The following is a 72,089-nucleotide window of genomic DNA, read 5'->3' as shown; positions in this document are numbered from 1 at the left end:
CAAGCATTAAGACTTCTTCATTTTCCACTTCTTGGTCTAACAACCCCTTGTACGGGTCTAGATTCAACATTTCTTGCACATATTCATCAATTAGTTCATTGGTAGTATCAAGAAAATAAAGAGTATTATCAAAGCCCAGAGAATGTCACATGGTTTTGGCAAGGCGGTATGTAAGCTTGTCGTAGCCAACCCTTAGTGTCAACTTCCCACCGTCCATATCGATAAGTGCCTTGGACGTGCGCAAGAATGGCCTCCAGAGTATTAATCACCGATGCACTCTCCTCCAACTTCCTCTTGTTGGTCAAAAAATCCTTCAAGAACATCATATATCGAGGCATTTGGGACAACAGCTCCACAAAAGGAATGATGATGTGCAATTCCTTGAATAGACCCAAGAATTTCTTGTATTGCTCATCATCTTGGTCTTTCTTTAACCTTGAAGGATAAGGGATTCTTGGCTTGTAAGGGGGGGTGCCACCTCCTTCTTCTTGTTTGCTCTTTCCTCAACCTCCACGACCTCAGGTGCTTTTACATTGGTTTTCTCATTTGGAAGCCTACCTTCAATCTCACGACCACTTCTCAACTTGATTGCCTTCACATGTTCTCTCAGATTGGTTTCGATGTTACTAGTATCCGATAATTGGAAGAATCATGTCAAAGCTTTCTCTAAGTCGGTCATTCGGGTCTCCAAGCCTGAAACTCGGTTCTCCATGTTTGGGGCTTGTTGTTGTTGTTAGAAACCCGGTGGTGCCATGACCTTTTGTTGCCCTTGATTATTCCAAGAAAAGTTCAGATGGCTCCTCCAACCCGGATTGTAGGTATTGCTATATGGATTTCCTTGGCCCCTCATCGCATGACCTAGAAAATCGACTTGTTCCACCGAGGATGTACAACCAATAGAAATAGGGCAATCGGATGGAGCATGGCCTCCTCCACATCCGTTACAATTCATCACGGCCGCCAATCTAGGAGAAGTTAGAGTGTCTAACTTCTTGCTCAATGACTCCACTTGGGCCGCTAACGATGTAACCGCATCAATCTCATGGAGACCAGCAACTTTCTTTTTCTTTCTTACATTCCATTGGTAGCTATTCAAATCCATTTCTTAAATCAATTGTCGTGCTTCACGCGGGCTCTTGCTACCTAAGGTACCTTTTACTGCTACATCATGTAACTACCTTGTGATAGGGTTTAACCCGTTGTAAAAAGTCTGAATAATCATCTACTCAGGAAACCTATGTTAAGGACATTTCAGCAGGAGCTCCTTGAACCTCTCCCATGTCTCAAATAGAGACTCTAATTCCATTTGCATGAAGGAGGATATTTCATTCCTAAGCTTTACAGATTTTCCGGGAGGAAAATATCGGCAAGAAAAGCTTCTACCATCTCCTCCCATGTAGTAATCGATGCTTTAGGTAATGAATGTAGCCATTGCTTCGCTCTCCCCTTCAAGAAAAATGGGAAGACTCTCAACTTGATGGCATCATCCGTAACACCAATGATCTTGAGCATGTGGCACACTTCCAAAAAATTCTCTATTTGATATTTGGATCCTCATCGGCCAAATCATTAAACTGTGCGAACTGTTGTAATATGTGGATGAATGCCAGCTTTAGCTAAAAATTCTAAGCCGTAATTAGTGGCCGCACAATACTAGATTATGTACCAAAAACTGAGGGTCTGGCATAATCAGAGAGTGTCCTCTGCTCATTCTGTTCTGCCATGTTATCCGACCCTTCATCTTCTACTTCAGCTTGATCTGACGGTTCTTGCACAGGTTCTTTACCCCTTCTACGAAGTGTTCTTTCAAGTTCAAGATCTCCTTCAACCAATGTCGAAAGGTTCCCTCTGGTCATAACCTGGAGTTGCAACTAAAGAAAGAAAAATAAATCAGAACGATGATAGAGTAAGAAAGTATAAAATACAATGAGTGATAAATAGCTAAAGTAGCAAAATGCAAAATGTCTCTAAATGCCTATCCCCCAACAACGACGCCAAAAACTAGACAATGCCACTTGCGTATGACCCACAAGTGTATGGGTTTGTCGAGGTAATAAATTCCCAGGTGAGTGAGGTATCGTATCCATAGGGAATAGTGATCAGAAACACCAGGATTGCTATTTAACTATGAAGAAGATGAATCAATGATAGTGTGAATAAAATTGATGTGAAAAGAACTAAAAGAAATAAGAAAAAGAGGCACGATAAAATGAGAGGAAAGGCAATCGATAGAAAGTGGGGCACTCAAACATTGCTCACCCTAGGACTATTGCTTCAAGTGCAAGACCAACTATTATGTCTCCTAACTGATGCTTAATGAGTCATGGAGATCCTAAAATACACGGTCCCAAATCTGAGGTCAATCGTGACTAACTCTATACTATGACCCGGCGGAGAAATCGTTCAGTCTCGACATCTCATATTGTGCACAGTTGCAAGAAGCTCTAGAGATTCCAAGTGATAGACCCTATTCCTATACATAGATCTAACCCTTTGGTTCAGGCAAAAGACCCTTAGTTACAATTAAGCCCTAGATACTAAGGATTACTTCAACGCTTCACTCTGTTGCTCGCGCAACATAGCACTTTACTCTATTGTGGCCGCAAAGAACTCTAGGAATATGGAGGTAGAATAAATCACACCGGAGGGGAAAGGGAACGCTCCACTATCTCTTGACTCACCCTCTCAACCCTCTCCAATCTAGCATTGTCTAACCCTCATGGTGTGTTACTCATCAACAAAGGTTACCAAGATATACTCTCAACCCAAGTGTCATTCTAAAGGAGAAATCATTAAACAAGTATTCAAGATTGGAACTCAATTAAAGACATCAATTAAGGAAAGCATAATAAAAGGTCAATGAAACAATAACATCCTAGGGTTTACAAGTCCAAGTACCCACTAGGGGGTTTAGCTCTCCATGGAGCAAGATACAATTAATAATGAAATTAAAATTAAAAACATGTAATCCATGAGAAAACCCCCTTAGTATTCGTGTCAATAGTCTTGTGGAGTAGCCTCATCCTGTCCAAAGATCCCCTTGTCAAGCCTAGGGCACACCTTGCTGGATCGGTACCGACGAAAGCTACCCCAATAACCATCTTACAAGAGAAACGCAGTGTTGAAGCCGTAGAACTACTCCAAAAACCTTGCCAAAGTCCCTCTAAGCCCTAGCCGCAAGCCTCTCAAAAGATGGAGAAAAGATGGAAAAAAGGATCCTCAAATCGGGTTGAATCGTGGCTTTATATAGGGCTGGAATCGGGAATCCACACGGGTATGTGAAAATTCCACACGCCCGTGTGAATCTGCAGGAATCTGAATTTTGGCAGTCTGTGAAAAGTAACTGCTATAGTAAATTGCTACAGTGATTTGCGCCGGTGCTTGCTACAGTGTTTCGCCAAAAAACACTCCCGAATTCACACTTTTTATCGAGGCAACACAAACGGGCACACGTTTATGCCGTAGATCGTGTCACTTCTTCAAGTAAAGGCACATTTGACATTAATCTTGCTAAATTTGCACAAGTCGGAACACATGAGTGTGACTGCCTTTGTGCCCCTCTAATTTACATAATCCATTGATAACAATGGAGGTTTGCACATACTCATATGTCTTTGAGCAAAACTTGCTTCTTCTCGCGTGTTCACTTCAAGATTCCATCAACATAATACATACGCAATCTACTTTGGTTTCTTTCTTCTCTATTTGGCTCCACAACCCTATATGCGCAAAAGAACACAAAAACACATGCACTAGCGATAAAAATCTTATAAAAATAATGCTCATCGAAGGAAAAGAATACTTCATATTCGAAGTACACAAACACTTATCAAACCACGCCTGAGTTGGCGAAGCTCAGGGCCTCAAATCGATGGTCATCTCCAACAATAGGAAATTTAAGGGCATGCTTATATATATATATATATATATATAGGTTAAGGGGTTTATGTCAGAGTTAAGGAAGCTACAAAGGTTCAAATCAAGGGTGTAATAGAAAAATAAAAAAAAATTAAACATGAGTACTGATTTATCAAGCATGGAAACTTTCTAAGCACTGATTAGGGTGCTTGAAACATTATGAATCCTTTTTAGTCCTTTTTTCTTATATTAAATGAAGCTATGATGGGGATATGATGGACCTCTAAGGTATGTGTGAATATGAATATGCAAATAATGTTAGAGTGAGTCTGTGAATACAGCAAGTGCACTGGTCGTCAAGTAATACCTCGTGGGTGAACACGAGGGTCCTATTTTCCCAGGAATGGTGAGAGACTCCTATTACTTCCTTTCCACTTAATCCATAGCCTAAACGTCTATGTTGTTTCTTTAGTCTACTTCTACAATTTATTAGATAATACAATTAAGGATCATTAAGCACAATTGGAAGCAGTTTGATGGTCAAATGATAGTTTTCTTGATTATTACTTATGATATGCGTTGAGTATGATAATCGTGTTCTAGTATTGAATCAAGAGAATTCAAAGGCCTACTAGTACTAATCTCTTGGTAACCAGGTCTAAATTACTAGGAACTTAAGATAGAATCTCTTCCTATTCAAGCCTTCTATGTTTGCCTTAAGTTCAGGAACTCCTCTAAAAGGGGCAAATAAAACCCTTAGCCTAAGGGATGATCAATCTCTAATCCAGAAACCTAGCTATGCCTAATCTCTTAGAGAATTCATAGATCTAACATGACATGTGTGTTCTAATGTAAGGGCATATCTTCCTCACCACATTAACTAAATAAGCGTTTAATCAATCATGCAATGAGTCACAAAATACTAAATAGATTTATTAAATTATTAATCAAGGTTCATATGCAATTTTCAAAATACCTAGACATAAATTACCCTCGAATTAGGGTCATATAGAGCAAGAATAAAGGTATAAAATAGAAATGAATCCATGGGAACAAAGAATAAAGAATTAAGATCTCCTAAACTAACTCTCTCCAATAGATCTCCGGAGGTTAAGATCCCAAGATTGATAAGATGGTGCCGAATCTCTTTGCGTGCCCTCCTCTAATGATGCAAGTTGAATCTCCCTTGGAAAACTTACAGGAATCTGCTGAAATAGTGATAAAATTCATCTCTAGCCGCTCATATATCCAAAATTCTAGCTGCTCTGCCATAATTGGCGAAAGAATCCCCCCTTGATTAGAAAAACCTAGGGTTTATATAATGTCGGGTCTGCCACAAGATTACCACAGGTGTTATGATGCCCGAGGTGAGTAAGTTATTGAGTACGCTCCAAGTCGCATCCAGGCACGGTTTCTCTAGGCATTGTGTGGGTGGATCACGGTCGTGATGTATTCACAATGGTCGTGGTGAGGTCATTGTGGCTTCTATTATTGCTCCCGGTGGTTCCACACTATCACGGCTTGATAACAACAGTGCTTATGAGCCGTGGTAAAGCTCTGATTCAACAACTTAGTCCATTTTGCTTCGAAACACCCCTGAATTCACTTCTTTGACCCTAAACAAAATAAAAGGCTGTGGTGAATAAAATAATGAAATTTTGTACTAATTTGGTGCATAACATGTCAAATCTCATGCTAAATGCAGTGTAATTGATATTGAAAATATGCTCTTTCAAGCACTTGTCAAATATCCCGACCCTTAAGTGTTTGCTTGTCCTCAAGAAAATTAAAAATAAAAATAAAAATGAAAGACATGATAAGTGCTCGACCTCAGGCAACAAATGATAAAGTTTCAGTAGTACAAGAGAATAATCAAATGCCAGGTAACATGGATATGCTTCTACAAAAAAGAGTCTACTCTATGACAAAAAATATTTTCCCAAGTATCGATCTCTTGGTCGACTATCTTATGGTCTCGATCATGTTGCAAAAAATTTTTAGGGTTTTATTCAGCTTAACTATATACTTTTCATAACTTTTATTCACAAACATAAATTTTCAAAACTTTTTTTTTTGAATCACAAGCAATAGCTTTCGCATTTCGTAGGAGGCAACCCTCTCTCTCACTAGGGCATACTTTTTGTATCCGACTTGTTTGGAGTGACTACGCACTACAAAAGAGGTAGCTCTTTCTGTTGTGGACACATTTTAACTAAATTGAAAGAAATAAATAACACTAACAATGCCCCTACTATAAAACATCACTTTCTAGATATAAGGTGCAAGGTACAGTCAAGAGAGACACAAGATAAACAAAAACTCATAAAGTAGCCAAACCCTTGAGAAGAATAAAAAGATATGTCATGCCCCTATACTAAAGAAAATCCAACCAATAAGTGCAATGCCTTAAAAGGTGTACACTAGCATGTATAAAGCACAAGCACGAATATTTTTGAGAAAAAAATTCTCCCCAAATATAATAAAATTTTTCACAAATATCCACAAATATAAAAACAATCACACACTCCCTCCCCACACTTAAAGAAGCACAAGTGTAGTAAAATAAAATTATAAAAGAAAATGAAAGAGTGTATGGATACTAATACTCCCCTGGTTTCTTGATAAGTGCTTGTACGATACAAATGCGAAGCTTTCATTCCTTATGTTGAGCATTACTTTTCTCGGGTTTTTACACTAATATGTGTGTTTTTTATGTTACTTTTATGCAAGTAGGGTTGTGAGGCCGAGTATGAAGGAAATAGGCCAATGTGGATCACAATGCACCGATTTTGGAGGAAATCTTACTAAGGTTCAAACGCGAAGACATAGGTCGATGTGAGATGCTAGAGTGTGTGCCAACCTCCTTGTATTCGAGTTGGCACATCCATTTGGAGGGGCACAAAGGCAGTCACACTCGAGCATTCCGACTTATGCACATAGAACAAGAGTTTCACCAACGTGTACACCATTGAAGAAGCAAGTGATCCACGACGTGAACGTGTGCCCGCTTATGCTACTCCCCGATGAAAGTATGGAATTGGGAAGCTATTCAGGTCGAATCATCGAGCGGAGCAATGTAGCAACATTGTAGTATGTATCGAGCAAAGACTGCTCACACTGCCGAGAAACCGAGAACAGAGAATCCACACGGGCGTGTGGAAATTATCCACGCCCGTGTGGAAATTCCGCACGGGCGCGTGGAGCATCCACGCCGTGTAGTCGCCCGATTTCAGCCCTATTTAAAGCCGATTCAGCCCCGATTTTGGTATTCTTTTCTCCATCTTTTCCCCAACTTGCGAGAGGGCTTCGGCTAGGGTTTCAAGGGGTATTGGCCAAGGTTTTGGAGAAGTTCTACGGCTCCAACATCGCGCGTTATTTGGAAGAAGGTTATTGGGAGAGCTTTCGTCGGCACCGATCCGGCGAGGTGTATCCTAGGCCAGACGAAGGATCCCTTGCGACGAGTAGAGGACTCTCCACAAGACCATCGACACGACCATCTTGGGGGTTTCTTTATGGATTCATTGCTTTTACATTCTATTTCTTTGATTGTAATTAGCTCCATGGAAAGCTAAACCCTAGTGGGTACTCGGGTATTGTGAACCCTAGGATGTATTTGTTTCTTTGAACCTCTTTATTATGCTTTTAATAAATTGATGTTTATTGTGAGTTCCAACCTTGAATGCTTCATTGTATGAACATTTCCCCTAGAGTGACACTAGGGTTGAGAGTTCTTGTTGGTAACCTTGTGAGTGAATGACACACCACAAGCGTTAGACAAAGCTAGGTTAGAGAAGGTTGAGAGGGTGAGTCGAGAGGTACAGGAGCGTCCCCTTTCCCTTCCGGTGTGATAGATTCTACCTCCGTTCCTCGAGTTTTTTGCGGCCATAATAGAGTGAATGGTCTAAGGGATGAACTTCCGCTGGGGCTTAGTTACGCGTGCAACGGAGTGAAGCATTGAGGTGATCTTAGTATCTAGGGCTCAATTGTGGTTAGGGACCTTTCACCTGGACCAAAGGGTTAGGTCTATAATTAGGAAGAGATTTATCACTTGGAATTCCTAGAGCTCATTGCAACTCTATGCGAGTGCGAGGTGTTGAGATTGTTCGATTTCTTCTCCGGGACATGTATAGAGTTAGGCACAGTTGACCTTAGATTTGGGACTATGTAATTAAGGATTTCCACGACTCACCATTGTATTGATTAGGAAGCATAATAGAGGGTTCTTGCACTAGAAACAATTATCCTAGCCGGAGCATTATCCGGGTACCACATCTCTATCGATTGCCTTACCCCCCTTCTTTACTTTTGCTCTCTTTCTTGTTGCATTTATTGTTGAGAATTGAATCATTATCACACTCCTTATCATTGATCTTTCACATAGCTAAGAATCGAATTAAGTATTTTTATTCCCTACTCCCTGTGGATTCGATACCCGCTCACCCGGGATTATTACTTCGACAAACCCGTGCACTTGCGGGATATATGCAAGGGGACCTTGTCATTTCTTAATTGGGCCGACGAGGATGATGAAGTCACCTTTGTCCAGGTTCCAAATTGTGTTGACCAAAACAACACCCAATCACCTCAAACCCTGATGGAGAAATAAATGAAAACAATTAAATACAATAATAAAATAAAATGCTATAAAATAAAGTCCCTTATGATCAAAATATAAGTACAAAAGCAGCAGGGTAGATGTTTCTTGCTAAAATAAAAGGTATAATGTACAACTGAAAATTAAAATACAAAAGTGATAAAAGAAAAATCAAAATGGCTGATGTCGACACGGGAACTCGAGCTCTATGTATGAGCTGTGGAGAATTGGTTGTGTTAGTGAAGTAGGAGGAGGTTCCAGTGCCACTAGAGGTATAACTGTCGGTGAAGTAGGCGCCAAAGTTGATGAGGGCTACTAGCGTTGCTGACACACCAGGATCTGTCAGAGGAGTTCGCTCAATCATTACTTAACCCTCTTCGAGATGGGTCAGGCGCTCCTCAATAGCCAGTGGGATGGATGAAGTCGATGTCATGGTCGAGGGAGGAGGAGCAATAGCAGCTGTGACTGGAGCTGGGGCTTGATTAGAGGAACTGTGGTGGCAGTGGTCTCTGAGAGAAACTTCTCATCATCCGAAGACTTTGAGTTAGACCTATCGACCACCTAGTACTGCATTCAGTGGGGTGTGTCCCACCGAGCAATCATGCGTATTGCCCGGAGCGTGGTGACTCCGAGTGGCTGCATACCTCATACACGTCTCATGCCTGCATAGCGATCAATCAGCCCTAGACCCTGTGCAAGCCTGGTAATCTAAGGACCAAGGAATATGGTCGTCAGGTGGGTATCGTGGAATTGATGACATACCTAATAGGCTAGAGTGTGACTGATGTGAATCGGCTTCCTCACTACCATGCTTTATAGAAAGTATAGATCTTGGAAGTTCACGACCCCCGTGTTGTCTCCTTTCTTGGTCAGTGTGCGTGATAAGATGGCATGGAGGTAGCAGAATGCTCGGGCAACCTAGGGTAGACACTTTCGAGGCCCCGCAGACATACGTCTCATGGCCTTAAAGGATATGGGTCCGTACCTAATATGCTCTCAATTGGACTAGAAAATCGACATGGAGTTGTGAGTATGACTCAGTATAAGTATACTCCATGTCGATCAACCCCATCCTAATAGAGAAATCAATGTAGGACATCATATTTCCTCCCCAAACATCTGGAAGCTGATCGTCTCCCTGATGTCGAAGGTTGATAATAGTTTGGTCCAGCTCAAATGAGCTCATAACCTCCATTTTGAGCTCCCAAGTAAGTCGTCTTATTAATGCCAAAAATCTGCTCCAACCCCTGTACCAAAATCAAATCTCATACCTCATCGACGAGACTGATGTTCTCGAGAGTGGGCCAGTCGATCTAGCACACCTCGACAAAAGCATTGGTTGACAAGCCGCCTGTAGTATGCATAGTGCTCGGGGTCTCCGAATCGAGGTACTGTTGGCCGAGAAGACTCACAAGTCTTCTTCTCCTTCTCATCCTTCACCTGTGGATGATTAGTTGTTCTCTTCTGACCCATAACATGTACATCAGAAAAAATACAAAAAATCAATCAAATGAATACATAAAATGCTATGTAGGAATGGATAACGGGTATACCATAACGGTCTCAACATGCCCGTAAACTCAGCCATGGTAACCCTTTAGATGTGTACAAAGGGCACACAATGACCCATTGTGTGATTCAACAGCTTTGTTGTGCACTTCTCTCGGAGCACTACTGGTGCACAATGCCCGTGGTGTGTCCGTTGTGCAATAAAATGAGACAATGGTTCACTGACAGTGAGTAGACCCCATTGCCAGGTGTTGCTAGCGAAAGATGAGTGGGGAAAAAGCTCACAATGGGCACACAATGCTGTTATGACTCATCTGCCCCTTGGTTAATAACTTGAACACAACGGTTTGCACAATGGCCGTTGTGAAGCCCCACTATGGTGAAAAATTTTCATACAAGGTGTATTTTGGTTGTCATTTAATGTAAATCATTCACCAAACATTCCTATAATAGTTCATGCCATTTATACATCACAAAGAACACCATTTAAAAGGTTTCAAAAATATCTTATGAAATTAGACGAGACGAGAAGGATATTTCACTGTAAAAATCAAGTAAATATTGTGCTAAAATGTGCGAGAGTAGTTTCTAAGCTCTTGTCGTCACTAAATAATCAGCGGGGTGAGATCTCCGGTGAAGTGGAAGAGAGAAAAACAAAGCTTCTAGTGAGAAAGGCCAAGAGTCGGCCGACAACAACCCTATATCACTTTATAATGGCTTTCACAATGGGTGTATAATGCCTATTGTTCATCGTTTCAGTTCACTAAGTCACCATGGCCATTACAGGGTCCCATTATGAGACTGATGTCAGCTCAGTTAGGGCTAAAAAATTTCTAAGTGTTGACAACAACTATTCTAAGGCTCATTATGCTCACAACGGTCTCACCACAGGCGTGATAAGGCCGTGTCAAAACTCTAAAAAATTCAAATAGAATTAGCACGCTCTGAAGAATGACCGTTACTGGTCACCATGGACATGACCATGGGCGCGGTGAGCCCGTGGCAAACTCACTCAAATTTTCCGAAAAACACAACTCTCTCTCTCTCTCTCTCTCTCTCTCTCTCTCTCTCTCTCTCTCTACATCACAACGGGTGCATAATGGGTATACCACACTAGTTATGATGGAAACAGTGAAAACTATGGATTCTACATATACAAAAATGGCATAAAAACAATTCCTAGCAATGAAACTAGACTCCAGAAAGAAATTTCACTCATAAAATCCAACAAAAACAAGTCAACTTCACACCATTAAATAAAAGCTACTTGGGTTGCCTCCCAAGAAGCGCTTGTTTTACATCATGAGCCTGACATACCTATTCTTACCTTAAGATGGCTTTGGTTTGCTTGGAGTAAATAGAGAGAACTTCTCTTCTTTACCTGCTTTTAAAATGGTGGAGTTCATTACCTCAGTAGGATGTTCATATTTAGGTTCTACCTTCCTCCATACCTTCTTTGTTGTTGTGGTTCTTAAGTTACTTATCCTATTGCTCTTTTGAAGTGGTGGTTTTATGGATTGTGTTGGTTCTTCCTCAAGCTTCCCCTTGAAGTATTCATGGAAGGGGTTCACCATGAACATATCATGTACAAAATAAGGTATAAACAAGTCAGGTTCATGTTGAAAGTAACATTCATCATCTTGGTCCATGGAGTGTTTCATGGCACTTCAGAGTTTGTACACCACTTCTTCATCTCCCACTTTCAATGTCATCTTCAGATCTCTCTAATTGATGAGAGCCCTGGATGTGTTTAGGAAAGATCTACCAAGAATGAGTGGGTCTTTACATCTTCATCTATATCAAGAATCAGAAAGTCCATGGGGAAGACATGCTTCTCAACGGTCACAAGAACAACTTCTACAATTCTATGAGGTCATCTTACTGATCTATCAAGCCAACTACAAGGTTATTCTTGTCAGCCTTAATTCTCCCAATCTAAGCTTCATGTAAATTATGTATGGCATCACGTTGACACTAGGTCCAGAATCGGTGATAGGGACGCAAGTGTATGTACCGATTGTATAATAAAGTGTGCGTAAGTATAGAGTGTTGGTCCATAGGGAAGAAAGTAAATACTAGTAATGACTCTAAACCGGAAAAATAGCCTAAAGATAAAGCATTGTGTGTGTGTGTGTGTGAACAAAATCAAGAAGTAACTTGAAAATATGGGAAATGATAGGAAAGAAGTCAAGGAAGAAAGCGATGTCCGGGCATAGCATCCATCTAGGGTTTTGAGGTACATGACAATGTTTGTTTAAACATGTGATCCTATTTGAACCGAGTCTCTAAAATTATACTAAACAATGATTTCTCAAGTGAAGAGTAACTGAATAGGTGGAGACTGATACAGACATCCACACAATCGCATTAACACTCTATGAAACCTTTATTGTTGGCTAATGAAAATATTTTAAACAATTAATCCCCCCCCTCCCCCCCCCCAAATAGAGAGATTACCCCTAATCCAAATACAGAGCAGAAATGTGATTTCTCCTAAAATCCTCTCCACATGATTGCAAAGAGCACAAAAATTAACATTAATCCACTCGGAAGGAGGGTGGAAGATAAAGTTTCCTAGATACCCTAACCAAAGGTATACCCACTATCTTCTTGAATTGCAGAAGTCTATAGTAGGTGGGAATTTATTCTCGTCACGTAGCAATCCCAAATATGATGGCTAGGGCTTTCGCCTCATTAGCAACCAAGCATTCAATCACACAATTAGACTCAAATAGATGAGATTGCAAATAAGAAAACATTTAAAGCATCAAAGATCTAACAACTAATGTCAAAATATAAACCCTAAAGTTCAAATATGACCAAACATCTACAAATTAACCCTTCATTAATGCAGGGCAAGCATTCAAGATACAAATAATGGAGGGAAACATGAGAATTATGAAAACCACCTTTTCAATCCTTAGAATGAAGAATCATTGGAGGAGTTGCTTGAAAAGCTTCCATACAAGTCGCCAAGGTGAGCTTAATGGCTACGATCTTCAGTCCCCCTGAATGTAGATCCAAATCCTTCTCCAAATCACTCCTTAGGTGCTAGAGATTCATCTTATTTTCTTCCCTTTACACTTCCTCTAAGAACCATCCCCAAAGAGTAAAAGAGTAGAATAGAGAATGCCCTAAAGATCTTTATAAGTTCTATTTATACCAGACTGCTTATGGCCTGCTTACGGGATGTAAGGGCTAGGCCGTAAGGGAGTTGGAGAAGATGGTCGTGAGCCTTATGGTAATACTTACGACTCGTGTCCTTAAGGTCTTCTATATGTGTTGCGGCCTAGCTTACGACTATAAGCGCTGGACCATAAGCTTTACTGTTCTGCTTCTTGTGACCGCTCTTACGTGTGTAACCTATGGTCGTAAGCTCCTCTAGATGGTCCTTACGGGTATAAGTCTTGCTAATAAGGATGCCCATAAGAACCATCTAGAGGAGCTTACAATCATAACATACGCTCTTAAAAGTGGTCGCAAGGAGGAAAATAGTGAAGCTTACGGTCCCACGCTTACGGCCGTAAGCTGGACCCTAATACAAACTGAAGAAATTATAGACGGGGCCTTACGGCTGTAAGCATTCCTGTAAAGGCTCGCGACCATCTTCTCCTGCTCCCTTACAACCTATCCCTTACGCTCGTAAGAAGTCCTATAAGCAGTCGGGTATAAATAGAACTTATAAGGATTTTTAGAGCATTCTCTATTCTATTCTTTTATTTTTTGGGGGTGATGCTTGGAGGTGAAGTTAAGGAAGAAAAGAGATGAATCTCCAGTACCTAAGTAGCGATTTGGAGAAGATTTGAATCTACATTCAAGGGGATTGAAGCTCATAGCCGTTAAGCTCATCTTGGCGGTGTGTGTGGAAACTTCTTCGGTGATTCTTCATCCTAGGGCTTAAAAATGGGGGCTTTTCATGGCTTTCATTTTTTTACTCCATTATTTGTATCTTGAATGCTTGCCCTCCATTAATGGAGGGCTAATTTGTAGATGTTTGAGTATAGTTAAACTCTAGGGTTTATTTTGTTGACTTTGGTTGTTGGATCTTTGATGATTAATTGATTTTCTTATTTGACAATCATAACAATTTAAGTCTAATTGTGTGATTGAATGCTTGATTGCTAAAGTGGCAAAAGCCCTAGCAATCATACTTAGTATTGTTACGTGATGGACCTCTAATGTGTGTGTGAATATGAATATGAAAATAATGTTAAAGTGAGTCCGTGAATACCGCAAGTGCATGGGTCGTTAAGTAATGCCTCGTGGGTAAGCACTAGGGTTGTATTTTTCCAGAAATGGTGAGAGGATCCTATTGATTTCTTTTAACTTAATCAATAACCCAAACGTCTACGTTGTTTCTTTAGTCTACTTCTACAATTTATTAGACAATACAATTTAGGATCATTAAGCACAATTGGAAGGAGTTGGGTGGTAGTATGACAGTTTTTTTATTATTACTTTTGATATGCGTTAAGTATGATAATCATGTTTATAGTATTGGACCGAGAGAATTCAAAGGCCTACCGGTACTAATCTCTTGGTAACCAAATATAAATCACTAAGAACATAAGATGAAATCCCTTCCTATCCTAGCCTCCTATGTTTTGCCTTAAGTTCAAGGACTCCTCTAAAAGCGGCAAATCAAACCCTAAGCCTAAGGGATGATTAATCTCTAATCCAGAAATCCTAGCTATGCCTAATCTCTTAGCACATGCATAGATCTACCATGGAATGTGTGTTCTAATGTAGGGGCCTAACTTCCTCACCACATTAACTAAATAAGCTTTCAATCAATCATGTAATGAGTTACAAAATACTAAACAGATTTATTGAATTATCAATCTAGGGTTCATAAGCAAAACTTCAAAATACCTAGACATACAATTCCATTTGACTTGGGGTTTTATGGAGCAAGAATAAAGGTATAAAATAGAAATAAATTCCACAAGACAAAGAATAAAGAATTAAGAACTCCTAAACTAACTCCCTCCAATAGATATCCGGAGGTTGAGGTTGAGAGGATACCAAGGATGACAAGATTGCATCAAATCACTTCGTGAGATCTCCTCTAATGATGCATGTTGAATCTCCCTTGGAAAATTTGACGGAATTTGCTGAAATAGTAATGAAAGCCATCTCCAGCTGCTCAGATCTCCAAAACTCCGGCTGCTCTCCCATATTCGGCAAAAGAATCCCCCCTTGATCAAAAAAACCTAGAGGTTATATAATGTTGAGTGCGCCATGGCCTCACCATGGATGTTGTGATGGTCGTGGTGAGTAAGTTATCGCATAGGGCTCCAAGTCTCATCCTGCACGGCTTCTCTAGGTGTTTTGTGTGTAGATCACGATCGTGATGGATTCGCAATGGCCCGTGGTGAGGCCATTGTGGTTTCCGTGTTGCTCTTGGTGGTTCTAGACTACCATGGCTTGATAAGGGTAATGTTGAGAGTGGACAACAACCATGGTGAGATGTCACCATGGCCGTTGTGAGGCGTGGTGAAGCTTTGATTTCAGCAACTTAGTCCATTTTGCTTTGAAACACCCCCCAAATTCACTTATTTGGCCCTAAAATAGAATAAAAGCCAGTGGTGAACATAAGAATGATATTTTGTATAAATTTGGTGCTAAACACACCAAATCTCATAGTTAAATGCAGTGTAATTGATATGGAAAATATGCTCTTTCAAGCACTTATCAGAATACATTAACTTTATTACATAATTAAATCACTCTCAAGTACCTTCCCATTACTTTTATAAGTTTCATAATTGAGCTTAATAGAAACTTTCCCTTATAGATAAATAAACCACTAAAAAAATTAGTAAGCATCAATAACTTCGAAAGATAAAAAATGAACTGATAAGTGCTTGAGTGTACTATATTTTTTTATTACAAAATTAATTCACCTAGCTTACCTTTACCTTTTTAAATAAATTTTGATGTAAGTTGCCACTTAGTTCACCTCTTGTGAATGTGCAAGCCGTAGATCATGAGCTCCAAGTGAAAAGAGCAAAAAAGGAATGAATCGAGGTGAAAACCAACCATGAAATTGAGCCTTTCAGGATGATAGTCTACACTACCTAGTTTAATCCAAGCAGTAAAGAGTACAACTTTTCCCTCGATTATAGATAAACTAGAGGACTATACAGGATTCCACACTGTCTCGTGTACCAATCTGTATAATACTCGGGAAATTTGATAAGTGCTTGTCCGATAAGAATGCGAAGTGTTCTTTCCTTATAATGAGCATTACTTTTATCAGGTTTAAGCGCTAATACATGTGTATTTGTGTTCTTTTACGCATGTAGGATTGCGAAGCTAAATATTGAGAAAAGAAGCCAATGTAGATCATGAATACACTATTTGATGAAATCTTAGGAAGGAACAAATGCGAAGACACAAGTCGGGCTCAATATATGAGAATGTGTGCCAACCTCCAGGTATTCAAGCGAGTCAATGATGTGGAGGGACACGAGGCAGTCACATTCGAGTATCCTAATTTGTGCATTGATAGCAAGATCTTCACTAATGAGACCGTTTATTGAAGATGCGAAGTGATCTACGGCTTAAACGTGTGCCCGTTTATATTACCTTGATGAAAAACTTGGATTCGGGAGTGTTTCTGGCTGGTACTGTAATAGGTTACTATAGAAAATACTATAGCAATTTACTGTAGTAATACTATTCATGGCCGGCTAAAAATGAAATTTCCAGAGAATCCACACGGGCATGTGGAAATTCCCCAAGCCCGTGTGGATGCCCGATTCAAAGCCCTTTTAAAGCCACGATTTAGCCAGATTTCAGCATCCTTCTTTCCATCTTTTCTCTATCTTTGGAGAGGCTAGCGGCTAGGGTTTAGAGAGGTATTGGCAAGGTTTTTAGAGGGGTTTTATGCCTTTGACACAACGATTCTCTTGGAAGATAGCTATTGGGGGAGCTTTCGTCGGCACCAATCCAGCGAGGTGTGCCCTAGGCTTGACAAGGGGACATTTGAAGAAAGCGCGGCCACTCCACAAAACCATTGACACGACTATTGATGGGGTTTTCCTATGGACTATTTATTTTTACTTTCAATTTTATGATTAATTGTATCTTGCCCCATGGAGAGTTAAACCCCTAGTTGGTATTTGGATTGGTGAACCCTAGGATGTATTTGTTTCATTAAACCTTTTATTATGCTTTTCCTTAATTGATAATTGAGTTCCAATCTTAAATGCTTGATTGTTTGAATATTCCCTTAGAGTGACACTAGGGTTGAGAGTTCACCTTGGTAACCCTTGTGAGTGAGTGACACACCATGAAGGTTAGACAAAGCTAGATTGTAGAGGGTTGAGAGGGTGAAGTCGAGAGGTAGCGGAGCGTCCCCTTTCCCATCCGGTGTGATTTATCTTACGTCCATTTCCTCGAGTTCTTTGCGGTCATAATAGAGTGAAGTGCTAGTGGATGAACTCCGCTTGGGCTTAGTTGCGCGAGCGAAAGAGTGAAGTGTTGAAGTGAACTCTAGTATCTGGGGCTTAATTGTGACTAGGGGCCTTTCACTTAGACCAAAAGGTTAGGTCTACACATAGGAATATGGTTTATCACTTGGAATCCCTAAAACTCCATGCAACTTTATATAGTGTGAGGTGTTGAGACTGTTTGATTTCTCCGCTGGGGCATAGTATAGATTTAGTCACAGTTGACTTTAGATTTTGGACCATGTATTGTAGGATCTCCATGACTCATTAATGCATTAGTTAGGAAGCATAATAGTTAGTTTTGCACTTGAAACGATTATCCTAGGCAGAACAGTATCCGAGTACCCCACTTTATATCGATTGCCTTTCCTCTCACTTATTTGTGCTTCTTTTTCTTGTTCTTTTATTCTTGTTTACATCACACTTTATCAATACAATCATTGTTCATCTTCACTTGGTTAAGTAGCAACTTAAGTATTTTTATTCCGTACTCCCTGTGAATACGATACCCCACTCACCTGGGAATTTATTACTCTACAAACCCGTTGACTTGCGGGTCACACGCAAGGGGCGTTGTCAAAATTTAAAGTTTGTTTCAAGGCAGTGATATATCCCATGTTAGCGTGTGTACTTTCCACATGATCCTATGTAAATTTTACATGGGCCCATATACTCGAGGGTCAAGGTTGTATAATCTCAATACTTTTTAGGGTTTTGATTCAAGGGCGATACCATAGCATTACACATGGCCCGTGAACTAGCTGATACTTGGGCTATAAAAGTGAAACATTAGAGTTTTGAAAATGACTTTCTTCAGGTTTTCTCCAGCCTTTTTTCCAGCCTTGTGCTAAGGTTTTTGGCAGCGATTCAAGAGGTTTATCCAGCAGCCCTTTGGATGAGATTTTGATCATCTCCCTTACGTGTTGAAGACACCACTATAGAGGAGAGATCCTTAGTGTTTGTTTGAGAATATATTAGCGAGATAACTTAGAGAAGAAGCATGTACTATAAGGGGGTTTTCTTTATCATGTTTTTTTATTTCATTTGTTTTCCTCTTTGATTGTATTTTGCATTTTCTTCGCATGAGGAACTAGATCTCATAGGATACTTGGACATTAATGAACCCTAGGATTTCATCTAGTATTAGACATCGAATATCGGTCATATATTTGGGTTCATTTTGATTTTTCGTTCAATTGTGTATTTTAATGCCATGATTTTTTTTATAATAAGAGGTCAATTTCATGCTTGATACATGTGAAGGGGATTGAGAAATCAATATAAATAGATTTACCACAATTAAAGGGAATTGAACATATACTTAAAGGTAGAGGACTGAGTATCTTAATCCCAATTAGGGTTACCTTACCTTTGTATTTCATTAAGTGGTTATGCAATTATAGGGACCTGAATCGGAGAGAGAAATATTTCTCAATCTAGGACTTTTTAGGGATTATTCACTAATTGCCTTGAGAAAGTGACTAGTGTGATTTAGGAAGTTAGGGTTAATCATTTTTATGGGTTCATAGAGTACTAACACAGTCATATTGTGCCTAAGTAGATAAAAGATTTTGACCTAGCTCAGTAGACCACCATAGGGTCACTAGTGATGTGGTAGGGACAATTAACATCTAGAAAAAGTAATTGATGAGGAACTGCATAAAGGCTCGGACACATGCAGACCCTCCCTTTACTACCTATATTAATTCCTTAGCCATCCTATCCTTGTTGGTGTTACAAGGGTTCTCTCAAAGTACTCCTTGATGAAGGCTATACTCTTCTCCTCCTTCATGAAATATTTCTTCTCTATCATTACTGTTTAGCTTTTACATGATGGCCATAGAATCAATGCAACATTCTTAGGATGAAAGGAAACATTTTATTTTCCAATCCCAAAATGATGTTTCCTTTATCATAGGCACATAATTGTTTGTCCAACAAGGTTCTTTTGTGAACGATTAGTGGGGAGTTGCAAAAGTGGTGAAATGGTGTTTGTTTCAATACTTATAGGTAATGATGGGCCATTTGTGAAGTCATCTATTGTGCCCACAATGTTACTCATATAGCAATTCCTATTGAATAAAAGGGGGAGAAGGAGGTTGTGTTTTTACATGTTCCTTTAATTACTTCCAATAGTAGGGTATCTTTATAATTTAAATATGGCTCAGATCTCTCAAACTCTCTTCGATGACTAGTAATGGATAAAAGGGGAGAAGGATTGTAAAAGTTCAAGGATTTCTTATGGCAACAGAGGAGAAAGAAATAAAGTAGCCTTTAAAGGACCTTCTTTCAAGTTTAAAAAGTCCAATTAATCTTTTAAAGAAATTCCAGTATGTTAGAGCCATTTATATCTATTAATGTCGAGGCTCCAAGTTGGCATCATTTGAAATATATACCAATTAGAGTTCATGCTGACATGGCACGAGGTGATGTGGCGACTATTGTGACATGTCGTTGGGTGATGTGGAAAAAATATTTTGGGCTAAAGACTATTGAAGAAGAAGCTCTCTTTGAAGAGATATAACTTTAGGAGCAAGCAAGAGGAAAGTAAATTAGGCAAAGGCTCAACTACATAGAGGTTAAGTTCGAATAAAGACCATATTGGAGCATAGTTTGGTAAGTGGCTAAATGAAAACACAATTTCATATTTGTCTAGGCAACTTGAAGCTCAATCTTAGATGGGGCTGTTTAAAGATATGACTAAATATGGTGAAGATTACATATATGATTGTCAAGAACCAAACTTCGTGATGAGAGTACAATGTTCATGTATTTCATACCATTTTGTACACTCATTCGGCATGTATTAGAACCATATTGTGGAATTTGATGGTAAATCTAGTGTGTTTTACATTCTTAGGCTTAGGGTAATACTTCAAGATGAGAGGGAGAGAGCCAAAAGAAGCATTACAAACCTTAAATGAAGGAATTTGAGCTCTCTCGGCATCATTTGAATAAGGACAAGGCAAACTAAGTGGCTTATGGGTGGCTTACGACCAACCTTACGGCCGTAAGTAGATTCCAAAGAACCTTGTGAGCATGCTTATGCTGGTAAGGGTGATTTAAAGCCAAATTAGAGGACTTTACAATCAAGGGTTATGCCCGTAAGGACCATCTAAAGGAGTTTATGACCACAGCATACTCTAGTAAGGGCAGTCAGAACAAACAACACAATGAAGTTTATGGTCTAGCATTTACGGGGGTAAGCTTGACCGTAACACAAACAGAATACCTGACAAATGTGATTTACGCCATAAGTGATCCCGTAAGGCTCGCCACTATCTTCTCCAGCTCCCTTACACCCACGTCCTTAAGTCTGTAGGCAGCCCAAAAGCAGTCGTGTATAAATAGAATTGATGAGGATTTTTAGGGAATTCAATTCTTTTCTTTTGGGTTGATTCTTGGAGGTGAAATTAGGGAAGAAAAAAGTCGAACCTTTAGCACTCAAGGGGCTATTTACTGGGATATTCGGATCCACATTTAAGGGGATTGGAGGTCTTAGCCATCAAGCCCATCTTAGTGGTGTGCATGGAAACTTTTCTAGGGCTTCTCCGGCGATCCTTAGTCAGCATTACTGAGAAAGGGGTTTTCATTTTTTTTCTTGTCTCCTTCTATTATTTGTATCTTGAATACTTGTCCTCCTTTAATGGAGGGTGAATTTGTAGATGTTTGGGCATAGTTGAACTCTAAGGTTTATTTTATTGGTATTGGTTGTTGGATCTTTGATGATTTAGTTGTTTTCTTAATTGTAATTATCTCTATTTAAGTTTAATTGTGTGTTTTTATTGAATGATTACTACTGTGGAGAGAGTCACCCTAGTTTTCATATGTTTGATGTGCTTTCGTGATGAGAAGAAATTCCCACCTAGCATAGACATGCCGCAATTGGAGTGGATAGTGAGTATGCCTCTGGTTATGGTACTTTGGAGACTTCGTCTCATGCAATCCTTCTGAGTGAGTTAGCAATAATCTTTCGTACTCTTTGCAATCATGTGGAGTAGACTTTAAGAGAAATCCCATCTCTACTCTAAGTTCAAATTAGGGATAATCTCTCTCTACAGGGAGATTATCTACTTAAGAGATTGTCATTAGCTTATAGTAAGGTTTCATAGAGTGTAAATACGATTGTGTGGATGTATGTATCAGCTCTGCACCTATTCAGTTACTCTTCACCTTAGAAATCGAGGTTTCGTGTAATTCTGGAAACCTTTCGATTTAAATATGATTGCATACTTAGACAACATTTTCCATATACTTCATAACCCTAGACGGATGCTATGCTCGGACATTGTTTCTTTCCTTGATTTCTCTACTTTTTATTCAGATATTTCTTTCTTTTATTCTCTTTTGTTTACGTACACATCATTCGATCATTTAGGATATTTTTCAATATTAGGGTTATTACTAGTATTTACTCTTTTCTCTGTGGACTGACACTCTGCTTTCACGCACACTATTATGATGCAATCGGCACGTACACTTGTGTCCCTATAGGTGAATGGAAGATCAAGTTTGGTAACTAAAAGATTGTGAAGACCAAACTTGGGTGATGTGGAGATAAAATTTGGTAGAAGATCTTTAAGAACATCGAACACTATCTTTGGTATGGAGAAGACACACTATGCTACTCTTGAGAGTGTATTTCTAACAAGATCATATGGAGTTTGGCTAGTTGCTGGCAAGTTAAGATCAAGAGGATTTGTTGGCATTCGACCCAGACACATCCATATGGGATGGGGAGTCTTCAAGTTGGGTTGCGACAAAAACTACAAATTTTAAAATTACAAAGGCACTGTTGTTGACACCTTTGTAATTTACAAATTTTAACACCTTAGTCAGTTGCAACCCAGGCACTGGTGTTGACACCTTTGTAATTTTAAAATTTGTGTTTTCATATTCAAATATATTCTTTAAAATTAATTTATTTAATAAATTAAAAAAAGTACATAATTTTTAAATAAAATTTGGGTTAAATAATCAAAGAGAAAAGATAATTTGTTAATTATAAAACAAATAAAGGGATTTAAAATTAAAAAACACACTTATATATTTTTTTAAAAAAATTTTTATTTAAAAAGTTTAATAAATTTTAAAAAGTTTAATAAAAAAATTTTTAAAAAATTTGGTTAAAAAAACCCAAGAATAAAAGTCCAACTTATTGATTATAAAATCAATTCAGGGGTTAAAATGAAAAAATCAAGATTTTTTATTTAAAAATGCCACATCAGCGCTGAGTCAGCGCTGACTGGGCGCTGAGTCAGCATATCACATCACCCATGTGGGTGATGTGATGGTCCTAGGGCCATTTTGATAATTAAAATGGCCCAGGGCCATTTGGTTTAATAAAAAAAAAGGGGCTACTTGGTTAAATGGCCCTAATTAAATATTTAAATAACAAATTTATATTAATTATAATTTATTTCAATTATTATAGTTAAATATTTATGCAACTCCATTTATATTAATTATTATTTATTTTAATTATTATAATTAATTATTTAAATTAATGATTATTATTTAACTAAATCTTAATTAAAGATAAAAATATCGATTCACTATAAATATTGTTTATTTATTCCTGTTCCCTCAATTTTAGGGTAGTAAAATTTTTTAACCATAGATATTCAGTGTCCCTTTCTAATCTAATAGTTTTACATTCAATCTTTGACAAATATATCATTATTGATAATAATTGATCCCATCCCAGTACTACCCACTCCTTCAATATAAACAGCCCCTTTTTTTTTAATGCCCACAAACCTTCTATTCCTTACAAACAACGCTTAAAATAATACTAGATGAAACACACATTAATAACTAATAATTATACAAAATTCATAATTTAAAGCTTTTCTTTATCATAATAATCACATTGTACGGCCCACATTGCACTCGTTCCCTTCATCTCTAAATTATTTGAAGAAGTTTCCAAAACGCATCCCCCCACTGAACAACCATGGCAAGCTCTGACCTCTCAATCCCCATTCTCTCTCCATCTATCCCCAACTCCAACAATGATCAACAAGCCATTGGAGTCGACGACATGCTCCGTCTCTACGCCGGTGAGTTTGGTCCATGGCAGCTAAGAAACTTCATCTTCACCAGCATTGCATGGGCTCTCAACGCGTTGCACACCATGGTCGTTATCTTTGCCGACCGTGAGCCTACATGGTCCTGCACCGCCGAGTTACGGTGCTCTCAGAGCATGTGCGCGCTCATCCCCGGCACGTCAACGGCTGCCGAGTGGGGCCTTGTTTGTGACTCCAAGTACAAGGTTGGGCTTGTTCAATCTGCCTTCTTTGCTGGTTCGATGGTTGGTAAGTTATTTACTGTTGCTCTTTCTTTTGTTCTTGCTATATCTGCTTGTATATTGTTTTAGATAGCTTACTCTCTTTTTAGTCATTTACATTTTGAAAGGTTTTTGAAAAGGTTAATTTAGATATGTATTCATGAGAGTTAGTATTCTGGTCTCTGGAGCTAATATTTATTATTTAATCTCAAAATCTCATTTTAATTATAAGTTAAAGTTATGTATGCCCTCTTTAGGCAACAGAAAAGTTATTATTTTATTTTACTACATATCAAAACAAGAAAAATTGGGTTATCTGAATTACTTATATATTTAATTTATGTTTCAACATACATCCTACAGGAATCAAACTGTTTTTAATGCTCACTCATCATGACGATCGAACAGAATTAAGGCGTTCACAATTTTTGGAAACTTTGAAACAAGCATCACACGTGTATTTTAAGTAAAATAACTATTGTGAGGGTTCTAAACATCAATGCTAGATATTTGTTGAATTATTTATTTGATAATGTAATGAGATATTTTAGGTAATAATTTTTTTTTAAAATAATTAAAAAAAGGTAAAATAAAGTTCAATAGAAAATTGGAAAATTTAACATACATTATATTTTGACTTAGATAAAATAGACCCTTCAAGGTGATGTAAAGTACGAGTATTAATTTTAACTTAGCGCTATATTTTAATATAAATCAAATATATATAAATATAATATTTTTGTAAAAATTTTGCTTGTTTTCCTTCGATTTGGTTAATGTCTCCGACTTAGTTCAGTACTTTGCTATTTATTTATTATAGATACATAGTATTTTGTTATCACCCTCACCATCGAGCGAATATGATAAATATATTATCTGCAACTCTTGGTGAGTAGTTGATGGAAATAACAAACCCTCAACATCTAGCAAATATGATAAAATATTATCTGCAACTCTCAGTGAATAGTTGATGGAGATAACACACCAGACTGACTTGGACAGCTCAATTTTGAATCACCAATATTATTATTAAAAAAAGATACATAAATATACCATTCCTACCAACCACGTACATGCACGTCAGCTTATTCATTATCATTGTTATAGTGGAGTCAACTAAATAAAGATATTGAGCTATGTCTTTCCAATATGATGTTTGGGACATTTGGTTTTTTTTTTGGAAAATTTGCTGTCATGTGTTTTTTTTCATTAATATCTTGTTGTTGTGATGATGACTTGGTAAGTCTATCATCACCTCATTAGTTAAACAAAATAAAATAAATTTCGCGCTGAGTCAACATATTTAAAGTTTTTTTTTTCATTCATTTATTTTTTAATTTAGTAGTTATTTGTATTTTTTTTTATCTATTTATTTTTAAATATTAAAAGGAGTAATTCTAAGTAAATGCTTCTTTGGATGCCTTATTTGTTAAATATTTTTTATTTTACATTATATATTTTTACGACTGTGCCCTACATATAAAGATATTTTTAAAACAATTTTGGAGAATTACTACATTATGCAGTGATTTCTTATTTTAACGATAAGTAGATAGATGTGGATTTGAAACTTTATACCGTGGTACTTTAAAATATTATTTATTTACTATTGATCATAGTGTGGACATTTATCATTTGGGATTTTGGTTCTAATATATAATTTTAGACGTATGTTATAGGTCATTATTATCATGTATATTAACAAACTTTATATGATAAACCTTTAAAAAATTATGAAATCATTATAATTAATGTATTTTTATATTTATATGTCTCTTTAATATTTTTAAATGAGAGCACTTATCACCTATTAATGAGAAAAATAGTTTCGATGTCAAATGATAGAATAGAGGGGCGTCATAGGAATGAAAACACTCGTTCTTACAATATTTGAAACCCAATTGAGGTCCTCTCCCTTAATTTTCTCTCATACTGTCATATATAAAGTATTTATATACATCACAAAAAATGGATTTACTGACATTTAAAATAACCAAATTCTAACAATTTTCAAGTGTCTAGATTGAGTTTCAATAAGATTCAGACAAGGAATTGCTTATATATTTTTTAAATAGAGAGAGCATAGACAATGGCTTCACAACTTTACAGCAATGAAACAAGCAAGTATGCCTAAAAAAACATAATAGTTATTCGATCCAAACTTGTTGCCGGAGGACTCTGATATTTTTGATGGAGAATTTAATAAAAATCTGCAACACAAACAAAGGATCATATGACAACAATATTTCAGTAACTATCTAAACATAGTGTGAAAACTAGTTTGCTTGGAGAAATTTAACTTGAATATAGGGGACATAGCAAACTATTCAACATAATTAAATAGTTATAACATAGTCTGAAATACTTATGTATTGTAATATGTTAGTTAACAGTGTCTGCCTGTGGGGCCAAGTTGACCCAGTAGGTCATAGGTCACTTTAGGGTCATGATAGGGATTAATGTCACCTACGAAAACGCAAGTGCACATACTGAAATCAGGGTTTAAAGATTCACGAGGAACTAGAGAATAGGGTAAGTATCACTGGTGGCCACAAATGTTTCGTAAATATAACGATGTGGCCACATACGTTTTTTTTGTAACGATGTGGCCACGAAACTTGTCTCCGGTCACACTCATGGCCACAATTTCATGTTTGGGGGCTGTTTCCGGCGAAGGTGCTGAGGTGGCGTTCGACGTTGATGGCTCTATAATTGGCCACCTCAGCACTTTCGTCGGAAACAACCCCCAAACATGAACTAGTGGCCATGAGTGTGATCGGAGACAAGTTTTGTGGCCACATCGTTACAAAAAAAACGTATGTGGCTACAGCGTTATACTTACGAAACATTTGTGGCCACCAGTGATACTTACCCCTAGAGAATACTAGTATTAGGTCTATAGCCGTCAACTAATCTAATTGAAGTTGTGAGTGATAAAAAATGAAATAGAAACTAAGAATGAGAACAAAAGGAAAATTGCAGCAAATCAAGCATGTGAGAAGGGTGTTAGGGTGTTCGGCCATAGATTTCCTCTAGAGTTTATTAAGTCCGGATAAAGTTGCACAAGATATTACAATAAAGTTAAAACCGAAAGAGTTCCTAACCATATTGTCTCTTTTGTCAAGGTGAAACAATAACTAGTCTCATACGGAGCTAATGCAGACTACCCTATGATTGGACTACAGTCGATGGATTTTATCCGAATAAGACACGAATTCAATGAGTAGCTAATCCCTCTATTGAGGGGCTATTGACCCTAATTCCATACGAAGTTAGCTTGGAATCACTTCCTAATACCTGCTCTCTAGATTGCATTTCACTCGGAATCCTATGTGAACTCACTCCGGAGAATCACTGGGAAATGTATCTTAATCCCGAAGTGTCATATTTCTAGGTGGACTCATGATCCCCTTCAATTGTGATTTGCTAGACTGGATGGATCTCTTGATTTATCATACAAGTATAACAATCATAAACTCTGGCTTTTGTGACAAAAGAATTCAAGACAATTATAATACATAATCAAATTCAATATTAAACACATTGCAATCAATTAATATAAAAGCTCTAAAGTCTATAACTATTGTCCATAAAAAATATAAACCTAGGTTCTATCCATGCCCAAACACTAAGAAGTGAATTTCTCCATTAGAGAAGAACAATCATATAATATAATTAATGAGAGAAAAGTAAATTAAAACAATGAAAACTCTCTTCTCTCTTCGGCGCCTTGGAATACTGATGAATTTTCCACTAATCTGCCACAAATGTTATTGAGAACACTCTTGACGGTTATAATGATGCCCTAGATTATGAATGAGACCCTCCAAGTTGCTGGATTGATGGAGAAAGGCTTGAAGGTCATTCCCCCATAACTCTCAGTAAAAATTTTTATACTTAACCCTTTTTCAGGCGACTTACGATCTTAAGTGACCTCCATTATAAGTGTTGGGCCGTAAACTTCTTTTAATAATGCTTATGACCTCTATTACAAGTGTATGTGCTTCGTGTAAACTCTTTTAGATGGACCTTACATTCCTGCTTATTGACATAAGTCTTGCTCGTAAGACCCTCTTTCTGGAAGTTATGCTCCTATTTATAGGCATAAGCATACTCGCAAGGTTCTCTAGATGAGGTTTACGACCATAAAGTGTGGTCGTAAAGGGACTATAAGGTGTTATGTCTGACTTGTTTCCTTGTTCTTGATATTGAGATAGCTCTATCTTCCTTGTTTTGGTTTAACATTGCTTCTTTGGGTCCATCCTATTCATTATGTACTACTCGTGACTTGAAATCAAATTTTACACCATATTATTAAACATTGTCTTCCAAATTAAATGCCAACATGACAAATACACATATTAGGTCATCCGGAACCGGCTCAGCAACTGGCGTAACTCGCTAGGTTCGGGTCTGGTCTGCTCAACACAACCGGTTTTTATAGGTTAGCCCAATGGTCCTGACGGGTCACGGATTATGTTGATGGAAACTCCAGATTAGAGAAGGCAATACTATTGTTCTTGAACCCAAAAGGTAAAGGAGCGGTGTCAACTAGTCCTGGATTAACTGTTTTCAACCTCTGATTGCAACCATCACAACCCCTTTGAGATTTGGCTAAAATATCACAAATAAAACTTAGCCATTGGGTTTTATGGTCTAGGTGAAAAACATAGTACACACTTGTGTTTTGGGTGTGTTTGACTGATGTTGATTAATAGCAGCACTTGGGACTCGAAAATTAGCTAACATATGAAAAAACGTAATAAGCACACCTGTGCTCTGGGATATTTGATCATACTCATTTCAGGTTGAAATTTTTGCACTGCTACAGTGCTACTACATTATTGCTATAGTATTTATGAAACTATTTTGTCTCATTTTCTTCTGACTCACTCCAACATTCAATTTTTGTCCCAAAATACCTAATTACATGCTTAATAGACACAAAATATTCAACAAAACACAAAAGTAGAGAAATTCATGATAAAAGAAAAACTAATTTCATGAGTTTATAGTATGAAAAAAATATATTTCATGTGCTCATCATTAAGTTACCTATATATATTCTTTTGGGTATGAGAGAAATCAGAGTCCGTACAATTCTCTTACTTTGAATCGAAGTTTCCGTGCACTCACTTAGTCATTTTCATTAATGTCTACCTAGGTTTTGTTTTTGGTCTCAAACTCTCCAGGACTATCGTTTGTGTGTTTATTGACACACCCCTTGTGTGTGTGTACCGCAAGTGCATAGGTTGTGGAAGTAATAAAGTAACCTGGTGAGTGGGTAGTCGTATCCATAGGGAATAGTTGTTACGAAGCAAGTAGTGATGCTATTTAGCTATCAAGTGAATCGATTCGTGATTTGGGTGAACAATATCAATGCAAATAAAATAAAGAAAAAAGAAAGGAAACGCAATAGGAATAAGGAGAGGTAATCAATAGAAAGATGGGGTACCCTGACATTGCTCACCCTGGAACTATTGTTTCAAGTGCAAGACTAATCATTATGCCTTCTAACTGATGTTTAATTAGTCGTGGAAATCCAAATACACATGGTTCCAAACCTAAGGTTAACCATGACTAACCCTACACTGTGCCCGGCGGAAAGGCATGCTCTCGACGCCTCACACTATGTAAGGTTGCTTAAAGCTCTAGGGACTCCAAGTGATAAACCCTATTCCTTAATATAGATCTAACCTTTTGGTCCATTCGAAAGACCCCTCATGATTAAGCCCCAACAATAAGGATTACTTCAACACTTCACTCTGTTGCTTGTGCAACTAAGCCCCAGTGGAGTTTATTTCTTAGCACTTCACTCTATCATGACTGCAAAGAACTCTTGGAACGTGGAGGTAGGATAAACCAGATCGGAAGAAAAATGAGATGTTCCGCTACCTCTCGACTCACCCTCTCAACCCTCTCTAACCTTGCTTTTGTCTAACCCTAATGAAGTGTCACTCATTCACAAGGATTACCAAGATAGATTCTCAACTCTAGTGTCACTCTAAGGGAAAATCAATTCAACAAGCATTCAAGATTGAAACTCAATTAAAACATCAATTAAAGAAACATAATAATAGTCAATGAAACAAAATCATCCTAGGGTTTATAAGTCCAAGGACCCACTAGGGGTTTAGCTCTCCATGGAGCAATACACAAGCAAATATGAAATCAAGAGTAAATACATGCAATCCATAGATAAAACACCCTTGTAGTCTGTATCGATGGTCTTGTGTAGCCACCTCGTCTTCTCCAAAGGTTCTCTTGTTAAACCTAGGGCAAACCTTGCCAAATCGATGTCGTCAAAAGCTCCCCCAATAGTTCTCCTCCAAACCATAGCCATGTGCGCCTCCAAAGATGGGCAAAAGATGGGAAAAAGATCCCCAAAGATTCCTCAAAACGCGGTATTTATAGGAGCTGGAATCGGACATCCACACGGGCGTGTGGAATTTTCGACAAGAACGTGTGGATTTCTAGAAATCAATTTTCTGCGAGATGTAAACAGTAAATTCTATAGTGATTTACTACAGTAACTGCTACATTAGTTCACCAAAAATGCTCCCAAATCCACTTTTTTCATCCAAGCCGCATGAATGGGCACACATCCATGTGGTAGATCACGTCGCGTTTTCAATGAAAGCACATTGACGAAGCTCTTGATAATGTTGCACAAGTCGGAACATATGAGTGTAATTGCTTTTGTGCCCCTCCACTTCGTGTTTTCGCTTGAGTACAATGAAGGTTGGCACACACCCATATGTCTTTGAGCATAACTTGTGTCTTCACGTTTGTTCAATCCAAGAACTTCATCAACAATTGCGTTTACGATCTACTTTTGCTTCCTTTCATCCAAACTTGTCTCCACAACCCTAAATGCACAAAAGAACATAAATACACATGAATGAGCAATAAAATCTAATAAAAGTAATGCTCAATGTAAGGAAAGTATACTAAATATTACTTATACACAAACACTTATCAAACTCCACCACATTTAAAAGCAACTAAACAATCATTCATGAAATCAAAAAGAGCATCCTTTTCAAGGAGTTTTGTCAACGATTGAGTGATTTTCGAAAATTCCTTGATGAACCTCCTATAGAAACCCGTGTGTCCCAAGAAACTATGAACTCTTTTCACATTTGGTGGTGGTGAAAGTTTGTCTATGACTTCAATTTTTGCCTTGTCTACTTCCATCCTAAATTGGGAAATCTTGCGACCGGGGACAATGTCTTCTTGGACCATAAAGTGACACTTTTCCCAATTAAGAACATGATTTGTCTCCTCTCATCTCACCAACACTCTCTCCAAATTTCTTAAGCAAATGTCAAAGGAATCTCCAAATACCAAGAAATCATCTATGAACACTTCCATGATGTCTTCTAGGAGATCATCAAAAATAGCAGTTATGCAATGTTGGAATGTTGCTGGTGTATTGCACAACACAAAAGGCATTCTTCTATAAGAAAAGGTCTCATAGGGGCAAGTAAATGTTGTCTTCTCTTAATCTTCTGGGCCAATAGGAATCTGGAAGTATCTTGACATACCATCAAGGAAACAATAAAACTGATGCCCGACCAATCGCTCCAACATCTAATCAATAAATGGCAACGAAAATGATCTTTTTGAGTTGCATCATTTAACCTCCTGTAATCAATGTATACACGCCACCCTGTGACAGTTCTGGCCAGAATTAACTCATTCCTTTCGTTTCTCACCATTGTCATTCCTCCTCTTTTCGGCACTACTTGAGTTGGGCTCACCCAAGCACTCTCGGAGATGGGATATATAATCCCTACATCTAACAGTTTCACTACCTCTGGTTTAACAACTTCCTTCATGTTCGGATTCAATCTTTTCTAAGGTTGAAACACAAACTTGTAATTATCCTTCATTAGAATTTTATGAGTGCAATTTATGTCTCTTTAACATGTTCACAAGCTTATCGTTCTGATCTATAGAGAGGTTTGAAGTTACAATGACAGGGAGCTTTGACCATTCAACTAGAAAAGCATATTCTAAATGTGCCGGCAAAGCTTTGAGCTCCAACTCGGGTGGTTCCTCAATGGATAGTCGCAATCTGTTCTCCTTTAGTCTATCAATTTTCTCGAACTGTGTTGAATCTTGCTTGAGACCATTCTCTGAACCGATCTCTTGTATATGTGAGTCTAAATAATCCTCAACAATGTCCACCTTTTCTGTCTCACAAGTTTCCTGGACTGCATTCGAAACTCCCAATGAGAAAATTTCATGAATTTGTTCTTGATAGAAAGAATCAAACTGAGCAAGGGCCCTTTCCAAATTTCCTTCCAAATGATAGCTCATAGATGACAACGCTGACTTTACAAACAGATCCAACATACTGTCTAGCTCATGATTTTGATCTTGAATCTCATTAATGTGATCAATAACTGATTCTTCTACATGATGACTGATTGTGGTTTGCTCTTGTATGAAACAATATGAAGTGGACTGTATTGCAAACAACTGCATCTTTTGTTCTATGTCTTAAACTATTCCCATGATTGTATCAACTATTTCGGTTGTGTTGATCATCTTTCCTGAAATCAAAGAAAGAAACAAAACAAATCAGAACAATGGAAGAATAAGAAAATGTGAAATAGAACAAGTGATGAATAGCTAATATAGTAAAGTGCAAAATGCTTCTAAAATGCTTATTCCCTGGCAACGGTGCCAAAAACTTGACACATCCCTTGCATGTGTGTAATGCAAGTGCAAGAGTTGTTGAAGTAATAAAGTACCCCGGTGAGTAGGTAGTCGTATAAATAAGGAATAGTTGTTAGGAAGCAAGTAGTGATGCTATTTAGCTATCAAGTGAATCGATTTGTGATTTGGGTGAACAAAATCAATGTAAATAAAATAAAGAAAAGAGAAAGGAAACACAATAGAAATAAGGAGAGGTAATCGATAGAAAGATGCGGGTACCTGGACATTACTCAACCTTGGACTATTGTTTCAAGTGCAATACTAATCATTATGCCTCCTAACTGATGTTTAATGAGTCGTGACAATCTAAATACACACGGTCCCAAACCTAAGGTCAACCGTGACTAATTATACACTATGCCCCGGCGGAAAGGCATGCTCTCGACGCCTCACACTGTGTAAGGTTGCTTAAAGCTCCTAGGACTCAAAGTGATAAACCATATTTCCCTAATATAGATTTAACCCTTCGACAACGCCCTTTTTGCGTGTGAACTGCAAGTGCACGAGTTTGTCGAAGTAATAATACCCTAGTGACTGGGTAGTCGTATATATAGGGAATACTGATCAGAAACACAAATATTGCTATTTAACTAGAATGAAGATGAATCGATAGTGGTGTGAACAAACTCAATGAAAATAGAAATAAAAAGAGAAGAAGGAGGTACAAATAAAATGATAGGAGAGGCAATCGACAGAAATTGGCCACCCGGACATTGCTGACCCTAGGACCATTGTTTCAATTGCAACACCAATCGTTATGTTTCTTAACTGATGCTTAATGAATCATGGAAATCCTAAAATACACGGTCCCAAAGCTAAGGTCAACCGTGGCTAACCCTACATTATGCCCCGCGAAGAAATCGCTCAATCTCGACGCCTCACACTATTTAAGGTTGCTTAAAGCTCTATGGGACTCCAAGTGATAAACCCTATTCCCTAATATAGATTTAACCCTTTGGTCCAGGCGAAAGACCCCTAGCCACAATTAAGTCCCAGATACTAAGGATTACTTCAACACTTCACTCTGTTGCTTGAGCAACTAAGCTCTAGCGGAGTTCGTCTCTTAGCACTTCACTATATTGTGACCACAAAGAACTCTTGGAACGTGGAGGTAGGATAAATCACACCGGAGGGGAAAGGGGACGTTCCCCTACCTCTCAACTCACCCTCTCAACTCTCTCTAATCTAGCATTGTCTAACCCTCATGGTGTGTCACTCATCCATAAAGATTACCAAGATGGATGGATTCTCAACCCTAGTGTAACTCTAAGGGAAAACCAACTCAACAACCATTCAAGATTGGAACTTGATTAAAACATCAATTAAAGAAAGCATAATAAAAGGTCAATAAAACAATATCATCCTAGGGTTTACAAGTCCAAATACCCACTAGGGGTTTAGCTCTTCATAGAGTAAAATACAATCAATAATAAAATTAAAAGTAAATGTATGAAATCTATGAATAAAACTCCCTTGGTTTGGTGTAGCCGCGTCTTCTCCAAAGGTTCTCTCATCGATGCCGACGAAAGCTCCCCCAATCACTATATTCCGGAGGAATGCGGTGTTCGAGGCTGTAGAATCACTCCTAAAACCTAGCTAACGCCTCTCCAAACCAAGCTGTGAGCGCCTCCAAAGATGGTGAGGTGATGGGCAAAAGATGGGAAAAAAGATACTCAAAACAGACTGAAGTCATGATTTAAATAGGCTAGAATCGAGCATCCACAAGGGCGTATGGAATTTCCACAAGCCCATGTAAATCTGGAGGAAATCAATTTTTCAATAGTCTGTGAGCAGTAACTACTACATTGATTTGCTACAGTGATTTGCTACAATCTCGAATCCACACTTTCATAGTGGCAACATGAACGGGCACACATCCATGTAATAGATCGCGTTCCATCTTTAATAAAATCACATTTGACGACAATCTTGCTAGCATTGCACAAGTCGGAACAAATGAGTGTGACTGCCTTTGTGCCACTCCAATTTATATGTTCACTCGAGCATAACGGAGGTTGGTACACACTCATGTGTCTTTGAACATAACTTGTGTCTTCACGTTTGTTCACTCCAAGATTTCATCAACAAAGTGCATTCACGATCTACTTTGTCTTCTTTCTTCCATACTTGGCTCCACAACCCTATATGCACGAAAGAACACAAATACACATGTATAAGTGATAAAATCTCAGAAAAGTAATGCTAATTGTAAGAAAAGAATACTTCGTATTACTAATACACAAGCACTTATCAAACTCCCCAACACTTAAGCTTTTGCTTGTCCTCAAGCGAAAATAAAACATTGAAGCATAAAAGGAGGAAATCTTAAAAGTGCTTGGCCTTATGTTCACCAAAGCAAGCAAGGGAAGCATTCTGCAAGTAAGGAAAATTTTAACACCGACTAAGAAAAATCAATGCTCTAGCTAAAAACTCGAATAAAAAAGGACAACAAACCCGATATCATGTAAGTGTGTGTACATTCACTCAAGTCAACCCACCGTATACTCCTCAAAGCTCTAAGTTAGAGGGACTTATTTATGTATAAAAAGAAAGAAAAGAGATGGTAGTAGCTTCACACATCCTTTAAGGTAGCCCTTTGTGAAGCGGCCGCTAAGGTGGGTTCTACACTTTCAAGGTGGTAGCTCTTTCTACCGGGGTAGTAGCTTTCATTCATCCCATAAGATAGCTCTTTCTCTTTAGGGCATAACTAGTATCCGACTTATGAGAGTACCTTCATACTTCATAGGTGGTAGCTCTTTCCACCTCTAATGAACAAACAAACATAACTATTTTTTTTCCAAAGAAACTAAAAACAAAGAGCAACTAAACTAGTCCCTTAAACATTGAACTTGAGTTTATACAAGGTTTAATGAGCGAGTAGTGCAACAAGAGTCAATTGGGCAAAAATTCCAAATAATCCATGTAAAAACTAGAGCATGAGAAAATTCAATGTTAAAAAATTCTCCTAAACGAATGCAACCATTGCAACTAAGGTGAACCGCCATTGGCTAAATGAGCATCCACAATCAACGCATAAGTATAGAACATGTGAAATGTGAACCCCCCACACTTAGGATGTACATTGCCCTCAATGTACGCATACAAGTACAATTACATATAAAGCAATCAAAAGAAACATATGTGGAGGTGGGCAATTGAAACAATACTCCCCTAAACTCCTAATGGCACGTTTGATGGAGCTATGTTTCTTGAGAGTTGAGTCCCAATAGGTTGTCGAGCATACACGACCATGTGAAAATTACAGTGACCATATCTATGACTATACCTCAATTTCCATACTCACAAGGCTATCTGCACGCATACACAAGGGGGTTCAGTGAAGCTCAACAAAAACAAAATAAAACTCTAGTATATAAAGATAAAGCAATGAAATACAACTCGAGACAACAAAAATAAAAGATAAACTCAGAAGGAAGATTCTTTTAGAGTGATACAAGTCCAAAACATAATACTGAAATGAAATATGGAAAAATAAGAACGAAGAAAAATAGAAACCCATCAAGCGTCGATGTCATCTGCTGTCTGCCCTGCTGCTGGAGAAGATGCTGTAACCGGTGGATCCACTGGTGGTGGTGGTGGTAGTGGTGTGGATGCCGGAGGAGTGCGATGTCTCACCACAAATGGTGAGGTCACGTCTTGCTCTAGTAGCTGCTATAGTATGTCGAGACGTGCCATCACCTCAGTGTGGCTCGCGGCCTTAATGGAATGAACCTCTGCCAAATCTACCTGTAGCACCCCTACAATGCTCTCGAGCTTCTCAAATCAATCATGGGCTCGAGTGGGGGAGAATATGTGCACTGGTTGCGGCTCCTGTGCTGTGGGAGGTGCCTAGGTCTCTATCTGCTCATGTTGAGGCTGAAGCGTAGGCTGGGATCCCTCTGCTGCCTCGCCCTCAACCTTGGCTGGCTCTGGTGGGGATATGTTCATCACATAGACCCTGTCTCTATATCGTCGTATCATGCCCATGAGCCTCATAGTCTCCAAGCTGAGGAGAGCGGGTACGATCATCTTCTCGGCATCTATGATCGCATTTAGCATGCTCTATACCATCGAATACAAATATAACAGCTTCTGGCGACTGAGTACACCGGTGTTATCACCACAGCCATTCACTGACTTACTCAAAACTGCGTGAAGACAATGGTATGCAGGTCGAGAAAGACACATGGGTTTAGACACCCCCGACTCATATTGTCCCTGGCCACATAAAGCTCTATATGCGTACTAAGGAGTTAGACTACCGGGATAATCGGTCGGCAACTACTCATCTCCTCAGTGTCAATATTGGCCTGGTCGTATAAACCTAGTCAGAGTGAGAACTGCGTGACGCTTATGTTATGGTACTATTCAAAAGCTCTAAACTGTATAGCATCTATGCTGTTGAAGCTCGAATAAGAGTGGTCAAACTCGAATGAGGTTAATACCTCCAATGTCATCATCTGAATGGCAGGATCACGAATAGTCAACAATCTACGCCAACTACCGACGGTGAAGAGCCCCTCAACCTCGTTTGCCATATAATTTGCTAACTGAGCCTCCCTAAGAGCACTCAAATCATGGAATCATGTCTGACCGAACTTGAGCTTCGAAAGTCGCTCAAACCGAGCCTGGTGCTCGGGAATAGCAAACTCCATGTGATCCGGCTCTAGGGAGTGCTCTTTGGGATGTTTGCCAGTCGTCTTCTTTGTCCTGGGTGCTATGTTTGCAAGAATTTTAAAAAAATTGATCAAATTCACTAAAAGAATCAATACTTCTGAAATCCACAAGGCAGTGTGGAAATTCCACATGCCCGTGTGGATCCACGAGGCGTTAAAACCGCACAGCAAGAAAAAATCCACAAATACATCAGAAATTCACTCTAAAACACACACCAACCATTTTAGCATCCAAACAAAGCAACAATCACCGGTTAAATAGAATTAAATCAAGTATGGTGAAAGAAGAGAGGGAATGAAGGTTTACCGACAAGATGAAGATGAAACACTAGAAAATGCCCGGGAAACTTGAATGAAATCCCTCTAAAATGATGGTGAGAAGTCGGGAGAGTGCAAGGATGTGTTCTCTAAGTGTTTGGGGAGTAAAACTATAAAGAAACGCGAATAGGTTTTAAAGAAAAAGCCGCGTCTCTTGGCTTTTTGTGCATCCACACGGGCGTGTGAAAATTACCCACGCCCGCGTGACTCCACAGGAGAGCTTCACAGGGGCAGTCACCCCTGTGTGCTCTCGGGATGATACATTTTGCCTTTGAACGCATTCACACTTGTGTGTGAAAATTCCCCACGCCCTGTGCCTGACCCACAGGGGCATCCACACGGCCCTGTGGCTTCTCTATCAACCTGAGAAATTTGGCTAAGTATTCCACACGCCCCTGTGGAAATTCCACACGGGCGTGTGGATCTTCACAAGGGTACTCAGATGGGTATTCACACGCCCCTGTGTCTTCTCGGGATGGCAGAGAACTCTTTGCATAGATTCACACGGGCGTGTGGAAATTACCCACCCCATGCGTATTTCAGCAGGGTCATCTACAGGGGTAGACACACGCCCCTGTGTGCTCTCGGGATAGCGCTCTGAACTCTGCAGAGAAACAGACGCCCGTGTGAAAATTACCTACGGGCGTGTGACCGTCACAAGGTCATTCACAGGGGCAGACACACGCCCCTGTATCCTCGCGGGATGAGTTTTGAATGGAGACACATGCCCGTGTAGGGAACTTACCCACGGCCGTGTGTCTTCTTTGGATGGCTTAGAAAAATTTATAGACTCTGCATAAAATTTCTGCATACTCATATATACTTAGAGCCTGCTTAGACATTGGAAAAATCTGACAAGAGAATCATTCAAAACAGGCTCAAACGACCAAGAAACTTCGCCAATCACAATTAAGCACACGAAAACACCAATAATCCATGAGAAAAATCACAACAAAAGCATGTAAAAGATTAAGACACCAACACTCAAGCTCTTATTCATGCAAGTACTACACTAAGACCTAGAAAAACAATAAAGACTTGGGTTGCCTCCCAAGAAGCGCTTGTTTAACGTCACTAAGCTTGACATACCTGACCTTAACTCACGGGGGCTCATAGATGAAGGTTTCCCTCTTACCCATAACCTGAAAGCATGATGAACATAATCTTTTCAAGGTAGAGGGGGAGTTGTTGAGCATGTTACCACATGAGGGTATGTCACCCTTACTCCGTTCTTGCACATCCCCATTAGACTTGGGGCGTTTCTTGTGATGTCTCCTTGCTCGCTTCATCTTCTGGATCATCTTCTTAATGATCCCCGGGGTAGTTTGCATCTTGTCCTCTAGTCCAAGCATCAAAACTTCTTCATTCTCCACCTCTTGGTCTAGTAACCCCTCGTACGGGTCCAGACTCATCATTTCCAGCACGTATTCATCAGTTAAGTCATCAGTAGTGTCAAGAACATACAAAGTATCATCAAAATCAAGAGAATGTCGCATGGCTTCGGCGAGGCGCTATGTCAACTTGTCATCACCAACTTGTAAGGTCAACTCCCATCCGTCCATGTCAGTGAGTGCTTTGGAAGTACGCAAGAATGGCCTCCCAAGTATCAACGGAATATAGATATCCTCGTTAATATCCAACACTACAAAGTTCACAAAAAATATGTACTTGTCAAGTTTCACAAGTACATCTTCAATGGTCCCCTATGGATGTCTAACCGTTCGGTCCGGCAATTGAATTGTCATCCGAGTGGGCCTAGGCTCTCCCAATCCTAGCTTCTAGAAGAATGTATAAGGCATGACGTTGATGCTAGCCCCTGAATCCGCCAATGCCTTTTCTTCAACCAAATTGCCAATGTTGCATGGAATGATAAAGCTTCCGGGGTCTTTTTTCTTGTTCGGCATATTCTTTTACATCACCACCAAACATGAAGCATTTAGAATCATAGATGCACTCTCCTCTAACTTTCTCTTGTTGGTCAAGAGGTCCTTCAAAAACTTTACATAACGAGGCATTTGAGACAACGCCTCCACAAATGGGATACTAGTGTGCAACTGCTTGAATAGACCCAAGAACTTCTTGTATTGCTCATCATTTTAGTCATTCTTCAATCTCAAAGGATAAGGGATTCTTGGCTTATAGGGTGGGGTTGCCACATCCTTCCCTTTGGTTCTCTCCTAAACCTCCACGATCTCAGGTGCTTCAACACTGGTCTTCTCACTTTGGAGCCTATCCTCAACTTTACGATCACTTCTTAAAGTGATCAGCTTCACATGTTCTCTTGGGTTGGTTTCAGTGTTACTAGGCAAGGTCCCATGAGGTCTCTCCAATAATAACTTCGCAATTTATCCCACTTGATTCTCTAAATTGTGCAATGACACTGTGTGGTTGCGAAGTGTAACTTCGACCGATTGAAACCTTGTATCCGATGATTGGATGAACTTGGTCAAAGCTTTCTCTAGATCGGTCATCTGGGTCTCCAAGCCTGAAACTCGATTTTCCATGTTTGGGGCTTGTTGTTGTTGTTGGAAACCGGGTGGTGCCATCGTCTTCTATTACCCTTGATTACTCTAAGAAAGGTTTGGATAGCTCCTCCAACCCGGATTGAAGGTGTTGCTATATGGATTCCCTTGGCTTCTCATTGAATTCCCTACAAAAATCCACTTATTACACCGAGGATATACCACCAATAGAGATCGGGCAATTGGATGGAGCATGTCCTCCCCCACACCTAGTGTAACTCATCATAGATGCCACTCTAAGAGAAGTTAGAGTGTCTAACTTCTTGCTCAATGACTCAACCTGGGCCGGCAATGAGGTAACTGCATCAATCTCATGAAGTCCGGCTACCTTCTTTCTTTCACTTGTGTTCCACTAATAACTATTCATAGCCATTTCTTCAATGAGATGTTGGGCCTTATCGGGGGTCTTGCTTCCTAAGGTACCTCCTCCTGTAGCATCAAGTAACTACTTTGTGCTTGGGTTCAAACCATTATAGAAAGTCTGAATGATCATCCATTTAGGAAACCCATGTTGAGGACATTTCCGCAAGAGCTCCTTGAAATTATCCCATGTCTCAAATAGAGAATTCAATTCCTTTTGCACAAAAGATGATATTTCATTCCTAAGCTTCGCGGATTTTCCAGGAGGGAAATATCTGGCAAAAAAAGCTTCTACCATCTCCTCCCATGTAGTGATTGATGCTTTAGGTAATGAATGTAGCCATTGCTTTGCTCTCCCTTTCAAGGAAAATGGGAAGGCTCTCAACCTAGTAGCATCGTCTGTAACACCATTAATCTTGAGCATGTCGCACAGTTCAAAGAAGTTCTCAATGTGATTGTTTGGATCCTCATCGGCCAAACCATTAAATTGTGCCGATTGCTGTAGCATCTGGATGAAGCCTGGCTCGAGCTCAAAATTCTGAGCCGTGATCAGTGGCCACACAATACTAGACTACATGCGAAGAACTGCGTGTCTGGCATAATCTGATAATGTCCTATGTTGCTCATTCTGTTCTGCCATGTTATCAGACCCTTCACCTTCTATTTCAGCTTGATTTGACTATTCCTACACAGGTTCTTTTCCACTTCTATGAATTCTTCGTTCAATGTCCAGATTTCCTTCAACCAATGTAGAAGGGTTTTCTAGAGTCCTAACATGGAGCTATAACCAAAGAAAAGAAAACAAATAAGAATAATGGAAGAATAAGAAAATGTAAAATATATTAAGTGATGAATAGCTAAAATATCAAAGTGCAAAGTATTTCCAAAAGGCCTATTCCCCAGCAACGGTGTCAAAAACTTGACAACGCCCTTTCGCGTGTGAACCGTAACTGCACGGGTTTGTCGAAGTAATAATACCCTGGTGAGTGGGTAGTCGTATCCATAGGGAATAGTGATCAGAAACACAAAGATTCCTATTTAACTAGAATGAAGATGAATTGATAGTGGTGTAAACAAAATCAATGAAAATAAAAATAAGAAAAGAAGAAGGAGGCGCAAATAAAAGATAGGAGAGATAATTGACAAAAATTGGGGCACCCGGGCATTGCTCACCCTAGGACTATTGTTTCAAGTACAAGACCAACCATTATGTTTCTCAACTGATACTTAATGAATCATAGAAATCCTAAAACACATGGTCCTAAGCCTAAGGCCAACCGTGACTAACCTTACACTATGCCCGGTGGAGAAATCGCTCAGTCTCGATACCTCACACTGTGTAAGGTTGCTTAAAGCTCTAGGGACTCAAGGTGATTAACCCTATTCCCTAATATAGATCTAACCCTTTGGTCCAAGCGAAAGACCCCTAGTCACAATTAAGCCCAAGATATTAAGGATTACTTCAACGCTTCACTATGTTGCTTGTGCAACTAAGCCCCAGTGAAGTTCGTCTCTTAGCACTTCATTCTATTGTGACCGCAAAGAACTCTTGGAACATGGAGGTGAGATAAATCACACCGGAGGAGGAAAGAGGACGTTCCACTACCACTCGACTCACCCTCTCAATCCTATCCAATCTAGCATTATCTAACCCTCATGATATATCACTCATCCACAAAGATTACCAAGATGGATTCTCAACCCTAGTGTCACTCTAAGGGAAAATCAACTCAACAAGCATTCATGATTGGAACTCGATTAAAACATCAATTAAAGAAAGCATAATAAAAGGTCAATGAAATAATATCATCCTAGGGTTTACAAGTCCAAGTACAAACTAGGGGTTAGCTCTCCATAGAACAAAATACAATCAATAATGAAATCGAAAGTAAAGATATACAATCCATGAATAAAACCCCCTTGGTGTCCGTGTCGATGATCTTGTCGAATATCCGCGTCTTTTCCAAAGGTTCCCTCATCAAGCCTAGGGCACACCACTCATAAAACCTAGCCAACGGCTCTCCACACCCTAGCCGTGAGAGCCTCTAAAGATGGTGAGGAGATGGGCAAAAGATTGGAAAAAGATACTCAAAATAGGTTGAAGTCACGATTTAAATAGGCTGGAATAGGGCATCCACACGGGCTTGAGGAATTTCCACATGCCCATGTGAATCTGCAAGAATCGATTTTTCAGTGGCCTGTGAACAGTAACTACTACAGTAATTTGCTGCAGTGCCTGCTATAGTACTCAGCCAAAATACTCCCGAATCCACACTTTCATCGAGGCCACATGAACGGGCACACATCCATGCGGTAGATCGCGTTGCATTTTCAAGAAAATCACATCTGACGACAATCTTCATGTTGTGATTGTCTTTGTGCTCCTCCAATTTATATGTTCACTTGAGCACAACGGAGGTTGGCACACACTCATATGTCTTTGAGCACAACTTGTGTCTTCATGTTTGTTCACTCCAAGATTTCATCAACAAAGTGCATTCATGATCTACTTTGGCTTTTTTCTTCCACACTTGTCTCCACAACCCTACATGCACAAAAGAACATGAATACACATGTATAAGCAATAAAATCTGAGAAAAGTAATGCTCACTGTAAGAAAAGAATACTTCGTATTACTAATACACAAGCACTTATCACCCTTTTGTCCATGTGAAAGACTCCTAGTCATGATTAAGCCCCAGCAATAAGGATTACTTCAAAACTTCACTCTGTTGCTTGTGCAACTAAGCCCAGTGGAGTTTGTCTCTTAGCACTTCACTCTATCATGACCCCAAAGAACTCTTGGAACGTGGAGATAGGATAAACCACATCGGAAGGGAAAGGGGACGTTCCGCTACCTCTCGACTCACCCTTTCGACCCTCTCCAACCTTGCTTTGTCTAACCCTAATGAAGTGTCACTCATTTACAAGGATTACCAAGATAGATTCTCAACCCCAGTGTCACTCTAAGGGAAAATCAATTCAACAAGCATTCAAGATTAAAACTCAATTAAAACATTAATTAAAGAAACATAATAAGAGTCAATGAAACAAAATCATCCTAGGGTTTACAAGTCCAAGCACCCACTAAGGGTTTAGCTCTCCATGGAGCAATACACAAGCAAATATGAAATCAAGAGTAAATGCATGCAATCCATAGATAAAACCCCATCGTAGACCGTATCGATGGTCTTGTGGAGCCACCTCGTCTTCTCCAAAGGTTCCCTTGTCAAACCTAGGGCACAGCTTGACGAATCGATGCCAATGAAAGCTCCCCCAATAGTTCTCCTCCAAAGAAATTCGACATTGAAGGCCGTAGAACAGCTCCAAAAACCTAGCAAAAGTCACTCCAAGCCCTAGCCGTAAGGGTCTCTAAAGATGAGCAAAAGATGGGAAAAATCCCCAAAGACTCCTCAAAAGCAGCTTTTATTGGGGCTTGAATCGGGTATCCACATGGGCGTGTGGAATTTTCACACGGGCTTGTGGATTTTCAGAAATCAATTTTCTACGAGCTGTGAACAGTAAATGCTATAGTGATTTTGCTGTAGTGCTTTACTATAGTAATTACTACAGTACTTTGCCAAAATGCTCCCAAATCCACTCTTTTCATCGAGACCGCATGAATGGGCACACATCCATATGGTAGATCACATTGCGTCTTCAATGAAACCACGTTAACGAAGCTCTTGATAATGTTGCATAAGTCAGAACATATAAGTGTAACTGCCTTTGTGCCCCTCCACTTTGTATATTCAATTGAGCACAATGGAGGTTGGCACACACCCACATGTCTTTGAGCACAACTTGTGTCTTCACGTTTATTCAATCCAAGAACTTCATCAACAATTGCGTTCACGATCTAATTTTGCTTCCTTTCATCCAAACTTGTCTCCACACCCTAAATGCACAAAAGAACACAAATACACATGAATGAGCGATAAAATCTGATAAAAGTAATGGTCAATGTAAGGAAAGTATACTTCGTATTACTTATACACAAGCACTTATCACTTATCATGCTGCAAATGAAGAAGAAGCCACTAACTTTAAGGCTTCCTATCTCTGCTTCTTGTAATTGAACTTAAGCATGTTTGAAGTCATCTATACAGATTTGCATCGCAATATTTAGTAGTAACAATTACGAATTTGTTGTATTCAATATGTTTCCATTTGTATTAAATACTTGTTTGCACTATTATAGGCATAAGACATGATAATTTTTAAAACTAATTAAAAGAATGTGGTACAAGGTTTCATTACCTTGCAACTATTTAAGGATCCTAAGGGTAGTGTTCAAATAAAGTCGACGCCCAACAATTATTTATGTATATGTATATGTAAAGTATTTCCCAAGAGATAATCATAACTTTGTGTTAGGGTTGCTAGTTAAGGCTTTTGTTTATGGGCTTAGAGGCCAAGGGTTTGATCCCTATGTGAGGCAAGTTAAGTTTTTAATTGGCCTAGCCAGCTAGGTCAGCGGACAGACGGGTTTTGCCTGGCCAAACTTTGTCTCGTGCTCCCCTTTAAGCTACATTATTGGTGGTTGAGATATTTATAAGATTGGAACCCTCTAGATAAATTAATTAAAAAAAATTATAATTTAGCCAAATGATTTATGTGTTAGCGGTATTGGCATTACCGTAAATATTATTGGTGTGAGACATTTAAAAGATTTCGAGTTCAAGATTCATTGGACACAGTGGTGGTAACAGATATTTGATTATGGGTTCGGGCTTGTAAATTGCAATCCAAACCCCGTTGTCACTAGATGAGGGGGCACAAATTGAATATTTAATTTTAGTCCCTACGAAAGCCTTTGACTAGGTTTATCGGGTTTTTCAAATATATATATATATATATATATATATATAATTTAGAACTCAATAATTTTACACAAAAAAGGCGTTATGATGATAATGTTCTAATTCAAGTGCCTTTTTTTTATTTTTCAATACTCAAGTATTTATTGGAGAGGCACCAATCTCGATATTTGCTTCATGAAAAGCAAGCACGAAATCATTTTTATTGACGTATTTTCTTTTCTTTCCTTGTAATCAAATCCAATGTATCATGCTCTTTTGTTCCCTAAATATTATGGAATATGATGCATTAAAACAATAAAAATAAAAAATAACTAAATGCAAGTGGAAATTGTCATTATATGTCTATATTTGTATATATACACTCATAAACATGTAAAAAACAACATATACATTGAAACTGTGCATAAGAGGATAAGTGAATTACGTGGGTAACTATGTAGGTTTTCTTGCATGCGTGTTTGTACTATTATGCTAGAGTTGTATATTACATGTTCTTTAATATAATTTCTTCCTAGCTAATCCATTATTATTGTCGTAATTATTAAAATATTTATTTAGTTATTTTTTTAATGATAAGTTATTTTTTTCTTGCATAGAAGTGAAAGTGTCTTTAACAGTAGAATATTGCTACTATAAATTCTAATTAAAATTTGATCTCCATAAGTTTTAGATTCCATCTGCAAAGCACAAACTCCTATATTTCAATTTAATGAAAATCCTTACAAAAAAAATGCACAATGATATTCAGGTGCAGGTATCTTCGGCCACTTTTCAGACAACTTCCTCGGAAGAAAAGGTACATTAACTTTAACATGCATCATAAACACAATCTCCGGCATCCTCACTTCATTCTCACCATCCTACGGAGCATACATGGCTCTGCGCTTCATTACCGGAATTAGCACCGGCGGTCTAGGCCTATGCGCCTTCCTCCTCGCCACCGAACCAGTCGGTCCGACTAAACGCGGTGCCATCGGCACCTCCACCTTCTACTTCTTCTCCATTGGCACCATCCTTCTTTCCATACTTGCCTACATCTCTTCCTCTTGGAGAACACTCTACTTGGTCTCCTCCATCCCTTCCCTTCTTTTCCTCATCACCACCATCCCCTTCATTTCTGAGTCCCTTAGATGGCATCTAGTCCATAACAACACCTCAAGAGCTATGAAAATAATAATGTCCATCGCCAAGTGCAACGGTAATTACATTCCTAATCACATCACTTTAACCTTAGATCACACAGTAGCCAATGAAAGCACACCTGATCAGCAAGCCATCTCTAGCTCAATAATTACAGTGCTGAAATCTCCTATCACAAGGACTCGTTTGTTATTTGTGACAATTATCAACTTGTTCAGCTCCGTTGTGTACTATGGTTTAAGTTTGAATGTGGTCAATCTAAAGACAAACCTATACTTGAGTGTCATACTCAATGCTATTGCAGAGGCACCAGCCTATGCACTCACTAGCATTGCACTGAGATGGTGTGGAAGGAGACCTTTAACTATAGGGACAATGTGGTTGAGTGGAGTGTTTTGTGTTCTTGGGAGCTTGTTTATGGTAGACGGTGATGCAAGAATGGTGTGTGGAGTTATGGGTGTGTTTGCCATGGCGGCAACGTTTGACCTTTTGTTTGTTTATACGGCAGAGTTGTTTCCGACGGTTGTGAGGAATGCTGTACTTGGATGCGTGACTCAGGCTGGGCAAATTGGAGCTATTGTGGCACCTTTGGTGGTGGCTTTGGGTGGGCAATGGCCTTTCATTGTGTTTGGGGCTTGTGGTTTAATTGGTGGTGTTTTAGGGTTTTATTTGCCGGAGACTTTCAACCAGCCTTTGTATGATACTATGGTTGGGCTGGAGAAGGGTGATCTTGAGAAGGAGAAAGAAGGCGGGTGAGAATGCTTCCTTCATGTGTATCTTTCACTTAATTGCTTCATAGTTTGATAGCCTTGCTGTACTCGATTAAATGTATATGATTAAAATGAACGAGCTAGTGTCAGGGATGAAAACTTGTTGGCATGGGTGATGATTGTCTCTTTAACATGTATACTGTTCAGTAGAATTTGGTAGACTGTTTATTTTGATTTTGGTTTTGATTTATTTATTTATTATTATTATTATTACTATTATAAAAGTTAGAATTTGCAGTTAGTTTTGTATGGGTTAAAGTTTTGTATGACAATGTAGTAATATCTTCATTATGTTATGAGGACTGCATTGCCATCAAGTTATTGTTGATCTTATTTGGATTTTATAACTTCTCCATTTAGGACCCGTTTTAATCATGGATTGTCTTTTTGGGAGTGACAATCACATGCATCCCATGAATCCTTAATCCATGTTTGGTAACCAGGAAATACTATTTTTTCATGGTAATGGGACTAATGCATGTGGATGAGTGGCACTCCTTGAAAAAATGGGGGGTTTGGCTCTCCTTAGCATAGAAATGTCTATATTACCCCTCTATTTATATTTAATTAATATTTAAAATTAATATAATTAATTAATAATTTTAATTATTACAATTTAAATAAATAAATATTAAAAATAATCATATTTAAATTATTTTAATAAGTGATTTTTTTTATTAATTAATTATATGTTAATAAAAATTTATACTTTAAATAATTAATTATAATAATTTAAAGTGAGAATTGCCATAAAAACCCTCAAAACTTTGCCATATTGCCAAAAACACCCCCATAGTTTTGCAATCCCCAAAAACTCCCTTCCTTTTACACTCCATGATTTTCAAACCCCCAAAGTACGTAACGGCATTAAACGGAGTGTTTTTTAAATTTTATGGACGAAAAAATGCCCTTGCACGGGAAGTTGTGGTTGCACCCATTTCGGCGGTGTGAGAGGAAGTAGGTGGGTTTTTCTTAGGGCTATAGCTGCTTGTCTTCTCTCAACTCGCGTCTCCAGCCATTTGTCTTCTCTCAAACTCGCGTCTCCAGCTCTTCCCTTTCCACCGGCGTCTCAAAGGGGAAGTCCCGCGCAAGTATTCGGCATTTCATCACTTTGCAGTCTAAGGTATTGATTATGGTTTTTTGTTAACTATTCTGTTACGAAGAGATATTTTTCGGTTTTGTTTTGTGATTTTGATTTTCTTGGAAGACATTGAAGCCTGCATGGGGATTGATCGGCTGGGGTTTTGTTAGTCTGCAGGAAAATCTCTCGGCTAGGGTTTTGTTTTGTTTTACATTTTCATCTGTGTACACGATCGAAATGGTTTTTCGATTGTTGTGATTTGTGTAATGTTTATAATCTACGTTTACCCTTTCAGTTGATATGGTTGAAGTTGTAAAAATGAGGTCTACGTTTAAATAATGAGCTTTTACCGTTTAAGTTTTGTCGTCTCCGTTTAACTATTTGTATCTCTGTTTAATAATATAGGTCCCTGTTTAACAAATGGTATCAATGTTTAAAAATTGAGAGTTTACCGTTTAACAACTTATAATTCCGCTTATCAATTTATGAATACTGACACCGTTTAACAACTTATAATTCCGCTTATCTCTGAATGTGCTGTTATTGTCGCAGGCTTGTGATTATGGCGGTCAATCTAGTTAATGGGCGATGCTACATGACACCGGTAGTGGAGACCGTGGCTGAATTGAAAGTTCACATAATCCCTCGACACTGGGAGATCATCCGAAGGACACCGTTCGCAGCATTTACTGAGTTGGAAGCTGTATTCCAAGAGCGGGCCCTTCTTGATTCTTTGTTGCAAAGGTACGATAGCCGCATCAATAAATTCAGGATTGGGGAAAGCATGCTGACTTTCAAGCCTGAAGATGTGGCCCTCGTTCTTGGTCTGCGTTGCGATGGAGACACAGTCGTGTTTCATAAGAAGAAAACACGCTCAGCTTTCGAAGAGAGGTATTTATCGAAAACGTACGAGAGACACAGAGACTCCATCAGGAACACTCTTCAGCAACTCGTTCGTCAGAGGGGAGAAGAAGAAAATTTTGCCAAACTACTGATGGTGTACCTCTTGGGTACAATCCTCTTCCCAAATACGTCCTGCTCGTTTCCTAACTGGATTGTTGATTATGTCGATGATCTACCTGCCATGGGGCGATACGTATGGGCGCAGCCGACGTATAAGTGGCTTATGGAGGACATTCCACAAGCCGCCGCTTGAGTGCAATCTAGATGCGCGGGGAAGAAGACCAACATCGGGTATGTGAAGGGTTGCACGGTCGCGCTTAACATCTAGTTTTACGAGCTGACTGGAACCGGAAAGAAAGTCTGTTTCTACAAGATCCCAAGGATGCTGTGCTACGGTGAAAATACTTACCGGAAGCAAGCGACGATAGAAACGAGTTTGTCATCTCTCGAAGGAAAAGAGATAATAATTCAAAAACAATGTGTTTAATCGTAGACGTTAATGTTTAAAAATATTATTTACCGTTTAACTTTGTTCATCTACCATTTAAACCGTTTCTTTAATGTTTAAATATTTTGTTCTCTGTTTCAACCTAATATGCTATAACGTTTAAATATATAAGTTACATGTTTAAATATAGTTTTTATTGTTTAAATTGAATGATTTCGCTAAGATTGTTTGGTTTACGCATGTTAGTTTCCTGAGCTGGTTCCAGCGAATGTTGATAAAAAAATATTTGTTCGGGCCAACCGTCGGTTGGATGCTATTGCTCCGGAACCGCTTGCTCGAAGACAAGATGACAGGGAAATCTCTTTCGTGCGCTCGACGTCGTTCTCCTACTTCCAGCCCAAAACGCTGCATGCATTCCTCGAGGCTAGAGAAGCCCTCGCCTACCCCTCCCGACCGTGGCAGCCCCCCGATCGTGGTAGAGCCCCCATCGGCACTAGGTGAGGATGTCACTGCAACTCTTCTGCAGGCTTGCCAGATTTTGATGACCGAGTTCCCTCGGCTTGTCGCTCGGGTTGAGGCATTGGAAGGCCGGTCACACTCACAATCGACTGCGATTTCCCTCCAAACAAATGAAACACCCAGGACGGACACGCCGTCGGAATTCGACAACGAGGACATCATCGGGGTGGCCATTCGAAGGCGACCTTATTCGAAGAGGCTTGGAAAAAAAGAGGAAAACAATAATGCCTCCGTCTCCACCCCTGGCTGATGATGAAACAATAGTAGCACCATCGGCTGATGGTGTTACTGTTGATGACATACCCGTCACGGTGGAGGAGATAGCAGATGACGTTGAGATTGCCGCGGTGGATAAGATCGTTGACTCTGTTGTTAATGACAACATGAACCCGGTGGAACTGGCGTCTGACAGTGCGGCATCAAAGATGGACACAATCCATGAAGAACAACAACCAGCCAACGTTGTGTCTGCCATTGATACTGTTGCCGTGGCCACGGCTGAGAAGGTCGTTGACTCTATCCTCAACAAACTCAAAATCACGGTGGAACCAACGGCCGACCGTGCCGCATCGAAGGTAGACACAATCCCACAACAACAAGAAGCATGTAAGGAAGTGTCTACCGTTGATGCTGCCATCGTGCCCCCATTGAAGGAAGGGAATACCGCTGAAATGGAGACAAGAGAGAAGAACAATGCCAATAAAAAATTAGAAGAAGTTCGGAAAATCTTCATTCCGAAGAAGAAAAAATACGTTGGCCAATCGCGCCTCAACAAGTACCAACAGGAGTTGATAAGGATCTTCCTCAACTGCCCTATGGAGAAGTAAGTTTGAAGTTTTTATGGTATTGCTTAAACTATTATATGTTACCATTTAAGTAAGAGCGTTAACGTCTAACCATCACAAATATCATTTAATCTATTACATGTTACCCTTTAAGTATTACAGTTAACATTCAAACATTTAATATAGCATTTAAATATATAGATGTTAACCTTTAACTATTATACGTATCTATGTTCCGTTCAACCATAGCACTGTCGTATGGAAGAATGACTCTGTCAGCACCACACGGTCCAGTCTATTCGACCTGCTTGAGGGGAAGGAGATGGTTGCAGACGATGTGATGGACGCTTTCGTATGTATATTGCAAAAGTCGATGAATGTAGTGCCATATCGTTAAAAGAAGTGCGCCTCCATCACATGACCACTGGCGCTGTTCATGTCAAAGCAGGGCGACGACACACATGAATCCACTATGACTATGATCGAAAATGCCGCGCGCAACTTGCATGAAGTTGACATTGTCATCCTCCAGATAATTATGAGTGGCCACTTCCATGTCGTCGTCCTTGACAATGACAAACAAAAATACATGCATTATTCTTCATGCCAAAGCGAGGAATATGATAAAAACACGCTAGAAATGGTAAGTGCTTTAATAATTTGTGTTTGAGGAATAGTGTTATGTAAATAATCGGCATTCAAATATCAACTTGTATACCTCGACAGCGGAACCTATTCGACCTTTGTATCGACATGGAGTTGGGCGAGTCGGCGACCGCAAAGTTCCCTCTTGTTCATGACACTGAAACTCCATGAAAAATAGGAAGTGTCGACTACATCGTCTATGTCATGCGGTTTATCGAGCAGTTACTCGCCGATGAGAAGTTACGGCTACCGCAGACGGACGTCCCTTATCTGCGATTAAAGTATGTTTCCCACATACTTAAGGAGAGGAGGGCAGCCGGCATCACTGCCAAAGGGGAGTGTTCGCAAGCGGGTTCATAGTCATTGTATACGTTCTTTAGTTTCAAATGTAAACCAGTTTAAATTCAATTCATTTTTTCCGAAGAACATGACAAATTTTGTCAATGTAAATTTACATGTATCTATATTTATATACTTGACTCTTTCTTTAACAATCCAGTTTCATTGTTTAACTTGCACTTTCATTATTTAATTATAAGTTTCATTGTTTAATTATCAATGTCATTGTTTAAATATCAATGTTACAGTTTAAGACGAGCTAGTCACTCGCGAAAATAACTATCGACCGTTTAAACTAACTACGTCTCTACTTAAATATATGTGTTAACTGTAACAATAATGTTTTCTCTGTTTAAAAATGAAAAGTTGGCACACAAGTAACTTTGTTTCTTTGTAAAAATCAGCTGTTTTACAATGGCTAGTCGGCGATAGTTTCATTGTAAATATCCTGTTTCGTTTTGAGGTTCTGTTCTTGTTGGATGATATTGAAGTCCGCAGAGTTCATTATCGGCTAGGGTTCTGTGTCGTTTTCATTTTCATTATCGGCTAATGTTAAACATTCAGTTTCAGTGTATAATTATCACTTTCTCCCTTTAACTTTCTTTTTATCTGTTTAAATTTCATTTTCTCTGTTTAAAATTGTCTTATTGAATATCAGTGTAATTACAATGAAATGTACTTAAAATACAAATCTCTAATAGAAATAGAATGTTCACGTAAGACAATACAATACAACATTCATTTTCTTATTAAATATCAACGTAATTACAATGGCATATACAAATCTCTGAAAAAAATAGAATGTTCACGTTAGGCAATACAAAAATTCTCTGTTAAACTTCAAACTCTCCGTTTAACGCACGACGTAACCATCACGGACCTCGGAATCGTCAAAGTACACCTTCGAATAGGGTGTCCACAACACTCGCTCCAGTCAGACCACATTTTCTTCTAGATCAAGTTCTTTTTAAAGGATATGTGATGAGCCTTCTTCTGGTAATCATCCACAATCAACTTGTAAGTAAAACCTTCTTTTCTTGACAAAGTCGAAACGCACTTCCGTCATTGCTTACCCGTAGAGCAAGAAGGCGAGCATTTTGACTTGGCCAAGAAAAAGCAAGTTTTCACCTACAGGTTGTTTATGGATGACGTACTAGAGGAAAACAATCATGACACATCCTGTAAAAAGTCTCTGATATAAAAATGTGGTTTGAATGGAGCGAATGTTGTGAACACCAAGTCTTCGACTAGACAGGATGACCATCACACAAGAATAATAGGAAAGGAGAGTGGTTGTATGTTCAACGAAATGGTTCTTCCTTCCCATTTATACTGCTAAATCCAACAGCCTGCTACCGCTTCGGCTTCCGATTTTAATGAAGGGCAGGAGTGGAAATGCTTGGGGAACCGAGAGTGTATTAATTACGCTTGGGAGACCAAAGGCACAGTCGCGTTGTATATTTTAAGCGGATTCAAATGTATTTTTACACGATAAATTAAAAAGTTAAACAGAGAAGCAAATATTTAAACTATAATAGATATATTTAAATATAAAGTTCAATATTTAAACAATAATAAGAAGTATATACACAATACACAATGCCTACTCGGCAACAGATTCATTGAACGATCTGCGATTGTGACCAGAAGCGTGGGAATGGCTACAAGGCACCTCGCAGACCTCGTACGCTTACGACTCGATCCTCTTTCGTCTAGGACGCCCAGGTTGCCTTCTCGTCTGCAATTTTCGTCTGTCGTCACAGGCGGTCGCAAACGACAGCGGCATTGCAAGCCCTCTTGAAGCCCACAATACACGCACTGAAAGAAAAGAATGCACGCTTAAACACCAAATGAGAAGAAGAAAAAGAAGAACAAGAACAAGAACAAGGACAAGAACTAGAACAACAAGATATGAGCATTCTAAACTTTGTTTGAGAAAAAGCAAGAAGGAGGCAAAAAAATTGCAAAACTATGAATAAATTTTGGACATGATATGATTGGGCGCCATTTTTCCCTCCTTTTGCAAGGGCAAAAATGGAATTCATATCATAAACCTACTTCAACTTACCGGCGGGGGGTTAAAGGGAATGTAAAATATAACGGAGGGTTGTCCGTGGTGTGTAAAAGTTGGAGGGGGCTTTTGGGAAGTTTTGAAAATTACGAGGGGTGAACAGTAATTTTCCCTAATTTAAATTAAAAATTTAAATTGTTATAATATATATTGATTAACATAATAAATTAATTTAAATATCATTATATTTAAACTATTATTATTATTAATTTTTATTATTAATTATTATAATTAAATGTATTAATTAAATATGTGAATTAATTATATTAATTTTAATTATTTGATCATATTAAATTAAAATAAATAATTATATTCTAAATATTTAATAATAAATAATGGTAAATTTTTATTATTAAACATAATTCATTATTTTATACAAATGATTTTATTTATACAAAGAGGGTATAAATGTAATTTTGATCCTATCTCTCTCTTACTTTTCGTATTCCTAACCCTTATTCCCTCAAACCAAACACCTTCATTATTATCCTCCTCTTTCCCCCTATTCTTATTGCTATTCCTCCCTTCTTCTCATTCCCCCCTTCTTATTCATATTCCGCAATCCAAACGGGCCCTTAATGTAGGAAAACTAAATTAATGCGCATATACTATCCCCAAATTTTGAAGACACCAGAGTAGAGGTAGAGGTTAATTATTTGCAAAATTACCTTTTTCCTCCCTAGTTTTGAAAACATGTAACAATAACCTTGGCTTGAGAAATGAAAATCAAGGAAAAGAAAGCTGAGCACACATGACATTGGGGATTTGAATGAAATTTACTTTTATCAAATTTTGATCAATGTATGGTATTCACACAAAAATCTACTTTTCAAGAAAGAAAGTGCTACCAAATGTTAATGAGTTCCATCACCACCACAATAGCCAAGTGGTAAGAGTGTTAAAACACTTTACTCTTATACTGAAAGTCGATTGATTCATTTCTCGTGTGTGGTTGAAGTCTTATAATAAAAGAGTATGGAATAATTTGTCCACATTATTAAAAAAATCTTATTACGAGGATCAACTTTAAAGAAGAATGGTAGGTAACCATAAGTGCATTTCTGATGGCTATAAAATTATATAAATTGTGTTTTCAATAAAAGTATTTTGGATTTAAAAAAAATCTTTTATCAAAATTTGAAAAAGTTAAATTGGAAGGGGTTATGGTTTCAAAATATATTACTTGGGCCATAAGTAAAAGGCCTATCTTATCACCATAATATATAATGATATTGTTCAAGGTAGTTAAAAAAAATAATTATAATTTCTAAATATTGATGATACTGTTCAAGATAGTCACGAAAATTTATTATATTTCAAATTAAAATTATAATTTCTAGTTTTGTTACGGGTTAAGGTTTTGTATGACAATGTTGTAATATCTTAATTATGTTATGTTATGAGGATTGCATTGCTATCAACTTATTGTTGATCTTATTTGGATCTATAACTTCTCCATTCAATGTAGCAAAACTAAATATAAGCGTATATACTATCCCCAAATTTTGAAGACACCGAGGTAGAGGTTATTTGCAAAAAATTGCCTTCTTTCCCCCTGGTTTTGAAAATATGCAACAATAAACTTAGCTTTAGAATTAAGGAAAAGAAGGCTGTGCACACATGACATTGGGAATTTGAATGAAATTTATTTTTATCAAACTCTAGTCAATGTTTGGATATTTGTAGAAAAATCAAGAGAAAGAGAGAAAGAGAGTGGTGCAAAACTATTGATACATTAGATGGCATATGACTTGTTATGAGGATTGCATGCTAGTTTATGAGAGAGTGGTGCAAACTATTGATACATTAGCATGCGACAATCGCTAGGTCAACCCAAGAAGGGACACTCACGCCACTCAACTCTCGGGTCACATCAAGGCTAACAAATACTTGGATTGAACAATACTTAACAGAATATCCAAGTTCCAAATATACAAAAGTAAATAACACAAAGATACCCAAGGGAAGCAATGACACCAAATACTGATAATCTAGTTCAAGAAATACACTGGTCATAAATACCACAAGGTTTTCAAGAAGGAATGGTCAACATGTAAATCATGCAAATAGAGTGACAAACACACTAGTGGATCCATGTCCTTATACAAATAAAAAATGCTAAAAAAGAAACATACATATGACTGGAAATAAGAAAGATAGATAGGACAATGCTCAGTACTCCGCCCAGCCGCAATGCCACTAGAAGCTAAAGCGTAGAATAGATGGAGAGGATGAGTAACCATAGTCACTAGGTGAAGGGGTTATCACAATTCTAAAAGAATATTCGAGCAAATCAATAAAATGCACAAAGCGAGCTTTTGTAATAAAACGAATAGACTTTGAACATTTCAATATATATATGTCAACATACATAAGTATAAGGAAACCACATATAGCATATAAGAAACATTTTTGCTCAAAGGATGGTCTCAACATTCATAACTCATGAATGGCATAATATGTGTTTTGGAATAATAAAACATGATACTCGTTATCAAACCAATTTACTTTCTAAATAATATACAAGATATCACATCTCAAGATTTACTTTGCATGAAAACATAGTTTTTTTTTAAATACAAAGTTTGCATCTCGAGCAAACGAGTAGTGGTCTAGAAACCTCTCTAAACTCTAGCCATGGCCACGGCTAAGTTCAGAGCCATCAAGGTCCTCATGCCCTTGACGTTGACCCATCGGTCTACCGTGTGGTGACTCCGGCTTCTCGATGAATATCCAATCAGGGTTTTACACTCCCACCTGAACTGGACCAATAAATTAGCTGGTCTTCCATGCCACCTCAATAGGCTAGTCGCGAAGGCCGCCTACTATAGCAGGATGTCACCATCAAAATAATGCAATGCATGCATATCTCCTCATAGAGTCCATATCTTGGACACATCCAAATATTGATAATAATATTATTTCAACAAATATCAATGTTAGAAGAATGTTTGAGTAACCAAAGTCTCATAAATCATTTCAACTCAAAATATAAGTATAATCATAAACACATTCATTTCAAACATCAAGAGTTTCATATATGGTTCAATAACATAGAAACTCCTTCCTTTCTAAACCAACCAAAGCATAGATTCAATATGATAAATTCATGAATCATTTTTTAGTCAAGCAATGTGGATATTCAAGCCATATTCTAAAAGAATTATGCAATCATGTTACCTACTTATAACTTAGGCGATTAAACCCCAGGTGCCTACTTCTCCACCGACTCCTTGCCTCGAGCTGAGGTCTCACCACCTAACCAAAACACAACTACACACATCACCAAAAACAAGCAAGAATTAAGTAAACAAAATCACAAATGAACCCTAAGCTTAATAATGTCATGTAACCCTAATCCAGTCCTAGGGTTGGCTCAAAACTGGGTTTCAAGGTTTCCAAGGAGTTCCAAAGGGTTCTTGGCTTCAACCCAAACTAAGAAAGCAAGTTCTACTAGTATTACACTAATGCTACCGTGACCACGGACTCCAACAAGAAAATGCTTCAATGCTACACTTGATCTTTGAAGAACAACAAGGAAAATCATAATCTCAAGTTCTAATAACAATAAGAAAGAAAAGAGGACAAGCTTCAAGCTATCTCAAGCTCACACCCTAACCCTAGATCCATCCATTTATCAACACAACAAGGAAAACAAAGAATAGAAGAAAGTTTACCTATAAGTTAAAAGAGAAGGATGATTGATCTTGAAGCTTCAACTAGCAAGAAGAGGGGATCATTTACATTTCTTCTTGCTCCAAAGAACAACCAAAGGTAAAAAGAGGAAGAGAGGAAAAGAGAGGGAGAGAAAACACAAGAAAAAGCTCCCAAGAAGGGCTTCAAAAAGCCTTACACACACAATCAGGATGCGTTGTGTGGTTGGCTATGCGGTCACACAACCACCGGCTGTGTTGTGTGGTCTGGTGTGCGGCTTGCACATAGGCCGCACAGCTCTCAGGTAGGGCTGTGTGGCCTATGCACAGCTAGCATAGCTCTCCTGGAGCCTGGCTACATGCTCCACACACTCCAAATAGCTCGGTAAGCTATACTGAGGTAAATACAAGAAGAACTAAAACTTTGAGTTAACACATAAGAAAGAACCAAAATACCACAGTATATACCCATTAGTGATTTTGGATAGGTGGAAGATTATATTATTTGTGACTTCAATCAAAGCATTTATAAAAAGAATTTTTTTTATCAAAATTAGAAAAAAAATAAATTAGAAATCCTTTTCATGTATTTTAATTAAAAACAATATGGCTTTGTGGGTTTTCAAAATTTATAGTATTTGACTTTCAGTGCTATGGTTATTTGTATATATTGTAAAATCCAATAAAAGAAATTTCAAAATAATATTTTAATAGAAAAAGAATTTTGTAAAATTTGTAGCCTCACTAAAAACAATATAAGTTGTCCATTCAAATGATGGTGGAGATGACAAGCATAACCACTCATAGTTACCAATCTAGCTTGTAATAAAACACTTACACAACCACAACACCTTAACAATAAAATAATATATATATCTCAATTAAGGATAAGAATACAACCATAACAAGGGAGTTACCAATTACCTTATTAGCACTCAAAAGAGAAAACACACAAAATGAGATCAAAAGAAACAAAATGAACCAAAACTAGCAATTAGCATTGGGTTGTCTATTAAGAAACACTTATTTTATGTCACATGTTTGACGTACCTGTTCCATCTTTTGGGAGGCTTTAAGAGTGAAAAATCTTTGTTGCATCCTATCCTCCACTATGATTCCTCATAGTGTTCATTTGTCACGCTCAAAACATAGCATGGCAAGCCTGAGACGTGGACAAACAACAGCACACCAAAGGGTTGGAATTCAGGGCATGCAATGCCTCGCAACATAAATAAAACAGGTGGAAAAATATATAACATACAAATAACAAAACAACAAAAGTCTTAACAACAAGTAGTTCAAATTTAACTTACATACAAATCTAAGGTTTATAATATAAAAACCTATAATAATAACAACATGTACGAGAAAAATGATAGGGATGCAAGTGTATATGCTGATCGCGTAATAAAGTGTGTGATAAGTGCTTGTGTATAAGTAATACGAAGTATTGTTTTCTTACATTGAGCATTATTTTTCTTAGATTTTGATCACTTATTCGTGTGTATGCGTGTTCTTTTGTGCATTTAGGGTTGTGGAAACAAGTGTGGAAGAAAGGAACCAAAAGTAGATCGTGGATACAATTTGTTGATGAAGTCTTGAAGTGAACAAACGTGAAGACACAAGCTGTGCTCAAAGATATTTGGGTGTGTACTCGACCTCCATTGTACTCAAGAGAATACACAAATTGGTAGAGGGCACAAAGGCAGTCACACTCATATGTTCCGACTTATGCAATACTAGCAAGATCTTCATTCATGTGGTTTTATTGAAGACGTAATGCGATCTACCACATGGATATGTGCCCATTCATGTGGCCTTGATGAAAAGTATGGATTCGGGAGTATTTTGGTGAAGTACTGTAGCAGTTTAGCATAACAAATCATTGCAGCAAAATCACTGTAGCAGTTACTGTTCACAGCTCGCAGGAAATAGTATTCTCCAAATTCACACGGGCGTGTGGAAGGATGCCCATTCCAGCCCCTATAAAAGCCATGATTTTAGACATTTTAAGGGATTCTCTTCCTATCTTTTCCCCATCTTTGGAGGCGCTTACGGCTAGGGTTTGGAAAGTCTTTGGCCAGGTCTTTTGAGTGGTTCTACGGCTTTTAACATTGTGTTTCTTCAGGAGATAGTTATTGGGGGAGCTTTTGTCGCATCGATTCGGCAAGGTGTGCCTTAGGCTTGATGAGGGAAACCCTTGGAGAAGACGAAGCAACTCCACACGATGATCAATATGGACTACAAGGGGGTCTTATCTATGGATAGCATGCTTTTACTTTCGATTTCATTGTTGATTGTATCTTGCTCCATTTAGAGCTAAATTCCTTGTGGGTTCTTGGACTTGTAAACCCTAGGATGATTTTGTTTTATTAACTCTTATTTTGTTTCTTTAATTGATGTTTTAATTGAGTTCCAACCTTAAATGTTTATTGTACTGATTTTCCCTTAGAGTGACACTAGTGTTGAGAATCTGTCTTGGTAATCTTTGTGGATGAGTGACACACCATAAGGATTAGACAAAGTAAGGTTAGAGAGGGTCAAGAGGATCGAGAGGGTGAGTCGAGAGGTAGCGGAACGTCCCTTTTCCCTTCCAATGTGATTTATCCTATCTCCATGTTGCAAGAGTTCTTTGCGGTCATAATAGAGTGAAGTGCTAAGAGACAAATCCGCTGGGGCTTAGTTGCGCAAGCGACAAAGTGAAGCGTTGAAGTAATCCTTAGTGTTGGGGCTTAATTGTGACTAGGGGTCTTTCTCTTGGACCAAAGGGTTAGATCTATACTAAGGAATAACTTTAATCACTTGGAGTCCCCAGTGCTTTATGCAATCCCAAACAATGTGAGGCATTGAGAATATTTCTTTCTGCCGGGGCATAGTGTAGGGTTAGTCACGGTTGACGTTAGGTTTGGGACTCTGTGTTTTAGGTTGTCCATGACTCATTAAACATCAGTTAGGAGGCATAATGATTAGTCTTGCACTTGAAACAATAGTTATAGGGTGAGCAATGTCCGGGTGCCCCATTTTCTATCGATTGCCTCTTTTTATATTCTATTGCATCTCTTTCTTCTTTGCTTTATTTTAACTTGCATCGATATTGTTCACATCACTCTTGAATCATCCTCACTATAGTTAAATAGTAATTCTAGTGTTTCTAAGCATTATTCCCTGTGGATACGATTACCCACTCACCGGGGTACTTCATTACTTCGACAACCCATGCACTTGTGGTACAAACACGCAAGGGGTGTATCAAGTTTTTGGCGCCGTTGCCGGGGAATAGGCATTTTTTAAGCATTTTGCACTTTTCTATTTTAGCTATTCATTACTTATTTTATTTCACACTTTTTTATTCTCCCATCATTCTGATTTGTTTTTCTTTCTTTGGTATCAGGAAAGATGATCAATATAACCGAAATATTTGATACAATCACTGGAATGGTTGGAGACATAAAACAGAAGATGCATCTGTTTGCACTACAATCCACTTCATGTTGTTGCATCCATAAGTATCCCATAATCATCCATCTTGCAGAAAAATTAGTTGTTGATCACATTATTGAAATTCAGGATCAAAATTATGAGCTAGACAGTGTGCTGGATTAGTTTGAAAAGTCTGCGCTGTTATCTTCGAACTATCACTTGGAAGAAAGTTTGGAAAAGGTCCTTGCTCAGTTTGATTCTTCCCATCAAGACCAAAGGAATGAAATTATCTCAGTGGGAATTTCGAATGCATTCCATGAAACTTGTGAGTTAGGGAATGTGGATGTTGTTGAAGATCATTACGAATCACATGTACAAGTGGACAGCTTGGAGAACATTATCGAACAAGATTCAACACAGTTCGAATAAATTGATAGATTGAAGGAGAGAAGATTGCAATAATCCATTGAGGAACCACCCGATCTAGAGCTTAAAACTTTGCCGGCACATTTGGAATATGCTTTTCTTATGGAGAGATCAAAACTCTCTGTTATTGTAGCTTCAAACCTCTCTACAGATTAGAAGGACAAGCTTGTGAGCATGTTGAAGAAGCATAAATCTGCTATTCCTTGGAAGATTTCTGATATAAAAGGCATCAATCCTTCATTTTGCACTCATAAAAATTTTAATGGAGGATAATTACAAGCTAGTTATTCAACCCCAAAGAAGATTGAACCCAAACATAAAGGAAGTTATGAAGGGTAGAGGTGGTGAAGCTGTTGGATGCAGGAATTATATATCCCATCTCTGATAGTGCTTGGTGAGTCCCACTCAAGTAGTTCTGAAGAAAGGAGCAATGGAAGTGGTAAGAAATGAAAGGAATGAGTTAATCCCAACCAGAACGGTCATAGGCTGGCGTGTATGCATTGATTAAAGGAGGTTAAACGATGCAACTCGAAAGGATCGTTTTTCATTGCAGTTTATTTATCAAATGTTAGAGCGATTGGCCGGGCATCAATTTTATTATTTCCCTGACGGTATGTCAGCGTACTTTGAGATTCCTTTTGCACTAGAAGACCAAGAGAAGACAACATTTACTTGCACTTACGGGACTTTTCTTATAGAAAAATGCCTTTCGGGTTGTGCAATGCGCCGGCGACATTCCAACATTGTATGACTGCTATTTTTGATGATCTCTTAGAAGATATCATGGAAGTGTTCATGGATGATTTCCCAGTATTTGGAGATTCCTTCGACATTTGCTTAATAAACTTGGAGAGAGTGTTGGTGAGATGTGACGAAACAAAACTTGTTCTTAATTGGGGATGATCCAAGAAGGTATTGTCCTCCGTCACAAGATCTCCCAATTGGGGATGGACGTGGATAAGGCAAAGATCGAAGTCATAGAAAAACTTCCTTCACCAACAAATGTGAAAGGAGTTCAGAGTTTCTTGGGGCATGCCGGGTTTCTACAAAAGGTTCATCAAGGATTTTTCAAAAATTACTCAAACGCGACTGAAACTCCTTGAAAAAGATGCACACTTTGATTTCAGAGATGAATGCTTGGTTGCTTTCAATTTGTTGAAAGAGCAATTAGTGCAAGCACCGATTTTAATCATGCCGGATTGGAACAAACCATTCGAGCTCATGTGCGATGTGAGTGATTATTCTATTGGAGCAGTTTTGGGGCAGAGAAAAGGTAAACAGTTCCAACCGATCTATTATGCTAGCAAAACTCTCACTAGTGCTCAAGAGAACTACATTGCTATGGAAAAAGAGTTGTTAGTAGTGGTGTTTACCTTTGACAAGTTCAGACCGTACCTCATCTTATCTAGGGTCACGGTATTTACAGATTATTCGGCACTTCGTTATCTCATGAACAAGGCTGATGCTAAATCGAGGTTGATCCGATGGATTTTATTGTTGCAAGAGTTTGATTTGGAGATAAACGATAAGAGAGGGACCAAAAATGTGGTTGCAGACCATTTATCTTGATTCGAGGATTGTGAAGGGCAAGAGCCATCAAACAAGGAAATTAATGACTTCTTTCCTGAGGAGTATTTGTATTCAGTCTGGATTTCGGCATCAGGTGACACTCCATGGTTCACGGATTTTGCAAATTACTTATCGGGAAAAGTTCTTAAGCAGGGCCTCACCTTCCAACAAAAGAAGAAGTTTTTCAGTGATTTAAAGAATTATTTTTGGGATGATCCATTCTTATTTCACATTTGTGCAGATCATGTGGTCCGAATATGTGTATCAAGGGAAGAAGGTTGGGACATACTTGCACATTGTCATTGAGGACCGGTTGGGGGCATTATGCTTCAAGTAGAACTACTGAAAAAGACTTAGCCACTGGATTCTATTGGCCGACTTTGTTTTAGGATGCACATCAGTTTGTTCTTTGATGTGACAGTTGTTAAAAAGACAGAAATCTATCACGACAGGATGAAATGCCTCAGAATCCGATGTAATTTTGCAAGGTGTTCGATGTATGGGGTATTAATGTCATGGGACCATTTCCAAAATCCAATGGTAATCAATATGTTCTAGTCATTGTTGATTATGTTTCCAAATGGGTGGAGGCTCAAGCTTTGGTTACTAATGATGCTAGAACCATGGTGAAGTTGCTGAAGAGGTTGTTTACTCGATTAGGGACCCCATGAATTATCATTAGGGTTCTAAGGACTCATTTTTGCACCAGTCAACTTAAAAAAGTGTTGAAGTGCTATGGAGTGCATCACCGCCTTTGTTACCTCCTACCACCCGCAAAAGAGTGGTCAAGTGGAAGTCACGAATAGAGAGCTTAAGAGAATCTTGACAAAGTCAGTGTAACAAGGAAAGTGGGATTGGTCAAAATGCTTCGATGACACACTTTGGGCTCACCAAATGGTGTATAAAACTCCGATAGTGACCACTCCCGTATAACTTGGTGTATGGTAAGTCATGCCATTTTCCTATGGAGCTTAAGCATAAAGCCTATTGGGCTATCAAAGCAATGAAATTTGACTTAAGCAAGCGGGGGAACAAAGAATGCTTCATCTCAACGAGATGGATGAATGGAGGCTAAAGGCATATCAGAATGCAATGATTTACAAGGAAAGAATTTGGAAGTAGCATGACAAGCATATCAAGAATCCCAAAGAATTCAAAGTAGGTGATCAGGTTTTATTGTTTAACTCTCGCTTATGGCTATTTCTAGGGAAGCTCAAGTCTAGGGTGTTTGGGCCATATACTGTAACTAAAGTATCAACCTATGGTGCTGTTGAAATTACTTATCTAGAAAAAGGGTACGTTTCAAGTGAACGGACACCAGCTAAAACCATACTTTGGTGGAGAGGTTAGTAATGATGACAAGGAAATATTCTTTCTCCATGAGCCGCCGTGAGGTAAGGTCAGGTACGTCAAGCTTAGTGACGTTAAACAAGCGCTTCTTGGGAGACAACCCAAGCATTTACTGTTTTTCTAGATTTTAGTTACTACTTGCATGAATAAGAGCTTTAGTGTTGGTGTCTTGTATTTTACATGCTATTGTTATGTTTTTCTTGTGGATTGCTGGTGTTTTAGTGTGCTTGATTATGATTAGTGAACTTTCTTCGTCGTTTAAGCGTACTTTCCATGTTTCTCTGGCCAGTTTTAAAGTATAGGCAGGCTTTTCGTATGCATAAGTTGAAGAAATTTTTTCTGCAGAGTTTGTAATTTTTCCTAAGTCATCCCGAGAAGACACACGGCTGTATGGAATTTCCACACGGGCATGTATTTCCGTTCAGGGCTCATCCCGAGAGGACACAGGGGTGTGCACATGCCCCTGTGGATGACCCATGAATGGCACACGGGTGTGGGTAATTTCCACATGCCCATGTGAAACTCTGCACAAACTTCTCCTCTATCCCAAGGGCACACAAAGGCGTGTGAGTGCCCCTGTGATTATCCACACGGCCGTGTGGAATTTCCACCGGGGTGTGTGGAACACTTAGTCATTTTCTCTGGAGGACAGGGGTCAGGGAGCATACAGGGACGTGTGGGTGCCTCTGTGGGTCGGGCACATGGACGTGCGGAATTTTCACACACCCGTGTGGATACGTTCAAAGTTAATCAGAGGCTATCTCGAGCGCACACAGAGGCGTGTGTCTGCTCCTATGATGCTCCCCTGTGGAGTCACACGACCATGTGGAATTTTCATACGCCCGTGTGGATGCACAGAACACCAAGAGGTGAGGCTTTTTGATAAGTGCTTATGTATTAGTAATACAAAGTATTCTTTTCTTGCGTTGAACATTACTTTTATCAGGTTTTATCGCTAATACATGTGTATTTGTGTTACTTTGGTGCATGTAGGGTTGTGGAACCAAATATATAAGAAAGAAGCCAATGTTGATCGTGAATGCACTATTTGATAATATCTTGGAAGGAATAAATGCAAAGACACAAGTTGGGCTCAAAGATACGAGAATCTGTGCCAATCTCCATGTATTCAAGCAATTACAAAGAGTTGGAGGGGTATGAAGGCAGTCGCATTTGCGTATCCCGACTTATGCAATGATATTAAGATCTTCACCAATGAGGCTTTTTATTGAAGAAGTGATGTGATCTACGGCATAAATGTGTGCCCGTTTATGTTGCCTTGATGGAAAGTGTGAATTGGGAGTGTTTTTTGGCATAGTACTATAGTAGGCACTGTAGCAATTACGGTAGCATTTAGTGTTCACAACCCGCAGAAAATCAGAATTCCAAAGAATTCACACACCCGTCTGTAATTTCCATAGGGGCATGTGGAACATCCATAGGGCCGTGTGGATGCCCGATTCCAGCCTATTTAAAGCCGCGATTCATCCCGATTTGAGGATTCTTTTTTCCATCGTTTCTCCAACTCTTGAAAAGGCTTGCATGTAGGATTTAGAGAGGTATTGGCAAGGCTTTAGGAGTTGTTCTATGGCTTCGACACCGCGTTTCTCTTGGAAGATAGCTATTGGGGGAGCTTTCGTCAGCACCAATCTGGCGAGGTGTGCCCTAGGCTTGACTAGAGGCATTTTGAGAAGATGTGGCTACTCCACAAGACCATCAACACGATTACCGAGGGGGTTTTCCTATGAATTACTTGTTTTTACTTTTGATTTTACTATTAATTGTATCTTGCTCCATGGAGTGATAAACCCCTAGTGGGTACTTGGATTTATGAACCCTAGGATGTATTTGTTTCATTAACCTTTTATTATGCTTTCCTTAATTGATATTTTAATTGAGTTGCAATCTTGAATGCTTGTTGATTGATTTCTCCCTTAGAGTGACACTATTGTTGAGAGTTCATATTGGTAATCTTTGTGAGTGAGTGACACACTATGAGGGTTAGACAAAACTAGATTGGAGACAGTCGAGAGGGTGAGTTGAGAGGCAGCGGAGCATCCCCTTTCCCCTCCGTTGAGATTTATCCTACCTCCATTTCCTAGAGTTCTTTGCGGTTAGAATAGAGTGAAGTACTAAGAGAAGAACTCCGCTGGGGCTTAGATGCATGAGTAACAGAGTGAAGCGTTGAAGTAATCCTTAGTATCTGGGGTTTAATTTTTACTAGGGGCCTTTCGCCTTGACCAAAGGGTTAGGTCTATATATAGGAATAGTATTTTTTACTTGGAATCCCTAGAGCGTCTTGTAACTTTGTACAGTCTGAGTTGTTGAGACTGATCGATTTCTACACCGGGCATTGTATAGAGTTAGTCATGATTGACCTTAGGTTTGGGACCGTGTATCTTAGGATGTCCACGACTCATTGAGCAGTAGTTAGGAAGCATAACAGTTGGTTTTGCACTTGAAGCAATATCCGAGTACCCCACTTCTTATCGATTGCCTTTCTTCTCACTTATTTGTGTCTCTCTTTCTTATTTCTTTTATTTTATCTATATTACATCTTATCAACATAATCATTGTTTCACCTTTGTTTGGTTAAGTAGCAATCCTGTTGTTTTTATTCCTTACTTCTTGTGGATACAATACCCACTAACCTGGGATTTATTACTTCGACAAACCCGTGCACTTGCGGGTTACACGCAAGGGGTGTGTCAAGTTTTTAGTGATGTTGATAATGCCCCTTGCGTGTAACCCGCAAGTACACAGGTTTGTCCAAGTAATAAATCACAAGTGAGTGGAGTATTGTATACACAGAGCATAGGGAATAAAAATACCAAAATTGCTACTTAACCAAGTGAAGATGAATAACGGTTGTGTTGATAAGATGTGATGTAAACAGAAATAAAAGAAAACAAGAATGAGAGGCACAAGTAAGTGAGAGGAAAGGCAATCGATAGAAGTGGGGTACTCGGACAATGCTCCCGAAAGGACTAATGTTTCAAGTGCAAGACCTACTATTATACTTCCTAATTAATGCTTAATGAGTTATAAAAATCCTAAAGCACACTGTCCCAAACCTAAGGTCAACCGTGACTAACTCTACACTATGTACCGGCAGAAAAATCGCTCAGTCTCAGCACCTCACACTGTGTAAAGTTGCATGAAGTTCTAGGGATTCCAAGTGATAAACCCTATTCCTATGTGTAGATCTAACCCTTTAGTCGAGGCGAAAGACCCCTAGTCACAATCAAGCCCCAGATACTAAAGTCACTTCAATGCTTCACTCTGTTGCTCACGTAACTAAGCCCCAGCGGAGTTCATCCTTCAGTACTTCACTCTATTGCGACCGCAAAGAATTCTAGGAAATAGAGTTAGGATAAATCACACTAAAGGGGAAAGGGGACGCTCAGCTACCTCTCGACTCACCCTCTCACCCCTCTCCAATCTAGTATTGTCTAACCCTCATGGTGTGTCACTCATCCACAAAGGTTACCAAGAAGAACTCTCAACCCTACTGTCATTCTAAGGGAGAAATCATTCAACAAGCATTCAAGATTGGAACTCAATTAAAACATCAATTAAGGAAAGCATAATAAAAGGTCAAAGAAACAATAACATCCTAGGGTTTACAAAATCCAAGTACCCACTAGGGGGTTCAGCTCTCCATGGACCAAGATACAATCAATAATGAAATCGAAAGTAAAAACAAGTAATCCATGGGAAAACTCTCTCGGTATTCGTGTCGATGGACTTGTGGAGTAGCCTCGTCTTCTTCAAAGGTCCCCTTGTCAGGCCTAGGGCATACCTTGTCGGATCGATGCCGACGAAAGCTCCCCCAATAACCTTCTTTCATGCGTAACGTGGTGTTGAATACGTAGAACCACTCCAAAGAATTACCAAAAGCCTCTCCAAACCCTTGCCGACAGCCTCCCAAAAGATAGAGAAAAGTTTGAGAGAAGGATGGAAGATTCTCTTTATAATCTGGATGAATCGCGGCTTAAATAGGGCTGGAATCGGGCATCAACACGCCCCTGTGGATTCTCTAGAAACCTAATTTTCGGTCGGCTATGAATAGTAACTACTACATTATATTGCTACAGTGTATGCTACAGTGCTCTGCCAAAACACTCCCAATTTCTACACTTTTTTTATAGAGGCAACATAAACGGGGACACGTTTATACCGTAGATCGCAACTCTTTAATCAATAGCCTAATTGGTGAAGATCTTGCTATCAATGCACAAGTTAGGATACGTAAATGTGACTGCCTTCGTGTACTGATAACTTACTATAATGGCTTAAATACACGGAGGTTGGCACACATTCACGTATCTTGGAGCCCCACTTGTGTCTTCGCGTTTGTTCCTTCCAAGATTCAACCAAATAGTGCGTTCATGATTTAGTTTTGGCTTCTTTTCTTAATACTTAGCTTCACAACCCTATATTTGCAAAAGAACACAAATACACATGTATTAGTGCTTAAACCTGATAAAAGTAATGCTCATCATAAGGAAAGAACACTTCCCATTCTTAACACACAAGCACTTATCAAACTCTCCCGACATTTAAGCTTTTGCTTGTCCTTAAGCAAAAATAAACATTGAAGGTTAGAAGAAGGAAAAATTGAAAATGCTTGGCCTTAGGTTCACCAAAGCATGCAAGGAGGGAATTCTACAAGAAAGGGAACTTTCAACACTAAATACGAAAAATTAATGCTCTAGCTAAAAACTTGAATAAAAAAGGACAACAAACCCGATATCGTGTAAGTGTGTATAAACTCACTCAATTCAATCCAAGGTATACTCATCAAAGTTCTAAGTACAAGGGACTTATTTATCTACAAGCATAACAAAACAAAAGGATGGTAGTAACTTCACACATCCTCTAAGGTAGCCCTTTTCGAAGCTGTCGCTAAGGTGGCTTTCGCACTTTTGAGGTGGTAGCTCTTTCTACCGGGGTGGTAGCTTTCACTCATCCCATGAGATAGCTCTTTCTCTCATTAGGGCATAACTAGTATCCGACTTATGAGAGTAGCTTCATACTTTATAGGTAGTAGCTCTTTCCACCCCTAATGTACAATTTAACAATCTTTTTTTTTCAGTAAAATAGAACAAGAAACAAAACTAATTAGTCCCTTAAACATCGAACTTGAGTTTCCAAACAAGTTTCTTGAGTGAATGGTGCAACAAATATCAATCTGGCAAAAATTTCTAGAAATTCAAGTAAAAACTAGAGCATGAGAACATTCAATGTTAAAACGTCTCCTAAACTCAAGAATACAAACATGGCAACTAAGGTGAACCACCATTGGCTACGTGAGCATATATGTCAATCAAAACGTGTATAAAAGACATGTGCAACATGAACTCCCCCCACACTTAAGATGTACATTGCTCTCAATGTACACATGCAAGCACAATAGAAAGTATAGCAATTAAGGTAATATGTGGGAGTGGGCAATTGAAAACAATACTCCCCTTACTCCTAATGTTGCATTTGATGGAGCTAAATCCTTGGGGGTAAAGTTCCAACGGATTGTGAAGCACACACGGCCCACATTAGTCGTGTCCATGACTAGTTCTCAATTGCCAAACTGACAAGACCATATGCACGCATAGACAAGGGGGTTCAGTGATGCTCAATATAAACAAAAACAACTCGAGTATATAAAAGATAAGGTAATGAAATATAGCTTGAGACAAAAATAAAAAGATAACCTCAGAAGGAAAATCCTTTCTGAGTATACAAGTCCAAACTAAAATGCAAAAATAGAATACGAAAAATAAAATGGAAGAAAGGAAAGATGCGTCAAGCGTCGGTGTCATCCTGTATCGGCTTTGCTGCTATTGCTGGCGATGGTGGACTAGGTGGATCGATCGGTGCATGAACCTGTGATGATGCCGCTGGAGGAGCCGGAGGGTCCGGGATTGCATCACAAATGGTGATCCCACGTCTCGCTCTAGTACCCACTGTATAATGTTGAAACGTGCCATGAACTCTGTATGCTGTGCCCTCTATGTCGCATGAACCTTGGCCACATCTGCTTGCAATACCCCTACCACACTCTCGAGCCTCTCTAAGGGATCATGGGCTCAGGGTGGGAAGAAAATGCGTACCGGAGGTGGCTCCTGTGCTGGGAAGGCACCTCTGTATCCATTTGCATGGGCTGAGGCTCGTGGATCAGGTGAGGACCCTCATAGTGTCATCTCCGTAGTCTACTATCTCTAGGGTAGGTGTGATCAATGCATACACTCCTGGCTGACACCTGTGAACCATCCCTATCAATCTCATCGTCTCGATGCCCAGAGGGACAGGTATAGTCGCCTTCTCGGCCCCTCAGATTGCGTCGAGTAGCCCCATACTGATGACTAGCCTTGTGATGTAGGGACCAAAGAAGAGGGCACCGATCTTGGCATACTACACCTGATATCATAGATACTCTGCCAGGATGTGTCCCAAGTGAATCAGTGTGCTCTGTACCATAGAGTATAGGTATAGCAACTCCTGTCAGCTAAGCACACTAGTATTGTCACCACGCCCATTCACTGACTTGCTTAGAACTATGTGAAGGTATTTGTAGCTCGGCCGGGAGAGGCATGTGGCCATAGAAATCCCGGGCTCATACTACCCCTGTCCACACAACACTCTGCGCGCTGTGGCGTCAAATTCTCGGGATAATCTGTGGGCAGCTACTCGTAATCCTCTGTCTCTATGTATGCCGCATCATATAGCTCCATCCAGATCGAAAGTTGAGTCACGCTTATACTATGATACTGTCCGAGGGCTCGAAACTGTATATCGCCTATCATGTCAAAACAACAATACGAGCGATTGAACTCGAATGATGCCAAAACCTCGAGCGTCAATGTGCGAATAGCAGGGTCTCTAATCGACAATAAGTGGCTCCAACTGCTCATAAATAACAACCCCTCGACCTCATCTGCCATGTCTCCTACTGACTGAATTTACTTAAGAGCGCTCACGTTTGGGAATCTAGTCTGGCCGAATCGAAGCTTTGACAATCGCTCAAACCGAGCCTGATACTCAGGGTTAGCGAACTCAATATGCTCTGTCTTGGGGAAGGCTCTCTGGGACGTTTGCCAATCGCAATCTTCATCATGGGTGCCATATCTGCAAGAATTTATAAAGAAATTGATCAAAGATGGTTCACAGGAATAATGCTGCAGGAATCCACACGGCCGGATGGAAATTCCCCATGCCCGTGTCAATCCATGAGGCATGAAAATCACATGGTTGAATGCTAGAAATTCACAAATACAACACTAACTCATTCCTAAACTCTTTCTAATGCATGCCAAGACCGTATAAACATAGAAACGACACAGCTTTCACTATTTAAATTGATTAAAATCAAGTATAGCAAAGAAAAGCGAGAGATAGGGTTTACCAATGAGATGAAAATGGAAACCTTGAAATCGGCCGGAAAAATCAAGTAAAACCCTCTAAATCACCGGTTTAAGTTTGGGAGAGTGAGAATGAGTGTTCTCTGAGTGATTTAAAGTACATAGATGAAGAAACACAAGGAGATTTTAAAGAAAACCCACGGCTCTTGCGTTTCTGTGCATTCATACGGGAGTGTGAAAATTACCCACACCTGTGTGACTCCATAGGAGAGCTCCATAGGGGCAGACGCACGGCCCTGTGTATTCTCGGGAAAAAACACTCTTTGCTTCTGAATGCCTTCACACGGGCAAGCGAAAATTACCCACGCCCGTGTGCCAGACTCACAGAGGCATCTCCACGCCCTTGTGATTTCTCTGTCCATCGAAAAAAAATTGTCTAGGTGTTTCCCACGCCCGTGCGGAAATTCCACATGGGC

The 72,089-nt window shown here is 39.0% G+C and overlaps 1 protein-coding gene and 2 non-coding genes across 3 annotated transcripts; all 3 read left to right on the top strand.

Moving 5' to 3' along the window:
- Positions 1 to 1,232: 1,232 nt before the first annotated feature.
- On the top strand, positions 1,233 to 1,339 carry LOC120269558. Its single transcript, XR_005539208.1, has one exon. It is a non-coding gene; the product is annotated as a small nucleolar RNA R71 (small nucleolar RNA).
- Positions 1,340 to 23,304: 21,965 nt separating this feature from the next.
- On the top strand, positions 23,305 to 47,227 carry LOC120269270 (organic cation/carnitine transporter 4-like). The gene is made up of 2 exons (XM_039276602.1): positions 23,305 to 23,735; positions 45,882 to 47,227. Exons 1-2 carry the CDS (start codon positions 23,375 to 23,377, stop codon positions 47,027 to 47,029), a joined length of 1,509 nt encoding a protein of 502 aa, XP_039132536.1. The 5' UTR covers positions 23,305 to 23,374; the 3' UTR covers positions 47,030 to 47,227.
- Positions 40,454 to 40,560, top strand: LOC120269828. Its single transcript, XR_005539461.1, has one exon. It is a non-coding gene; the product is annotated as a small nucleolar RNA R71 (small nucleolar RNA).
- Positions 47,228 to 72,089: the final 24,862 nt, after the last annotated feature.

This window comes from Dioscorea cayenensis, chromosome 9, assembly GCF_009730915.1.
Source record: "Dioscorea cayenensis subsp. rotundata cultivar TDr96_F1 chromosome 9, TDr96_F1_v2_PseudoChromosome.rev07_lg8_w22 25.fasta, whole genome shotgun sequence".
Classification (NCBI taxonomy): domain Eukaryota; kingdom Viridiplantae; phylum Streptophyta; class Magnoliopsida; order Dioscoreales; family Dioscoreaceae; genus Dioscorea; species Dioscorea cayenensis.
The sequence above is the reverse complement of the archived record's forward strand: the minus strand, read 5'-3'. Positions and strand labels throughout refer to the sequence as shown.

Coding starts and splice junctions, on each gene's coding strand:
- LOC120269270 (XM_039276602.1), top strand. CDS start 23,375: ATGGCAAGCTCTGACCTCTCAATCCCCATTCTCTCTCCATCTATCCCC. Junction 23,736..45,881: donor CTTTGCTGGTTCGATGGTTG/GTAAGTTATTTA, acceptor AATGATATTCAG/GTGCAGGTATCTTCGGCCAC.